This window comes from Petaurus breviceps, unplaced genomic scaffold (genome assembly GCF_028583685.1).
Source record: "Petaurus breviceps papuanus isolate PSGF00001 unplaced genomic scaffold, PetGlider_PUasm1.0 186, whole genome shotgun sequence".
Taxonomy (NCBI): domain Eukaryota; kingdom Metazoa; phylum Chordata; class Mammalia; order Diprotodontia; family Petauridae; genus Petaurus; species Petaurus breviceps.
The window spans coordinates 37,629,685-37,680,580 of NW_027185798.1; the positions used below are offsets into that span (position 1 = coordinate 37,629,685).

A 50,896-nucleotide genomic window follows, 5' to 3' on the forward strand; every position below is an offset into this window, starting at 1 on the left:
AGAAAGAAAGAAAGAAAGAAAGAAAGAAAGAAAGAAAGAAAGAAAGAGAAAGAGGGAGAGAAAGAAAGAGAGAAAGAAAGAGAGAGAAAGGAAGAAAGAGAGAGAGAAAAAAAGAAAGAGAGAGAAAGGAAGGAAGGAAGGAAGGAAAGAAATGGACTATCTATATTTATCTATAATTTTATCCATTTATACATGAGACAAGGTGTTAAGCACTAGAGATATAAAAATGAAACATTAGTTTCCAGCCTTAAGGGGCTAACACTCTATGGGGAGGCAGGGCCTGGTAAGGGAGACAGCAGGTACCCAGGGAAATCAATACAAAATACATACAGTCAATTCTAGGAGGGCAGGCATAGCAATGAAGATTTTTGCACAGGGCACTTAGGCCTCTGAACCTTGAAGGAAGATAAGGATTCTATGTAATGGATGAGAGGAGGGAGTGCATTTGGGCAATATGTACAAAGGTATGGAGTTAGGAGATGGAAATACCATATGTGGGAATCAGCAAATCAGCCAATTCGGCTGGACCATAGAATTCATTAGGTAGAGTTATATTCAACTAGCCTGGGAAGGTGGGCAGAAGTCAGATTGTGCAAAGTTAACTAGATCCAGAGAGGAGATAGACTCTATTTTATTCTGGAGGCAAGGAGACACTGGCAACTCCTGATGAGTGGACAGATAGCTTTAAGAATATCAGGTTGGAGGCTATAAGGAAAGTGAATCGGAGTGGCCAAAGCAAGTTGACCAATGAGGAAATGATTGTCATAGTCTTGGCAAAAGATGATGAAGACATGAACTAGGGTTGTGATGTGTTAGGGAAGAGGAGGAAGCAGATACAAGAAGTAGAATCTGATGCGGAAGTCGAATCCCCAAAATTTGGTAACTGATTGGATAGGAGAGGTGACAGAGTGAAGAGTTGGGTAAGATCCTGTAGTCATGTATCTGGGTAACTGGAAGGACAACAGCACCCTGGGAAGAAAGAAGGAAACAAGGAAGATGGGAGAATTTAATCTTGTTTGTTCCAGTCTATCAGTTTAGAAGGAAGAGGGTTGAGGAAGGAATGATATGGGTGGAATGAGGATGAAATTTCTTGAATCTTGACTATCACATCATCGTTAAGCTGTTTTTCCCAACTTTGTGTCATGTGAAAATTTGGTAAGAATATTTTCTTTACCTTCCTCAAAATGATTTACAAAAATGCTTAACAGAAGAGGGACAAATATAGAACACTTTAGGACACAAAAAAGCTTCTGCCATTAATCCATTTAGTCATCAATCATTGAGCCCAATAATTACTAGTATTCATAATGACAAGAGTTAGTATTTATATAATGCCTACAATATGCCAGGCATTTTATTAATATTATTTCATTTTAATCCTGACAATGACCCTGGGAGATAAGTGCTACCGTGTTTCCCCGATAATAAGACACTGTCTTATTATTTTTTTTGGACAGAAAAATACCAGAGGGCTTATTTTCAGGGGAGGGCTTATTTTAATGAACATTGGCAGCAATTTTAATAAATAAAATTCACAGGTAAATGTGAACAAAAAAATGTACCAGCAAGCAAATCACTGGGGAAGAGCAGGATGACGCGCTCACTGCTGCAGCTCTGATTGGATGCAGCTCGGAGCGCGGCGTGCATTTCATGGGGGGGGAGGGACCGTGCGTGTAGCGCAGGGGATCACCTTCACTACAGTAGCAATCTCAATAGGGCTTATTTTCGGGGGAGGGCTTATTTTAGAGGAATCTTACACAGTAAGGGGAGGGCTTATTTTCGGGATAGGTCTTATTATCGGGGAAACACGGTATTATTGTCCTTATTTCACTGTTGAGAAACTGAGTCCAGCAGTGGTTAAGTGACTTGCCCAGGGTCACACATCTAGGAAATTCTTGAGACTGGATTTGAACTCTTCTTCCAGACATGACCCCAGTGTGTCAACTCCTTGTTCAACCAAAAGGTGATGTCAGGAAGAGGAAGTAACCACCCCAGGACCCTGATTCCACCCATACCATCCCTTCCCCCTCAACCCACTTCCTTCAGGAGCTGAGACTTAGCAAGTATGCCTGTGTTTGATAAGTCTGTGGAAGACTCTAGAATGAAAAGGGGGATGAGGGGGGGGGGGGAAAGAAAGAGAAGTCTACAAGTCTGTGCATGGTCAGAGAGATCAGAGGCAGAGCAGGTGAGTATAGTTTTAGTGGGAGAATTCTTCCTAAGAAGACTTGGGTTCAATTCCTGGCCAATTTGTACATGCCCTTATTATATAACCAAGTCCACTTCTCTACATTTTGTCCATGAGGAATTTTTTAAAAAGATTTAGCTAAGTGCCTCTCTAAAATCCAGGTGTCCTGTTACTGAGTTACTCCAATTTATTAATATAGCAAACTTCTCAATAAAGGAAATGAGGCTAGTTAGGGATAATGGATTCTTTTTTATTTTTTTTTATTTTTTTGCTTTTTGGAGGGCAATTGCGTTTAAGTGACTTGCCCAAGGTCACACGGCTAGGTTTTTTTGTTTGTTTGTTTGTTTGTGTGTGTGTGTGTGTTAAGTGTCTGAGGCTGGATCCAAACTCAGGTCCTCCTGACTCCAGGGCCAGCACTCTACTCACTGCGCCACCTAGCCACCCCAGGATAATGGATTCTCAGAGAACCCAACTGGTTCCTTAGCAACCAGAGCCCTCTTTTTAAGTGTTCACAAATCATTCATTTGATAATTCATCTTATAATTTTGTCCAGAGATCAACATAAAGCATCATAGCCTTCCTTTTTTTTTTTAAGAAATTGAGATGTTTTATTCTTTTCAAATCTTCTACTTTCCCATTCTCCATGATTTCTTCAAGATTTCTGTCACAGGTTTTAAAATTTCCTCCACAAGGTCTTTGAGTACCCTGGGATGTATTTGTCTAGGACTAGAGATCTAAATATATTAAAAGCTGCTAAAAGCTTTTACTATTATTTCCCCAACTAATTTGTATTTTGACTACTTCTTTAAAATTTTATTTTATTTTTAATTTACAGAATAAAATAACATTCCCACAACATAATGCAAATTTTAAAAAAGATGATTGCACTTGAAACTGCAAATCTATTGTGAACTTACTATTCCTTTTAAATATATAATAAAGTTATCGTCTAAATTTATTTTTTTTGCTTCTTAATATTGTTTTTTTCTAACCTCCTGAGTCAAAGATTGGTTTCCCTGATTGAGAAGTCTTAAAACAAGATAGAAACTAAGTAAGTACTTCTGCTTTTTGTTATCTATTAATATAGCACCCAAGCAAAGGGCCCATCCCTTCCTTATTTTTCTTGTTCTGGACATGCCTTAAAATTTTTTTTCTCTTCTTCACTGTGTTTCAAAAGACCCAATTTGTCCTGGCCTCCTTCCTGATAATCTTCTTAGTGATCTGTGTCTCTATTTTATATTCATGGTTAACTACATGTTTCCACTTCCATCAGTTGCATATACCCTTTTAAAATATACATTTAAATACACACATACATATATGTATATATAAACGTGTGGGCATGTATATACTCATCAAAGGACTCTCCATGCACCTACATTAGTCTCTTTAGATACCTACCCCTTTTCTTCTTCATCAGGATTACATGTCATTGGGACACAGGAATTTCATTTTTTAAGAATCACTAATTCCTCTTAATCCCTCTTTCCCTTTGAAAGCCACAGGGGTAATATCATTTCTAGATTTTTTTGAAAATTACTTTGCCTAAAGTCAAAGATATATACCATATCATGCCCCACGTTCTCTTCTTTGACCTCAAGGCATATGTTCGTTTTTCTTCCCTAAGGTTCCTATTGTTTCTATATTTAAGTAATAGATATTAATTGCCTATAATGTACAAAGCAGTTACTTGTAGACCCAAAAGTTCTTAACTTTTTTGTGAATCACAGACTCTTTTGACAATCTGTAGAAGTCTTTGGACCCCTTGACCCTTCTTAGTTTTTGAATATATTAAAAAAATACATCAGGTTACAAAGAAAACCAATTATGTTAAAATACAATGATTGACATTTAAAAAAAATTAAGTTCACAGACCCTAGGTTAAGGATCCCTATTCTAATCCCTCCATACAGCAGGATCTCAAAAAATGTGTTGTTGATTGTGATTATAAAAATTTAAAAAGAAATGATTATGATAATTATATCATTTACAATTATGAATTATATCTAAGATAATTAAAGGAGGGAAGTACGGTCCTATGTAGAACAGCTGGGTTTTTTCCTCTTTAGGATCCTTTACCTTTGTGAGGTAGGAGATTGTCCAAAGAACAGCTGGTATGAAACTCACCCGAGGAAAGGCTAGTGCTGTCTCTGTAGAAGCCACTGGAAGAAGTCTCAATAAGGTATGGTCTTATCTTCCATGCACTACTACCCTGCTAGACATTGTCAGGGTCAAGAAAGAGGAGGTGAGGGACACAAGAAAGAAATTAAACTATTCTCAAATAGTCTATGATCTGTGGTTGAGGACATCAATGAATTAGATAGCATGGAAGTTTCAGTGCCATACTTTCAGGTAGGGCATCCTTTCCCATTCTCCCTTTCACCACTGATCAGTGACCTTGTTTTCATTTCAGAATAATAAACAAAGAAGGAATGGGCGACAGGGGCATCCTGGTAAATGTGTAACTCACTCTCCAGGAAAAAAAAAAGAATTATCACATACTTTGAAGTTTAATCTTGCATTATTTATATTTTCTCCATCATTTTCTTAACAACATAATACATTTGCCAATTGCATTCAATGTAAATGCTGATACTGAAAATCTGTCAGTTTTCTTTAACGAGAGTTGGCTCCAAGTCACTACTGATATGAGGGTAAAAGGAGAAATAGAATTTTCCAAAAACCTCCCTCCAATCCTTGAAAATGATCCTGATGTGAGACTGTAAGATCTTCCAAACTGAATCTGGGATTTCTGAGTATTTCAAGTGCCCATCACCTTTGCCCCTCTGATAATGAACTATATTGGTGAGCTAAAAGGCTCTAAAGTAGGCAGTTCTGGACCAGTGCAGTGGTATTTTGACTTGAGACTGCAAGGAGGAAGGAGACATTGCATATTGAATTTTGAAGAGGAAATAAGTCCAAATGCAAAGTGGTGGTTGTTTATTATTGTCATTATTAGGAATATGCACTTGAAAGCAAAGGCAGCTAGCTGGCCACAGAACCACAGAGGACCGTATCACACAAGTCAGTAGAGTGTTTTTACAATATGTTCATTGTAATTCTTGGCAAAGGAAAGTTGTTCCACAAAAGAAAAAATAAATAAATGACTCTACTCTATTTGGACTATCATCATCCGGAACAGTATCTTCCATTGGACCTATGTTGCATTGCCACTGAAGAAGCAGCCCACCCACTGAAGGAGTGGGGAACAGCTGGCAGCACAGATTGGCCACACCACCCCAGGGGAGCTGACTGGGTCTCTGTCGGTGGCCCTAAGGCTGTCACAGTTCCACTGGCCAATGGGGAATGTCGTATGCTGCCAGGAACAGAAATTGATCCCAAAGACAACTTTGACAGCTCTGGTATGTGGCTTTCAGCCCCAACAAGGACAAGCATTGTCTGCACCCCCAACCCAGATCATTCATTGCTCCAGGTCTAACAGTGGCTAACCCCAAGTAGGTCTCTTCTTTTCCTGATCTAATGTAGTATTTCAGAGATTGAACAATATAATTTGGAGCTTACCTATTTGCTGTCTTATGTATGTGTCATAGTGAGGCAATGGGGTATAGTGACTGGAAGTCCTGGACTTGTGACCTGGGCTCAAACTCCTACCTCAGACATTAGCTGGGTGACCAAAGACAAATTACTTCTCTGAACTTTCAATCAGGAAGAGTAACATATAAAATGTTAGGGACAATAACTCCTACAACATAGGGTTGTTGAAAGGATCGAATAATAACAAAGGCTAGCATTGGATAGCACTTCTAAGGTTAGCAAAGAGCTTTAAAGGTTAGCTCATTTATATAGATTATCTCAAAGGAGATGACATCAAAATGGTTTACAAGCTTTATATAAAGCATGAGGTATTACCTTCTTTCATGCATAGGTGGGTGTGCTTCCCACCCAGACTTGTGGATCCCAAAGGGCACAGGTTATGTTCTCTCTGATCTCCACATCCAGCAAGCATTGGGCAGATGCCCAGTAACTCCAGATCTATGAGTTCTCAAACGAAAAGTATACCATAGTGGCATCCAAGCAATGAACATTTCCCAAGCATTTACTATTTCTAGGTCCAAGTGACACCAGGACTTTCAGGAAAACTGTGCCCCCATAACACAAGTTCTTGCTAGAAGGGTTCAGAACTCAACTCAAGTGGCCAACTAGACTGCCTGTGTGTGGTTGGAGGACCAGCCTAGCTATGGGAGTAGAAGCTCCTCATGAGCTTGGTATATAATTGTTTGCATGTTATCTCTCTCTTTAGACTGTAAGCTCTTTGAGGGGTATATGGAGTGTTCAGGGAGGACTAGAACCTCTGGTATGAAGGCATGCTGAGCCCTTTTCAGGGCTGCTCATCCACCTGTGGTGTCTTAACTGGCACTCAACTCTCATCAGTGGCTCCAAGAAGCTGTAGCATACACACTGACCATACCTTGGTGACACTGTCTTCACAGAAGGGCTAAATCAGGTTTAAGGTAACTGATGGGCCTCAAACCCAGAGGTGAGTTTGGGGATTATCTACCCTCAAAATGTGAGGGCTTCCCTGGGCAGAATGGATGGATGATAACAGTCTGTTCCAACGGCCATGGAGGTGGCTGGCTGTGGAGCTTAATCAGTTATCAAAGACTCCAAGGTCATCCATGGCATCCCAGGTCATTGCTAATGTCTTGAGTTTTGTCCTCCCACTAGACTTGGATGGCCAAGAACAGAGTGAGGCTGACAACTTTGTGCAACTCACCTAAATCCAATTCGCACACAAGTCAAAACATCACTCCATGATGCCAGAGGTATTCTGCTAAAACAAAGGACCACCACTAACAAGCTCCTGAGAGAGCACAGCTTGTCTTTTGCCTCTTTTTACATCCCCAGCTCTTAGTGCCTAGAACATAGTATGTGCTGAATAAATGTTTATTGAATGAATATTAAAAGAGTTGGCCCTAATTGTAGACTTTTTTAGTAAGAGTGGAACTCATTAGCAACTCATTAAAGCATCTAGTAAAGCCTAGAAGGGTTTCAGTTTGCATAGGAGAAAGAAATATCCGACTCCTAGAACAAACATAGGGTTTTTTGTAAGGAAAAGCTTTGTAAGTCTGTGACTGATAGGGAAATGGGACCTCACCATTTTGCTTCCTAGTTCCTTATTCATATAACATACACAGACTGCTGCATTATTACCAAACCTCTGCTTACTCCACTTTACATTTGCTGAAATAAGACTGGCAAGGACCTTAGGGTCTATTTAGTCCTACATCCTCATTCTACAGATTGGAAAATTGAGGCCCAAAGAAATTAAGTGACTTGCCCAGGGTCCCATAGGTTGTATGTATTAGAGCTGTGACAGTCAGGAACAGAAAAAAATCCAGAGGTTGTCAAAGATAGAATAACTTTTTTGAAAACAGTAAAATTAAAATGTACAAAAAGTCATCTAGAAAATAAGGAAACCAAAAGAAAACTGGAAGATAAAAAGGACCTTGTCTTGTCCACGTTCAAATCATGTAAAGGTCAAAGAAACTGCTACTTCACAAGGGGGGAAAGGAAGGAAAGCCTGACAACAGTGAACTAGCTGGATGAACCAAATCCAAGGAAGACTTTAACAACACAGCACGGTGGAAGCTTTGAATATGAACTTTAAACAGATGAGGAGACAGTTAAGTGGTGGGAGAAAGAGGCATGCAAGCCATGGTCAAGCAAACAACCACTGACCAAATGACACATCTTCTCACCCAGTCTCTTTGGAAATGTCAGCAGACCAGAGTGTCAGGAAGTAGAAAGAATTGTTCTCCTAAAAGCCCCAGCCCCGAACACTAAAGATAGAATGACCGAGATCAGAGCATCCAAAACGCTAGCTTACTGCTTAGAACTGCTAAGGAAGGTGTCATTGGGTCACGTGGTAAGCCCCCTCCCTACTCCATCCCATTGTTTTACAGCTGCTTCTGTAAAGTGGGTTAGCAGACTTCTGGCAAATTAACTGATGCCCCTGTCTCCTCACATTCTTTCTGCTGCCAACGTTGTTTTGGAGTTAGGGTGAGGTAAGGAATGAATACTGAACTTCTCACAAGATTAGGAGAAAAGTATTTTGTAAGCTGGTAAGCATTATATAAATGTACATTGAATGAGATTTTTAATGATCATTTTTAGCAAATGAAAAGGGGATCAGTTTGAATACATCTCAGCACTTTCCCTTCACTGTCTTTACATGCTGGGCTCCATTACTGACACGTGAGATGCCTTTGTCCTCTAAACCTTCCTGCAAAAGGAGTGGTCACTCATTGGGTTCCTCCTTCCCATCTCAGCCTGTGGAGAGTGCTAGAGCATCCCAAAAGTCACAGCTGTTTGAGGAGACTGCTGGTCTGTGGAAGGAATTCTTGTAGCATACAGAGAGAACCTGTTCTGTTTAACATGACTTGGTAGCAATATCATTCTCTCTTCAGCAGCCCACGTGGACCATATTAACTCTAAGAATGGATGAAAGTTTGGAAGATTCAATACTGCTGAACTTGGGATTTAGGAAGGTGGAAGGATGTGCTGGTAAATACAAAAAAAGTTATGTACACATACATATAGGTACATAACTCACACACCCCACACACAACCCCCCTACACCCCCCACACACACACACACCACACCCCCCCACACACACACACACACACGCACACGCGCGCGCGCGCGCACACACACACACACACACACACACACACACACACACACACACACACACACACACACACACACGATGCTGGCCTGAATGACTAACAGAATATAAACATTTAGAACAAGCATTTGACATGCCTGACCTATTACAGGGCAGTCTGAACCACCCAGGTTTGGATGATAAAGGCAGCAGCCATCATACTGTCAAAACTGTCAGGCAATAGCTGGGCTTTATCTGCCTTTTTTCACTGAAGCACAAAATAAAGAACATCGTAATTTAGGTTTGAATAAGAGTTTGTTAAAGCCTCTCCATTTCATCTTATGTGTAAAATTTAGGCTACACTACCATGCAAGGTTGTATGCGCACCAAACAAATGAAAAGGGACAGGAAGATCACCCTGCTGTTAAAAGTATTAGAGAAAATCATAATGACAAAAATGGGCATTTTCATAGTGCTTTAAGGTAGTAAGCAAAAGTGGTGAGTGGTCTTGGGTCTGTCAACACATTTAATCACGTAAAGGTATTACAGTGCTATTCTTTAAGCCTATGCCTGTTTTTCCTTAAAAAAAAAAAAAAAAGATTTGGAGACATGTTATCAGGCCAACATCACCAATCAGAAAGAACCAAACTCCAGGCCAATTTCTTCTATCATTAGCAGGGCACTTTGGAGGTGATAAGAGGACATAACAATACCCCTATCTGGGCAGGTAGGTGATGCAGCGAATAGAACACCAGCCCTGGAGTCAGGAGGACCTGAGTTCAAATCCGGTCTCAGATACTTAACACAAAAACTATTGGTGTGACCTTAGGCAAGTCACTTAACTCCAATTGACCTCCAAAAAAGCAAAAAAAAAAAATTTACCCCTACCCTCATATTAGTTTTGGATGATTTGGAATAATGGCTTCCAAAAGTATGATCTCCAAGGTTCCAAGTGGCCTGAACTACTAATGTTGGAAATAGCATAAGGATCTGTTCTCCCTTTATCTCATGTCATTGAGAGACTTTTGGGAACTTTTAACCCCCCAATATCAAGAGTACAGCCAAAAACTAACAATACAAGGTAAATTGGATATTTGGGTAATGGTTGATGACCAACACAGTAAGGAGGAAGTCAATAGGCTATCACCATATTCTACACAATGGTAAGAAAAGGGCCAAGAAAAAAGTCAGAGAATTGGTTGGCTTGAATTCTCTAGGGAGGTCACAATAGATGCACACAAAAGCTTTTGTAGTGGCATCAAGCAGTTAATCTTCTGCCAGGACGTAGGTTTGCCTGCAACACTTATGTAAGTACGTAGTTAGCACTAGTTAACTAACATAGTACTAGTTAATAGGTAAGGGATTTGTTTCTGAAAGTTGTGCTGGTCCAAGTCTGAGGCCTCCCAGGTACAATACCTAGGATTCAAATATACCAGCCCAGTGCCTTACATGATCCTAAAGCACAGCGCTGGTGATTTAGAATGACCTGAGTATGATTTATCCACAATAAAAAGGCATATTAGTACTGTCCATAGTATTCACATCAGTAAAACCACAATTGACAAAGGTCTTTAAAATATATCTTTATTTCTCAATAAACTCAAAAGCTTTTTTCTTAAAGTTTTAACACATTTTGCATTGACAAAAGAGATTTCATCCATATTGACTGAGAAGGCTAGTGACCATTAACAAAGAAGTAATCCCACCCATCTTGACTTGCTAACAAATCAAGAATTCCAATGGTTAGTTGCTATGCAAATTTAGAAAACTGAAAAGAATTTCCTATTTTGCCTAATAGACTAAAGGTTTTTTTTTTCTTAGCTATATAAATTTGGAAACAAAAATTTAAAAAAAAAACCACCTACTTAAAAAAAAGTTAGGAGTTTCTTTAAATAAGTTTCAGGCAAAAAGAAAATCCACACAAACCCACATCATTTAATTTATCCACTTCATTAGTGAATGGTCTTTTAACCTTCCCATACACACATAGGAGTAGATTACTGCTCTGTACCTTTGTTCCAACTACCACATTTGGATTTTTTTTAATATTATACTTAAGTTATTAGAAAAATAAGAAGATTTAGGCACTTGAAATATCTGGTTTTAGCAATATTGGCCTTTCCTTTTTATTAATTTGCTCTATTGCACCTCTCTGAAAATTTTTCTAATATCTTCCCAGGCCTCCTTTGGTCCTCTGAATGTTAATTAGGTGAATTGGAATTTGTTCCAAAAGCCAGCTATAACCAGAGTAGATACAATGTTCTGGTCTCTGCCAGCATAAGGATATCTGGCTCTAAGCTTAGAAATCAGTGTTTCTTCTCTCAACTTCTGAGAAGATTTGTACCTAAGATAGGTTGATACACAAACCAGTGGATTCTCTCTGGTCCAGAATTAGTAAGTAATCAGATAACCACTGTGAATGGTAATGGCTCATAGTAATATAGGCTTTCTTTCTCCCACCTTGTAGTAATGTTTTAATTATGTCTTAACATCACCCTATGGAAGAAAAAGTCTGAAGAATCTAACTTGGGCCCCAAAGACTAGTCCATGGGGGAAAAAAAGCACTGGTCAAAAGGGAATTTATTATTCTTAAAAAGAAGAGAATACCTGATACCCTGAGTGGCACTGCTAGCTAAGAACACAGTAATACTAGTGAAAATCCTAACCAATTATTACTACAATTACTACCACCACCACTACTGCTACTACTATTTCTATTATTACTACAAAGGTAAAGATTAGATATGGGTGTGAGGAGGATGAATTCAATTCAAGGTCTTTGGCTATTGGGTGATAACCAATAAAAAGTAAAAAATTCAAAAGAAAGCCAAGTTGGAAATTTCATGCCCCAACAGCAAGCTACCCAATTGCTTCTGCACAATGATCCAAGAAGCATTTCTTCCTTTCCTCCCCGCTAAATGGAAATGTGACTCTTCCGGACTGCAAACAATACCTTGTTTCCCTACCTGCACCAAATTAATTTGTGCTACACTGATTGAGAGGGTGTTCCTGTGAAATGTTTTATTCTAAGGGTTTCCCAATGAATTTGACTGTGAGATAACATCTGCCAAAATAAGATTATACAGGAGATTTGAAAACTTGAGGCTCAGGAATTTAGTGTGGACACCTCTGTCAATATGAAGAAAAAGGTGCAATTCTTATCCAGACTGACCACTCAAAGCTGATTCTGAGGAATGAGTTAAGAGTATACTGTATGTTTGCAAAAGCAAAAAAAAAAAAAAAAAAGAAAAAAGGACATCTTAGGCACCCAACATAAATGAGGTACTATTTAAATTTAGATTGGAATTTATACTTGAACTCTTAATTCCCTTCTCTGACGACCAAAGTTTCCTCTTACTCAACACTAGAAAGAAAAATAAAGGAACTCCTGGATTTGGTATAAATACAGACCACAGAGACCACTCCTATGGCTCCCAAAGGCACATTTTTAAGGAGAATATCCAGACACCTGAATTTAGGGGTGACTTGGCATAACATGAAGCTGGTTAAGGGCTACCTTAGCAGGTAAACGACACACCTGAGCCAGGGATTAGGTTTTAGTGACCCAGTTTTGTTCTTCACTATCCAAACAGGGACTGCCACTTGGCACACTTAGCTTGGAGCAGGGGAGTTGCACTTTAGGCAGTTTTGCTAGCTCCTAAATCAGCATCTACTTGCAAACTATACAAAGAGTTGGACCAGAATAATCTCAGGTAAGAAGATAATTCCACAAAGGGGGTGCCCGATGTGTGTGGAGGTGGGGGAGGGGTGATGAACAAAGATGAGCCAAAAACTCCAGAAATGCTATCTGGGTCCCTTGCTTGGATACTTTTCTGACCCCTGTGGCCTCTCCCAAGACTCTTACTATTTTGAGACATAATAGAGCAAAATAGTTAACTTTAGGCAAACTCCTACATGTTCTAGATTATCTAAAGGGGTATGTCACACATGTTCCAGATGACTTATAGTACAAATCTAAAAATGTTGGTATTCCTTCAAGGGGACAGAATAAAGGCAGACTTTTGCAGGTAGGATCAGATGTGGTCCTCCTACATCCTCCCCCTGCCAACCACCCTGTAGTCAGGGCATTAATACCAGAGAGAAATGAGAGGTATAAGCAGAATGAGCTTTCAAAAAGGACAAACTGGGAATTTAATTATTTAAGCTAAGGGTGTAGTCCTGAGATCCCCCACCACCCTCATCCCCAAACTTTTCTGGCAAGCAAATAGAAAACCAGCCACTGCCAAAGCTTTGGTTAACATTCTGTCACAAATGAATAATTTCAGTGCAGACATAGTGCCATTACTCCTCCAAAGACAGCTTATCATAAGTCACAGACAATCAAGTGATTTGATAAATTCACCTTCAGTCTGTACCACACCAGAAATACTACCAAGGGACCTCAAACCAATCCCACTCACACCTGACCCCAGCCTTATAACTTAGCTTTGATTTAAAAGCAAGGAGGAGTTCAACATAATTTTCCAAGGTCTTCTAAAGAAGCAAATCCAAGTTATACTGCTAAGGTGGCTTTTTATTCACCTTGCAACTTTAAAGTTAATACGATAGAGTGACACCCAAGGGGAAAAACAAAACCAAGCTCACCTATCTGTCACTTGAAAAAGGGGCCAAAATATCACATTCCAGACAGGGCACACCAAACATCTCTTAGTTTTCTCTTAGATAGAGAAGTCATTGATCTTCAAGTATTCTTTCATTAACTTAGCTTTGTCATGGCCCAGGATTTCTGTGACCATAGCAGTGTCAAATTCAAGATCGTGGATTTGAATAAATCCCTTTAAAATCTGCCAACTGGGCTATCATTTTCCTAGTCAACTTGCAACATGAAATTCCTTCTCTGTAGGGAAGAATTTGCATTGGTCTCTCCACCCAGATGATCCTGGACCTTATCTTAACCAAGCTGAGCAACAGAACACTCACCAAAGTTAACACTGTCTTTCCCTAAAGTGCAGAATACAAGGTTAAGCACAAGGTCAGGTGATCCAGGTTCATTCACTAAGCCAGTCCTTACCTAGAAGGGAGAACTGGAAACTTCCTTTACAAAACATTACCCAAATTAGGAACTGAGACCACTTCCATGCCAGTCTTTTTACTAACCCAAGCCTTCATTCAGACAAGAGAAAGATTCAGAATAGCAATCTATATTCTATTGTGATTCCTTGAAACCATAAGTACTTGCTCCAGCAGCCAGTTCCATTCAAAGGGATCTTTCCACACATCATTTAGAATTATAAATGAAGCTATCCAACCCAAATTCCTATCCAAGTAAGCATCAGGAACTCATTTTGCTATGAATAGAAAGTTAGGGGAGTAGTTTCACTACAGAATTTTTTTTGGGAGGGGGACATTAGCACTCAACATATTCCAAATAAATTAAGTTGTCATATTTGGCGTGTGATCCAAAAGGGCCTCTCATCCTACTATAACATATACATGTGGAAGTCCGCCTAGGTCACTGTAGTAACAAAATGAAACAAGACTCCCCAATTTAAGTCTTAAGAACAGGACAACAAAACAAGTCAGCCAGGAAAAAGAAAGACTGAATGGGGGAAACAACCAAAAGTTCCAATCATTAAAAATGCCTTAAAGAAAGTGTCATTTGAACATGAATTCTCTAGTCACAACCATCACCCGCCACCACCAATTTTTTTCTACTTTAACATTATCTTACATTTTATTTTGTTTTTGAGTTACATTTCCAAGAAACCTTTTAGGTCATGCTTTAGCACTAACCTCTCACAATTCTTTGGGATAGCATAGCGTCTAAACCACATATGCCACTTCTAACCAGACCTTGATTCTGAAGGCTGTTGGCTTTGGTTTAATTGATGAAGGAAACCTTCAGCTCTGCTGAAAGGGGATAAGTCAGCAAACATAAGCAATTTGGCCTTTACTCAAAATCCCCTTGGAGCAAGAACAAAAGCACCCAAGAAGACCCTCACCTTTGCCATTCTGCATGGATTCAAGAAGACAGTTTTGCCCAAGCGTTAGCTGGCTAAGGACTCTGAACAAGGGCTAAAACACAGCCTACTTTAGATGCAAGATTTATGTGAGAAGATAGTTGGCTTAAGGCTTCTCATACACTGCCCAACTTATTTTCCATTCTAAGTAACTGCACTGCAAAGGGGCTCAAATCCACAAGTGCGTAAGGTTTGGGACCATGAAGTGGTAAGTGTGTTTTGGACAGGTCAGTTTCCAAAGTGGCACTGTAATGAGGGTCCCTTTTAAAGATTTCTCATGCTAGACTGTAGACCCATTCAATGGGTATACAAAGAAAATAAGCAGAATCAGAGCTGAGTTCCCCTTTAAAAGCCAAACACCTGCATCTAGAAAGGCTCCCCTATTGTCTGAAAGCCCTTGCCCTTTGAGGTTTCCTTTTCAGAAACCCTCAAGTCAAGAGATTAGTTAGTTACAGGGCAGCCAGGTGGGATATGGCTGGCTGTAGGGCATTGGAGTGTTAGCAACATAGTAGTTGTTGAAGTTGCCATCACTGATGTAGGGAGCGGGCTGGTAGTAACAAGTGACGTTGGTGGCATTTGGGATGATGTTCTGCTCTGCCAGCACACGCAGGGCCAGGAGGGAAATGAGGTTGAGGGTCTGCCTCCGTTCATGTCCCATGAGACACACAGTGCTCTCATTCACGACCCGGCGAAGGATCATGAGGTAGTCATACTTGCTTCTCTCCTCTTCAGCAAAGTGGTTCTGGAGGTAGGTCTCCAACTTTCTCTGTTGCTCCAGAATGTCTGGAAAGTCGATGAAGAACCTGGAACACATGTAACGCTCCAGGGTCTTGATTTCTTCTTGGTCTGTGGGTCTGAAATCCCGTACCAGAAGGTTACTATACTTCAGGAGTCCCCCACCCCTGATTTCTTCTGGGTTCTTGGTAGCAATCAGTCTGTTCTGGAGGTGGTCAAAGGCTGCCTCAAAGTCGCCATACACACTCTCCCCAATCACAGTGGGGTGGAAGTGTTCAGACATGGGATTGCTTGAACAGTCATAATACAAAAGCAAAGAGTCCAGAATGATTTGGAAGGAGTCCACGCTAAACTCAAACTGACGGCGAATGGAATCTACAAACTTGAGTTCCACATTCCTTCCATTCTTGTTGGAGAGGGAGATCAGGCTCCAACGGTCAGTGTCCGTGCAGACCTTCACCAGCTTCTGGACATAGGCCTCCTTAAGAGTCACTGGACTGATTTTTAGCTTGTTGACACCCTCTGGCAAGAAGTTCAGAAGAGAACACAGAACGACATCTCGAACAAGCTGAAACTCTGCCTCTGTTGGAAGAGCCACATGAAAAATTAGGTCCAGGTCTTTACAACCCAAGCCATTGTCTTTGACCAAGACGTGACCAGCTGCAGAGCCATTCAGTCGAACATCCTGCACCTTGATTCCTGCCTCCTCCAGCCTGTTGCGGACAGTCTGAACAATATCCTTCAGTGTGATCTTCAGGGTGGGGAAGTTGCCCCGTCCATGGATTGGTACAACCTCAGTCAAAACTTCATTCAGTCGACTGACCTGATCCCAGTTCAGCACACTGAAGGACATGCAATCCCTGGTGTTTGTCTCATCTGCCATCTTGGGGTTTAGTCTTTCCAGGGAAACTGAAAGGAGGGGTGAGAAATGAAAGTTAGCATTTATTTCCGTGCAGCAAACAATCTCAAATGCACTTATGATAGTTACTTGTGACACATTCATCTCCTTCCAACACCACCTTAAATTAAGACTATTCCTCAAGGAGGGAGAAGATCAGTGGATGGGTAGGGGCAACACAAGGGATTAGAGAAAAGCCACCTAAACTACACATACATTATAATTAGTTAAGAGCTCAGAACTTAGCAAATGAAATGGCTTGTCATTCCTTTCCTCCTTTCTCAGGGAACAAAAAAGAGTGGCCCTATGCCTCTCCCACTAAAAGATCAATCCTATACCACTATGGTTCTGGACCATCAGATCCTTATGTTCGTGTTATATTTTTTGTTGCATCTTGTGTTACATTCTGAAATAGTAGATAGTTTGGCTACAACCTCTACAGGTTACTTTAGAATAACAGAAACATTGGGATCATACTTCTACCTCTATTTGGGTATTAAGAAAGCATTAGATTTCAAGTCCAAGGTCTGGCTCCACCATACTACATGAGTGCAAGTGTAAGCAAATGACTCCTCCAACATCTTTCCCTACAACTCTCCCTCTTCCAATCAATCTATAAATGCTGATGGGGGTGACTGTGCTTGTTAAAGAGTGCTGGCTCTGGAGGCAGAGGACTTGGGGTCAAATCCCACCTATGACCTTGTCCTTGGACAAGTAACAATCTCCCTGGATCTTAGTTTCCTCAATCTATTAAAAAAAATTAGAGAGCTGGACCAAACCGAGATCCCATACAGAACCTAGATCTAGGAATGGTGGTCTACTCAGCCAAGAATTTGTGTTAACTGTTGCTCATCAATTCATGTATGAAGTTAAACTTCCATATAAGAATCTCCATCACAAAGGAAGATTATTTCTTTGGTGCTACTGAAGTATGGCTATCCCCCCAAATGGTTTAATCTTCCAACTACTATTTTAAGAAATGGGAGAAATAAACGTTAAGATTATCTCTAGGGTTTAAGCAAAACGGATCTAGAAAGAAAATGAAGGTTACTCCCCCAAAGCTTTGCATAGAAAAATTCCATTAATCACTAAAAGGTGACAGTTATTTAACAAATAAAACACTTAGAAAATAAAAAGCCAGAGATGGTTCTGAAAAGCAGTAGGGCACTGATGAGGTACAGGCTCTGGGAAGGTTCCCTGACCTCATCAGTGCTATACAGCACTCAGTAAAGTTGTATTGAATTAGCGATTAAAAAAAACCCAGTAAATCTCATATTGCTTCTACATCTCCTGAATAAACCTGGATCTACAGAGGTAAGAAAACAGAAATGAGAAAGAAATAGGTTATAGTGTACGTAGCTAATCTGACCTGCAAATACCTTACAATGATTTTACTGTACTTGCTGTGAAAATCAGATAGTAGGTTTCCCACCCTGCTCAATATAATTCAAGGCTCAACTGATATATGCAGAACCTTTCCAAGGTTTCAAAAGCATTTTTCTTTTGTTGGAAACCTACAGCTTTTAGGTAACGATCTTCAGACTAAGGTGATCTTAAGACTTTTCACCCTGGCCATGGTGCCACTGATTTTGATTTTCAAAATGGCTATGAATTGAATGAAATGAAGATTCCATTCACTTCACAAATTTTTATTGAGCAGTTACCTGTATTCTACGTGAGACACTGTTTTAAGTGTCCTGTGGATACAAAATCTTACAAGAGGGGGCCTCTGCCTCAAAGAATTTACCATATAACAGGGTAGAGGGCACATGCTTATAAGCAACATGAAACTAAGTGCCATGAGTACTACAAAATTATTGAAAAAGAAAACTATTTCCACTTGGGCTGGTCAGGAAAAGCATTGATTTGGCACCATTTGTGACTGGCCTGAAAAGATGAGAGGGAAGGAAGCATTGGGTGCTATGGAAGTGCAACAAATGTTTGGGGAAAGGCAATACTCTGGACTGGAGAGTTCAGACTGGGGAGGAGTGGAAGATAAAGCTGGAAAAGCCTCAAGTGCCAGCCTAAATCATTTGGACTTTATTTCAGTAAGCAATGGAGGGAGCACTGATGATGATTTCCAAACAAGGAAGTACCACAATCACAAGTTTTTAAAGAAGAATTTCTCTAGAAAGGGCTTTTTTTTTAGTTTTTAATGAGACCTGGACCTTCTATCCAAATAAACAGTATTCTATCCCTTCCCACAATTATAAATTAAATGTTTAGCTATTGTGTTATCACAGGACAGACTGGTTAAGTTGTATTGTTTTATTTACTATAGATACAATATTGTATGGTCAAGGTGACTGCTACATGAACTACTGTAATAAAACAGAGGACAATTAGACTATTTTCCAGTTTCTGTTTTTGACTTGTCATATCTAAGATTTGATGGCAAGTTCCTAGTGAGGAATCCAATGGCAGAACACTCATTTCCAGTGGCATCATTCCTATCTTTCCATTTCCTACTCCAATCCCTTGAGATGGTTGTGCAAAGCACCAGTGAAGAAGTCAAAGCCCACCTTTTACCTCTGCCCAACAGACTTCATACAGCATTTCACATATGCATTCGGTTATATGTGTATGGTCAGATATCCCCCACAAATCCCATGAGGGCAGGAAACCTGGGCTTCACACCCCAGTGCTCTGCTTAGGGTAAATTACACAACACAGAAACTTAAGACTTAGAAGGAACCATAGAGTAGATCAAGTTCAAATCTCCCGAGGTTCAGATATTGAGATTTTTTCCCAGGGTCACATGACATAGTTGCAGCACCTTAATAAAAAACCTCCATCTTTCTAAAAACCCTAAATTCCTTCCACCATACCATACTGCTTTCTCTCTAAAGAATGGTATTATGGTCACATCATGGAAGGAGGGAGGCCTTCACTAAGGAACAACATACTTCATCATTCTAAAGTAGCAAGGTAAGGAGAAAACTGGAAAAAAAAAAACACCTGAGTAACAATTTTTATGCAGAAATTATCTGATGCTGTTTAAGAAAATGCTTAATAAGCATAAACAGTAACTTCAATGCTTAGATTCAAGACCTTCCCTTCCCCTGAACTCCTCCTGAAAGACCTTCTTTTTGACTTTCCTGCAGTGCTTGATTCTATTTAACAGCCTTCACCTCCTTATTCTCCTGCTTAATCTCCAAGAGGATTACCAGACCAGTACACAAGGAGGAACAAGGAAAGGAAAGGAAGTCCCCGAAGGCTCTCTCCCAACAGTCTTCTCCTAATACTCTCCTCATTAAGTGGTTGCATCTACTTCTACCCTTTAGGTCACTACAGATGGCTCCCATAAGCAGCTAAGATCCCTTCTCATTAATATATAACTGCTTACTTGACACTTTTTAAAAATATATACTTTATTTTAGCATTAACGTTTTAAAAATATTTTTTGAGTTCAATTCTCTTCCTCCCTCCCCAACCCATTCATTGAGAAGGTTTGCTTGACCTCTTTAATGGGATGTTCCAATGCAACCTCAATTCAATCTGTCCAATTAAACTTTTCTCCCAACTTGTTTGATGATAACATGTATGTATCAATTTCCTAAGTCATCCAGGTTTAAAACCTCACTGTCATGCTGGACCTTTCACATGTGACACATGTAATTCCAGAATACCTTTCATCTGCCCCATCCTTTCATTCAGGGCCACCACCAACTACCCCAGACTAAGCCTAGTATAACAGTCTCCTCATTTGTCTCTGCCTTCTCTGATCTATCCCTCACAGAATTGCCGAACTAATCCTCCTAGTACAAAGATCTCACTTACCAGTTCCCTGAACAAAGTCTTTAGTGCCTCCCTTTTGTCTATAGGAGAAAATATCCCATTCCTCAGTCTGGCATTTCAAGTCTACTATAATATGGCACCAACTCACCCTTCCAGCCAAACTGAACTATTTCCTTATCTCATCTGCAGAAGGCTACCTCTCTACTCCTCTGCTCCATCACCACTTCTTGGATGTGTACTTCCTACATCTCTACCAGCTTCATTTCAAACCAATATAAGCATTTAATAAATGCCAACAACATGTACAGCTCAGTGCTGGGTCTAAGGATGCAAAGACAAAATTAAAGACAGTCTGTTCCCCCTCAAAGAACTTCTTGAAAGGCCCTAGCCTGGTACAGGCTCCAGACTAGCCTCTTCATTCACTCCCTCCTCCATACCAGCCCAAAGTGCTGGTCTCAATTGCCTACTTTATGAGCCCCTCCCTGCCTTCCCTGTGCCTTCATGTGCTCCCTTTTATCAGTCTGTATACCTGTATCTCCTTCACCACCTAGCTCCTAGGCTGGAAAGGACTGTAACCGTTAATGCCTAAATATTTTGTACTTAAACCTCTTTGAAGAAAGAGACCATTTATCTTTGCATCCCTAAAATGGGACCTAACACTAGCTTAGGACATAATGTATGAGGGACTGAATTTCCCACTTTCACACTTCATGGCAAATAAATTGCTTAACTTTCACACTGGCAGCCTCCCCCTGCCCTTCCCCACCAAACATTAAGTGTCTGATATGTTGGGGATCAAAATTCTTTTTACTCAGAATGGTCTTTGATCAACTTTCCATTTGTGTATTCAATACTACTTTAACAGCAAGATGCCCTTTTACAAAAATAAATAAAATAAAATAAATTCGGGGGAAAAAACCCTTTAACTCCAGTACACCCATCATTATCACAGTACCATTCTGTTTTTATATTTCTAAATGCTCCGTATTCCTGAGAAGCCCTTGCAGTTTTCCTTGATTGCTATTTCTCATTCTAAAGACATTTAAGACCTGGATATTTACCAGTTCTTGAATAAATTTGCCACCACCATCTATGCTCAAGCATCGGTCTGTCCCTGACATATATTATCTTTTCAGCCTCGGGGCAAGTCACTTTACCTGAGGACCACAGGCAGCTAAGTCCAAGTTAGAGAAAACACGCCCAACAACACCGGCAGAAGAAACTTCCCCATCTGAGAAATCACAGGTCTACTCTCTGTCTCCATCCCTGTCTTGCTAGTTAGAAGACGGTTTGGAGACAGCAATACACAGAACACTAGGGGCCCCTCCCCTCCTCAAAACCCATCCCAGGAGGTGAGCATTCATGCTTATGTTTATAATAATTATCATTATATTATATGCTTTATCATGAACATTTTCAAATAGCTTTGTCTTGCAGGTACTAATAAGCAGTATTATTATTAAGCTAGGCATTATAATGGATGGGGCACTGAGCCTCAGGAAGAAGACCTGAATTCAAATCCAGTCTCAGATATTGGCTGTGTGGCCTTGAAAGTCACTTAAACTTATTTGCCATCGTTTCCTCAAATGGGGATTATGACAGCACCTACATCCCAGGGCTGCTCTGAAGATCAGATGAGATAACCTGGAAAGTACTTAGTGCCTGGCACAGAATAGAAACTATGTAAATCTATCAATTTTGTTCTTAATGATACTATTCAAATGAAATTCTACTTATTAGAGGCTAAAAGGTTCTAAGATAGCTTCTTTCAAGGCCCAAAGAGTGATTTTCCAGGTCATATCTAGTCTTTCATAACTCTATTCCTACAAAAATATAAGTAACTTCTAACCACTGTTAAAGTTGTGTTTCCAGGCTTCTCATCATTTTCACCATAAAGTATTTAAAACACAAAAGATGTTCAAGAATTAAGGTTGACATCACACTAGGCCATTAACTTCTTACTACTATTACCATTATTATTGTTACTATTAATAATACAATGAACAATTACTAACTAGTCCCTGTTAGGTGAAACAAGATTTCTCTATCCCATCCTCCCCTCACCACCATGCAACATATTTAAAGTTAGGCCAACAATGATGATATTAGGGTAGATTTCAGGGCACATGCCAAAAAACTGAATTCAGCTCATAGTTTTGATTCTAACCTACTTTGGGTCCAAACTAAGATAATCCCTGCATGAAAAGAGTCATGTGAAGCACTCCAATGCTCCCAGATCATAAACAGCTCTCTTCACTTAAAGGAGAATTCCAATTAACAGGATTAATATTTGAAATAGTGACCACATTAAGAGCCTAAAGTCAAGTAGATTCACATGAACTAAAATGTCCATTGCTATTTCCATACTACTTAAAGAACCCCTATAATCAAGTTCAACATTCCCTCACAGGCGGGAAGAGGGAGACAATTATTTGATTCAACTCATGGATCCTTATTAGACATAACATTTTTCTTTATCTTAGTCAGGGGGTCACCAAGCTGTAGCTCAGCTGCCAAGCAACCATAGATTCTATTACAGTTGATATAGCTCTGGGTGAATTTGTTCAACCAAGAGCCAGAAGGACCCAAGTTCAAATGCAGCCTCAGATACTGTATAACCCAGAGAGAATTACATTGACCTCTGCACCTGCAATAACAAGTAAGCACCTACCTCCAAGGGTTGTGCAGATTAGATGACACATAGTAGGTACTTGATAAATGCTTATTTTCTTCCTTTCCTTCTGATCTCTTGCATATTTGTACCCTCCCTTCCCCTTACCCCCACTTACTACCACCATGTTGCAGTGGTAAGGGAAATTATCACATATAAGAGACTGGGTCATAAGAAAGTTAGGTTCTGGCTCTAGAATGAACATTTTCAAGGGGATATTAAGACATTTTCTCCCACGTCTACCTCCTGGGCTAACCTCTTGTCTTCCCTCAAAGTCTGAATAGAACACTCTAGAAGTTTAAAGGGGATGACCTGAGGATGGAGAGGAGATAGATATAACATTGCAGGTATAAGGATGGGAAATCCTTAAATCAGGAGATTAGATCCATTCAAAAAGTACTTGAGTAGCTACTGTCAATCCAGCACTTTGGATGACCTCTTCAAAAGTTAGAGATATGGTCTTTGCAGACAAAGAGCCTACAATACAAAGGGAGAGAAGATCCAACCGTGTTCATGAAATCAAAAAGAGTATATGAACACTTTATTTTCATGGATTATAAATATATGCTACAGGAATTTAGTCTGTGATTATAGCTTTTGGATGATGACAAGTTTATACTGGTGCTAAAGCTGTTTCAGAGTGTTCCGTTCCATCAGCAACTAAAGGGTTCAATAAATCTTTAACTCTTTTTGTATTTGTAACCAATACAAACAAACTCAAAATAAACATACACCATACATTCAACACTGTATCAAATGTTTCATGGAATAGAGAGGAAAGACATAAGCCTTACCAGAAAGGATTTACAGTCTAGTAGAGAAGACTAAGCATTGAGAATAGAACATTTAAGGCAGAAATACAAGCACTAGTCACTACACAGAGACACTCAGAAGGCAAGATTACTGTATCAAGGAGAGTACTGCTGAACAAAAAAAAGACTTATGAAAGAAGAGGGACTTCAGTCAGTGAAGGCTAGGAGAGGCAGAGAGCATTCTAGGTCCAGGTGGGAACCAGTTCTGGGAGCCCAGAACAAAACAGGGTGTGAGTAAGGATAAGAAAGTGTTTTCTAAGCTTCAAAGAAATCTACATGTAAATTGATAATAAGGAGAGTAAAGGTATTAATAGTAAAATGAAGAGACAATTTTGACCACAGGAGAGGGTTTGAATATGGAAAGAACAGGGGAAACTGTTAAGTAAAGATAGTACAGTCACTATGGAAGACTTTAAAAGCCAGACAGAGAAGCTGAGATGTGATACTGTAGGTAACAGGAAGCTATTCAAAGAGCTCCTTCCCCAAGTAGTTAAAAAAAAAAATTTCCTCTTAAGAACAAAACAAACCAGATTTGGGGGCATATCTAGCCTAGCTGGAGCCAGAAAATTCAACTATAATTAGAAATAGAGATGTGTTTCTCTTCTTTGTTTAAAGAAGGAGCAGCTAAGACATGAGGTCTGAAAACCTGAGTTCTTTTAAGAAGCAAGAGTCCAGGATAACCAGATAATGAACAAAGGGGCTAGGATAATCTGCCTTCCAGGAAAGCAGAGAGTAGGCAGAGCTCAGAGAAACTTGGGAATTAAGAGCGAAAGATTAGATGAATTTGTAGAAAATGAATAAGGTGGTGTCAATTCTAAACAAGAAAGGAACAATTTATATGAGTAAAATCGTCAGGATACCCTCTACCAGCCGAATTGGGATTTCATATGACTTTGACAAGAGTATGTTTTATCTGAGGTCAAGGTAGTGGACCCAGGGCTAAGAAGAAAATGACCCCAAGTTTGAAGCAAGGGGAAAGGGTTCTACCTGGGCATTACTCAACCTGAATTATTAAGAAGGACCAGTGACCCTGAAGATCACAGCTAATGGGTAACTGACTGAAGAATCAAAAACAAAGAGCTTGGGGTAGACTACAGAGTACTTTAAACCTGTACCAAGTTAAGCAAATGTGAGATTATGTCTGTAACTTGCTTCACACGTTATTGTATAATTTAACATAAACTACATCAGAATACCTCACAGGACAGTAGAATTGGGTGTATGTTTGAATATAGACAGTACAATGCAGTAGAAAAGATGGGAAATGGTAGATTTACTTTATAGGAGAAATGGGACAAACTAGATTCAGTCCCTAGTTCAGTTCTCTCTTTTTCAGAATCCTATATGATGACGGCCAAAGTTATCCAGAGAAGAGATAGCAGGAAGAATCTGATCTCCTTTTGGAGGCTGCCCTGGGAGGCAGTCCTACCCTGATGGCCTTAGCACCATATCAAACCAAATTCCCCTACCATAGACACACACAGACACATATCTTGCTTTTTCACATAGGCTATGTACAATTGTGCTTGTAGTACTGGACAGGTTAAGGCTTGTTTACTATTCTATTCAGCCTCTTATTCCTGCCTATCCCAGTTGGTCAAGTTCAGAATTTTTTTTAAAAATTTAAGGAAACAAAAAAACTTTACCCATTAGCCTGCACACACACTGGAGAAATACCCTTGCAAGACAAGGAAAATAATTCCTCGCTTTTCACATTTCCAATCACTGCTCCCAGAGATCTCACTTGCAAAGGCCATTCATTTTCCCTCCCTTACCCTAACCTTTTTAAATCTAAAAATGTCCATTAAGGGTGAGAAGGAGAAGGAGAGGGAGGAGGAGGAAGATCAGGAGTCTTTTTCCCAGTACTGTCTACTATATCCTCCAGCTCCACTTCTCTGAGAACTTAGCCACTTCTCGTAGCTGCAGAAACTCCATGGAGTCCAATAAAAGAGAGGCAAAAAGGAAACTGGGAATGGAAGCAGTGTCAGATATCCCATGGAGGAGTAGGTGTCCAAGGGCATGGCAACTCTGAAGGCAGAGAAGATACAGGTAAGCAAGTGATAGTGACCAAGGATTAAATTAGCCCCCAAAGTCCAAAATTCTAGCATCTCAGCATTTAATTTGGAAAATAGAGTAGCTGATACTACTGTTTTAAATTAGCTCAGGCTGAGGGCAAGTGTAGGCAGAGAACAAAACTTCACCTTTGCCACTTGGGCTGAGGTCTACCCAGTCAGTGGTGGTGATAGCAGGATGATCTTTGCAAAACAGTGTGAGAATGCTGTCACTAGGAGAGGAAGTAGGGAAAAGGGAAGAGGATGGAGAATCTTGATTTCCCTATTCTGTTTGTGTGTGGGGAGGGTGGGAGTTTAAAGGGAAGGGAGAGTTGGCAAAACATTTTTTCCAAAGCCTGTCTTCCCTGACCTCCCTTCTCCCCAACCCTCACCAGCTTTAGATAGAACTTACTTTTTACACTTCAAATTCCCAATTTCTCTGTTATTGCTTGCTTCTGTGGCAGAAGTTAATAACAACAATAACAGCTAATTGGGGGGATGGGAGAGGAGAGGAAGAGGGAGAAAATTTAAACTCAAGGGATTGTGGAACTGAATGTTGTAAACTAAAAGTAAATAAATTTTTAAAAAATAATAACAGCTAACATTTGTATAACTGTTATAAGTGTTTAGCACTGCACTAAATGCTTTACAATTATCTCATTTGAGATTATTTACCTTTAGTAAAAGAGTAACTTCTCAATAGCTAAATTTTAAGTCTATCAGTTTAATATCTTTTTTTTTCCTTTCAGAGAACTAATTTTAGGGAGTGTAGTCTATTAGTCATACTAATTCAGTATTTGACCAATGTGCACCCCCCACCCAGGTATTCATATATAAGCTTCAATAAAGTTTTATGAACACTAAATTTCTACTATAAGTAACTTGAGGCATATAATACTCACCTTTTTTTTTTTTTAGTATAAGACAAATTATTTTGATTATCAGGATGGAAGCAGCAGAGTACACTAAACACCCCCTCCACTCTCTCCCTTTAAAAATCCAGTTATTTGGCCCATTCTGACTGAATGTTCCTCACCACTGTTTTCCAGGAAGCTCATGTTCCACCAGTTACCCACCAAAATGCCCCAAACTCATGTTCCACATCCACAGAAGTAGTTCCCCATATCATAAAGCAATGCACTGGGGAAAAAAGGTTTGCCTAAGTGGCAGTCCACAGATGGTCCTTTCTCACTCAAACCTTTTAGAGAATTCAGCCATCAGTGAATTTTCTCAGACTTATCAGTATCTACTCTACCATTTAACATCAATATGTACTTAAGAGTCAAAAAATTCAGTTACATTCCCATAGTAATTGAGATACTGCATGATTTAATGGAGGATCCTACTCCGGAATGAAGCCCAGCCAGCTAAACCCAGAAGTGGTACAATTTTATGGGTTCAAAGATAAAGAAGTTGGCTGAGCAACATCAAATTAATGAATTTAACTGGTTTTATTCTACATAAACTAGTGTAAACTTAAGAGTTCTATCAAATTGGTTTTTTTTAAACTATTTTGGAAGCCACACCCCACACAGATCTTCCCTAGAAGATCTCTAGCCAACTCAGAGACGTGTTTCAGTAAGTTTTAAAATGGTATCTAGCCAGTCCCTCAAAATATCATGCCCAAAGTAACATGGCTGAAGAGATAAGACTGAAAGAGCTTGTAGCACTGTTACTGCAGGACAAAGATTTGGGGGTGGTGAGGAATGAAAACAAAATCAACAACAAACCAGCAACATGATCAGAGGACACTACAGAAATTAAACTGCTCAGATCAGCCTTGCCAGGTAATTCAAATTAACTGCTAGTCAGTCAGTAAACACTGATTAAACATCCTCTATGTTGTAGCCAGACACTGTGCTAAGTGCTGAATGTGCAAAAGAAAGCTAAAAGGCAGAAAGGTAAAAATAGTCCCTACCCTCAAGGGGCTCACAGTCTAATGGGGGGAGACAACAGGAAAACAACTATGTACAAAGTAACAGTATACATGATAAATTAGAAATAATCAACAGGCACTAGGAATGAAGGAGCATCAGAAAAGCTTCCTGTGAAAGTCGGGGGTTTTAGCAGGAAGGCAAGAGGTGGAGATGAGGGGGAAAATTGGTCCAGGCATGAGGGCCACCTGGAGAAAATGCCCAGTGTTGGGAAGTGAGAGTGTCTTCTTCAAAAATGCTAGGTATTGGGGCGGCTAGGTGGCACAGTGAATAGAGCACCAGCCCTGGAATCAGGAGGACCTGAGTTCAAGTTCGGCCTCAGACACTTAATACTTACTAGCCATGTGACCTCAGGCAAGTCACTTAACCCCAATTGCCCTGCCTTCCCCCCTCCAAAAAGCTAAATAAATAAATACTAGGTGTTTCCATGAGAGGAGATACCAAGATCTAAAGAATTCTCAAGTAAATCTTGATTATAAGAGTCCTAGCATTAATATTCATTAACCTAGGCTATTAGAAATATCATCACTCACTTAACAGCAGGTTCCTCACTTTGGGGTTCATCCAAGGTCTTGGGTAAAATCCTCTAAGGATGACAAATGATTCATTCAATCAACCATTTTGTTTTCAAGGGGGTCTTATTTCAAGCACCTCATTAATGTCTCCCTTTCCTCACTATAATTTTCTTAATAAAAACATGGTAAAAAAAAATTTTTTAAAGAGGATTTCAGGCACATGAGATCCCTGGTCCATTGCCATCAAATGTCCATGACTATGCTATGAAAGTCAAGACTCTGATCCAAGTTTACACTGAGATCATCTCTTTTGTAATTCTTCACTTCTGCTTAGAGCATAAGACATTGAAGCAAGGAAGGCTGTGAGAGACTTGGGAGAAAGAAAGATAAGGTAACTAACTTGCTGAGGCAAAGTCAGAGCACTGGGCCTAGAATTTGGAAGACCTGAGTTTAAATCTGGTCTCAGATATCTTACTAGCTGAGGTAGCCTGGGCAAGTCACATCCTCTGTCTGCCTCAGTTTCCTCAACTGAGAAACAGGGATTGCAACTACCTTACAGGTTCATTATACAGATCAAACATGAAAATGTGTGTAAAGCACTCAGTATGGTTCCTGGCACATAATAGGTGCTTTAATAAACATTTGCTTCCCTCTCATCCCCTCTTCCTCTTGCATTCTTGCATTGGACAGATAACAGTGTTAACCTAAGTTCAATTCTGGGGTCATATTTTAAAAACAAAGACAAAGACAACCCAGAAGTTTAGTCCCAGAGGAGTCTAGTCCCTTACCACGGGAAGGTGTTTAGCCTAGAATAGAAAGTACTTGGGAGGGAATGACTGCTGTCCTCCAGTATTTGAAGGGTAGTCATGTTGAAAAGATTGGTCAAGGGCCTAAGACCTAGCCCAGCACCTAATACCAGTCAATGCCTAGCCCAGTAAGCACTGAAGTGCATTGAATTTTAATTGTTCAATGGGTTCCCAGAAAGGATACATGAATAGTAGTTAGGGAGGAAAATCTGGGGTCTGCATAGCACTACAGCTATCTAACAATGGCTTAAAAGGGCGGTCTTTGCAGGAAATACACTCATCACTGTGCAGGTATCCCAGAAAAGGCTGAATATTCACCACAGAAGGAAGGAACTTCTTGATGTTATGTTCTAGATTAAGCTAAATTCTGTGGTTTGCAAACACCTGAAAGGCAGGAAAGCCCCTCAAGTCATAGATCCATGGGCTGGGGGTCCCCTGTAGCATAAAGGAAGGCAAAGATAAGGGTGAGTGAGGAATGAGGCAAATGGGAGTTGGAGAGGTGAATGCCAACGAGCTCCCCCCACCTCCACCCTGACCATGGCAAACTGCCAACTGCTCCTTTAATAACCCTTTGTCTACCCTAGAAAGACACAAGTATGTTCTGTTTAGAGAAGCCTCTGCTGGCAAACAATTACTGTTTCAAAGCAGGGGGGAAAGTAGTGTGTGGGTGGGAGGATGTCATGAGGAAAAAAGTTCTGTTTTCTACTTAAAACATTAGGGAAAAGACCCAAATATGTGAATCTGGAATCTCTCCTTCCATTTATAGTAGGGGCAAGAATATATACCTATGGGAAGAATTAGAGAATTATAATGCAAAAAGAACATTAACCAATTGAAGGAAACATGGAATAAATAGGCAAAGACACTTTTAAGAAGACCTTGGCTTTGAGCTAGATTTTCAAATAAGACAAAAAAGAAGAAAAACAAGAAAAGGGATTATTAGTACGAAAAAAGATGTGATAGCAAGTATGTGTTTTAGGGATGGCAGATGGATTAAAGAAGATGCTCACCTGCAAAAGGGAGCTGATTGAGATTGATTGGGTTGAGATTAATTAGGCAGTCTTCTATTTAAAAAAAAAAAACAGATTAAAAGTGGGGAGCAGTTTAGGAGTGGGAGAGCCTAGGACCGGAGAATGGCAGTAAAAATTAGGAGGAGCCAAACATTCTAGAAGACACAGAAAAGTGTTAGTAATAACAATAACTATCATTTGCATACAGCTTTCAAGGTTTGCAAAGTGCTTTACATAATGTCTATGGCCTAAGATCCTTAATGCAATCAGGTGAGGTAGGTGCTTTTATTATCCCCATTTTACAGAGAAAGAAAAAAGTCTGAAAGTGGTCTAGTGACTTGCCCAGGGTCAAGCAGCTAAATAATAGGTGTCAGAGGCAGGATTTGATCTTTAAGTCAAGCCTACCAGACTCCAATGCATTATTCCAGTGCATTATTCACAGTGCCAACTAGTAAAGGAGTCCAGAACAAAGAAAAAGGTTCAGAGATAAGCTCAACAATGGAGAAAAGCTGAATGACATTGATAAGGATGTAAGGAGAGGGGAGGTACAGGATCTTTAACAACCAGCTACACAAAAAGGACAGTGGCAAGCTCAGCAGTTTGGGACCTAGGAAAGGGGAGAGTACAATAGCAAAATAATAATGGCTATAAAACCATCCAAACTCAGACTTCAGGTCAGCCAGAATAAGTTCATTACCCTCACTATTGCCCTCAATCTGTCACTTTTGTCTCAACAACCCAGCTTGGTGTTACAATAAAAAAATAAATGATCTATGAAATATGAATGGCCCTCACTCTAGCTCCCAAGGACTACAAATGAAAAGAAACATGGTGAACAAGAGATAAGGCTCCAAAATGCTTTCTTTCACATACATTAACAGGTTATAAAAGTAAACTATTACATCATTAACATAACTTCATCATGCAAAAGGGTAATTAGCATCTTTGGCCATAATGGCAGGCTGGGTTTTTAGACTTCTTTTTTCAATCAGTTCAACTTTAGAACTTTTCCCACCATGGTTTCTCTCCTTTCTGCAAAGCTTTACAAATACATCTAAACCTAGTACTACCGGTCTACCACAGCTGCTACATTAAGACAATAGGATTATCTGTAAGATACAATCCAGATAAGGAAAATTGGACTTTATTATATTTTTTAAAGGGAACCCTCAGATTACTTTGAAGTCCCTCCTAAAGATGTTTAGCTTATTTAAATTCCAGGTATAACAGCAATTTTATTCGTGCCTGATAAAACAACTTGGATTACTTCCGAAGAAATCTAAATGAAAAGACTCTTACATGATTAACACTGTTGCCTCGTCCAAATTCATGGCAATTTAAAAACCTTTTTGACATTTCATGGTGGCATACTGATGTGTTTAATTCATCTTCTCCTAACATACTTGTTTCTTGGATACAATGTAACTCTCCTCTAGTATCTTATCAATTTCTTTGTAACACCCCAGACCTAGACTTCAAATGGCTGTTGAATTACTTAATTCAACAAAATTAAGACATTTCTTAAGCACCTACTAAGGTCAAAGCACTGTGACAGGTTTATGGGGGATAAAAAAAAAAAAGTTCAGAAATTATATAACTCTTCCTTGTTAGCTTTACACACACAGAACTCAGTGAAGACATGGAAAACATTATAAACACTCCCCTCATTAAATCAAGTAACATTCAAAAAGTGGAGTGTTTCATACACAAACCCATCACAACAGCAGGCCCACAGAGCTAGCAGGAAGCAAACAAGCTAGCTTAAGTCTTTATAGGAGAACCCAGCCTTACCCAGACACAAAACTGCAATATACAATATTTAAATTGACAACTATTATAACTTACATAGAAATTCCTCTTTTTGTTAAGATAGGGCTTTAATTAGAAGATGGTTTTTGACATATTAACAGCTGGTCATTTCAAAGTATTTAGGCTATTTCATAGAGCTAATTTCAAGGAAACTTACATTTACCTAAGAGTGATGAATATCCTAGCAACATGACCTCACTGAATCTACTTTATTTTGTTAGTTATGTGGTAGTTATGTATATCTATAAGTGCTAACTTAAACTTAGCACTTCTGAATTTTCCTTGACTGCTTTGCTGAATATCTGGGATTTTTGGAAGTACTCAAAGGGATTTTGTTAAATCAACATTTGACTCACTACATAATGTGAATTGGACCTCCAGCTTACACTCTCAGCCTGGCATATATCAACCACTACTTCCCCCACTACCACACACATCCTGATCCCACCTACACGTGCAACTATATGAGTGTTTCTGTAGTTTGGGATAAGTTCTTAAAGTCATGTGACCATATGATTGCGAATAACCATTAAAAAAATGGCAAGATGCTAGTACCTTGCACACAATACTTGAAGCCTCCATAAATTATGCAGTATCTAAACACTTCACAAAGTCCTAGAAACCAGAGATTGTTTCACCTAGGTATCCTCAGTACCTAGCCCATAAATTACTCTTAATAACTTATAATTGTTTTTCATTAGTGTTCTCAGGTGCTAAACAATTTGAAAACAAGACCACTGTCTCCCTCATTCTATGGAGACCCAACAGATTTTTGTTAGGGTTATAGGTACTGTAGGTTCAAACTCAGGTCATTCTGAACCATATTTACAATAATATTCAGGGGCTCTTATGAATGGGCTTTTTAAAAACTCAAGTTGATCTGTATGCCAAATTATACATGTAGTCCAAGACCGTCATTTTACAGATTAAGAATGTTAAGTGGAGAAGTAAAGTGACTTCTAGGGTCACACAGGTGACCTAGAGGTAAGCTTTGATCACAAGTCCTATAGGCAATCTGGGACTTGACAGAGAATCAAGTGAAAACAGCACCTGCTTGGGATGTTTGTGTGTCTTAAAGCCACAATCTTTTCCTAAAGAAATATTTTTACTCTTTAAAATATAGTAATGCTGTTCCTTTCCTTACCACTCCCATCCTCTTCCCATCTTTCATCCCACATTTCATACTGAAAAAAAGATGGTTCCCATTCCAAAGTAACTAAGATATACTAAAACCAAGTTACTTAAGAAATGCGTATAATCCAGTGCTAATTTCATACCAGAAGACAGGGTGGGTTCAGGGTCATTTCTCTAACTCCCCAGATTTTATCTGGTGCCAAGCTGTGATAATACAAAACAATCACATAGAAAATTTTAAAATGAACACCTTTATAAGTAATTCTTGTCTATTATATTTGAGTAGAAATGGATCAGTGCCTTTTTAAGATCTAGTTCTCAGACCTTGTATTCATTTGAAAGAGTGGGGAGGGTAAGAACATGACTGATCTCAAAGTCAGTTCCTTCCAGCTTTAACACTCTATGGTTCTATAAGGGGAGGTCAGACACTACCTTTTAGTAAAGAAAAAAGGTCTTTTCCCTAGAAGGCTAAATACCACTGCTTCCTGAAATGTACCTAAAGTGTTAAACCCTTTTGTTTCTTCATATAGAACCATGAGTCAAAAATGTTCCTTCAGATGACTTTGGGGTTTTGACCTGTTGTGTGTTTGTTTTTACTAAATGTATTTTTCTTACTCCCCCCCTCATCGCTAATGCTATATGCATCACTAATCACTATATGTACCTCCCTCTTCCCCCAGCTGCTAAACCTCAATCTCCAAATGAGAAAATGTAGACTGAATAACTACATCGAGGTGGAAACTGATTTAAGGAAAAATTATTCTAATGGATTCATCTCAACAGGTTCCTAAGCAAGTTTGGTTTGTATTTGATGAGCCTATTAGGTAGCCACAGCTGACGGCGCAGCATTCACAAAACAAAAAAGGCCAAGTCAAAGGAAAAAAAAAAATGAGAGAGGTCTCATTCCTCCCACTAGTTTCCACAGAAGCTGAAAACCATCATCAGGTAATAACGCTATTCTACTCTAGTTTTTTTTCTATATTTTCGAGCCCCGCACAACCAAGCTCTGAGCCAACTAGAGTCTGTAGCGGGTTTTTTTTTTCCCCCTTTTGTGGTCCCGACCTGCAATTTCGGTTTAGGGAACTCTCAGTGAGGAAATTCCATCCACCAACGCAGAAAGATAACTGCTCAACAGCTAGTAATCTTAAATTGCCTGGAAGTACTGAGAAGTCACTTGCTCACAAATACCCCAGCCAGTCAGTGTCGGAGGCAAGGATATGAAAAACCAGGTCTTCCAGAGTCGAGGCCGGCTGAATTCAATTCTCTCATCTTGTCAGTCGGAGAAGGAAGGTGACCCTACCGCCCCCGGCTGCCTAGGAGCGGGATGTCTCGGCTAGGGAAGGTCAGGGTAGGAAGAGGGTAGGGGGGGAGGGAGGGAGTGTTGAGAGCAAAGCTAAAGGGAAGGCAGCAGTGAAATCCCAGGAAAATGGGAGCCGCTCACACCTCAAAAGCGCGGAAAGACTTCTCAAAGCGCCTTCCCTAAAGCGCCCTAAGGAGGCAGGTAGCAAATCCCCTCCCCCAAGCGCCTAGCTCAGTGCGGAGTCGGGTGGTTTAAAAGTTTGCCAACTCAGAGGCGCAGCTCCGTCTTGGTTTCGGAGTAGCGGAGAGTCTCGGTTTGGGAAAGATGCAGCCAACCCCAAAAAGAGGGAAAAGAGATGGAGCCCCCCCCCTCCAGGGGGTTGCACCACCCCCACAAGCGCTGCCCTTCCTTCCTCCGGCCTCTGCACCTGTCCCATCCCCACCGTGCCCCCCATAGGGGTGCGCAACAGCCAGCCTCGGCGCCCAGCTGCCCCCAGACCTCTACGGGCTCTCTCGCTGCTCCAACCCTGCCAGGGGGCAAAGCAGAGGGGATGGTGAAATTAGAGTGGGAGGCACCTGACAACCTAGGACTCGCTCACCTGGACGGTGGGTGGAGTTGTTGTTAGCAGGAGGCGGGCGAGGAGGAGACGGCGATGATGGTATTAGCACGTCTTAGCCGTCGGTAGCCCCGGCGGGTGGGGCTCGGTCACTACAAACCCCGGGCACCGGCACCGAGTGAGCCGCTTCGCCGCCGCCCCCTCCGCTCTTATTCCGGTCTCAGTACGCCCCGCCCCACCGCTGCTGCCTCCGCCCCTAACTCGGCCTTCTGAAGCTAGCCAGAGGCGGGACTAGGGCGGAGCTTCCCAAAAAGGGATCCTTCCGCAGGGGGACTGACGGAGTCGGGGCGCAGAGATAATACTCTCTCTGATTGGCTGCACGAGATCAATGGTTGCCCAGAAACGAGTAAATTATCGGGAGGAGGGGGAATGGGGGGGAGAGGGAAAGGAGAAATAGAGCTGCGCAGGCGTAGTAGTAACTAAAAGCGTTCTTGGGGGTCTAAATGGAAGAAGGCGGAGTTCGGAGTTGTAGAATCAATCTACATACAGCCTTTTTCTCTCATTTAGCCCCAGTGATATCTATTACGTACTAAATGGTCTAAATTAGAACTTAGTTCTATCTTTTTCTGTTCTTCCTCTCTCTTTGCCCTTTCACTCTAACTCCAACCCTCCTTTCCCTCCCAATCCAAATTCACTCCTTGCCCCTCAGATCAAAGTGTCATAGATTTAGAATTAGGACCATCAGAAAACCTAGGGATCATGGTGGCTTTAGTATTTTAAAGTTGAAAAGGAACCGTAGAGATCTAGTCTCATTCCCTTTTTTAAATTGAAAAGCACTAGAAGCTGCCTCTAAATATTTATTGATTGAGGAAATACATTATAAAAAGATACTATACATTTAGTAACTTTTAAAGGGTTTTTTATTTTATCTTTTGTTGGTAAATTGTGATTGAACACAGCTGACAAATATAATCACAAAAGCCATAGGCCAAACGTACTTCCCTCACGACCCCTAGCAGAAAAGACAGTTCTTTGGAATTTACAGTTTGTTGTAAAGAAATTGCTCCTTGACTTAATTTTTAATGCTAAAATTTGGGGGGGAAGGGGGTTATATATAGAAATAACTCTTCAAAGCCTTCCTTACTCCATGCCATTCTCTTAAAACCCACTCTTATTTTAACAAAAAAAAACAGTTAATATAAACAGTTTTTTAGCCCTACTAAGAGTATATTCATTGTTTGAAGAAAGGGTGGCTTCTCTTCATTCTTCATCAGCTCATGCAAATCTTCACATAAGTCTTGGAATTTTCATATTCATATTTCCTTATTACCAAAATAATATTTCATTATTCCTGTATATCATGAATTATTCAGGTCTTCTGCCACTATTACCTATACAGTTTGTTTCCAACTTTCTCCTAGAACAAATTTGCTGTGTATTTTTTTTTTTAAGCAATGGGGGTTAAGTAACTTGCTCAAGGTTACAGGGCCAGGTGTTTCTGGGTGGGTGCTAAGTGTCTGAGCCCGGGATTCAATCCCCAGGTCATCCCGACACTGGGGCCGGTGCTCTTACTCACTGTGCTACCTGGTTGCCCCTGCTGTGTATTTTTGTAAAGCTCAACATTTTCTTCATGGTGGAAGGTGGTTAACAAGCTAGTTGATTACCTTATGTCCTTTCATCTTATAAAAGAGGAAACAGGCCCAGAGAGGTTAAAGACCTGCATTAGAGAGAATGAAGCTTCTAAGGCACCTCTTTCTTTTTTGGGGGTAGCTGTAACTGTTGTGATGTTTTCCCCTAAATTAACCTTTCTGAAACTTCCATCTACTCTTCCAGTTCTGTTCTCTGGGGCCAAGATCGTAACAAGATTATTTCCTCTTCCACATAACAATCCTTCAAATGATTGAAGATACTTAACATGTCCCTCCTCAGTCTTCATAGATTTTTTGGGGGTTGGAGGCATTCAGATTAAGTGACTTGCCTAGAGTCACAGAGCTATTAAGTATCTGAGCCTGGATTTGAACTCAGAAGATGAGTCTTGCTGGCTTCATGGCCCATGGCCCATGTTCCATCCCTTCCATAGATCTTTCAAACATCGTATTTGTTATCATCTTGAAGACTCATTCTTGTCCTCAGAGCATATATCCAGCATTATGATGGTAAATGTTTAACAGCCTGCTAAGGAGAGGGGGATATTAGACACTTTAAAGTTTAATTTGCATTATTAACACTAAGCTAGGTCTAGACAGGAAAGCTAGGTGGCTAGACAGTAGATCAGGAAGATTTGAGTTCAATCTGATACCAGATACTTACTAGCTGTGTGACCCTGGTCAAGTCACTTAACCATGTTTGCCTTAGTTTCCTCATCTGTCAAATGAGCTGAAGAAAGAAATGGCAAACAATTCCTGTATCTGCCAAGAAAACCAAAAAAAAAAGGGAAGTCACAAAGAGTCAGATGTGATTGAAATAATCACATGAACAACAACAAAAAAGTCTAAACAATCAACAAAACAATAAATCAAGGCTTGATTTTTAGTGTTTGCATATTTCTAAGGTGTGAATGCTCACAATGAAAATTGAATAATTGAAGAGTGAAATTAGAAGAACCAAGAGAATGTTGTATACAGTAACAGCAATATTGTTTGAAGAATAATTGTTAATGACTAAGTTATTATGAGTATTATAAATACTCAAGTCAATTACAAAGGACCCATGAAGGAAGATGATATCTACCTCCAGAGAAAAAAACTGATAAATAGAAGTATGCATAGCATGGTGTTATATGCATGTATGTGTATGTGTATATGTGCATACACATGTGTGTATACATATCAATCACACATATATACATGTCTATGTCAAATGGTGGAAAGGGAGGGAGACAATTCAAAACTTAAAATGTAACAAAAATGTGATCATTAAAAAAAATTAAATCTCATAATTGGCCTTTTGGAGCCTGCTCAGCTGGCTCTAGCACATCCCTGAATTCATCTTATCCCTGCTCTGCTCTCCAGTCAATGTTCTGCCTAAAATGTGGCACCCAAAACTGAATACGATACTTCAATATGGTCTGACCAGTGCAGACTATGATGGGGCTGTTATTCCCCTTCCCCTAGACCCTATAATGCCCCTAATAATCACAGCCTAAAATCACATTTGCCTTTTTGGCTACCATATTACATTTTCTTATTCATTTTCAACTTACAAACCACTAAAACCTCCAGATTTCTTTCAAAACTGCATGTTTCCTCCATCTTGTTCTTCTGAAGTTGATCCCATGATCCTTTAGGTTGACTTTCTGAATCCAAGTCTGACTTTAATCTCTATTAAATTTCATCTTATTAGATTTGGCCCAATGTTTTAGCCTGTCAAGATCTTTCTGGATCCTGACTGTCAACCAGTGTACTAGCTGTTCCTCTTAGCTTTGTGCCATTTTCAAATTTAATAAGCATGAAATCTATGTGCTTTTTCCAAGTCATTGATACAAATGTTTAACAGCACTGCTAATCCTTAGCAATCTTTCTGTGGTTCCATCTGTCTTCAGTGGAGTCTCCTTAGTGGGTAGTAGTTATTAAGGTTTCTTGGATGACATTTCTCAGCATTTCTCCCTCCTGTCCAGGAAATCTAGATGACCACTTATTGGACATGTTTATAGGGGGGATTCTTATTGATATATGGGATAAACTAGATCTCTAGAATCAAACTCAAACAGAAACAGATCCCTACAGGGGTATATATTAACTTAGAAACCATAAATGAACATTATCTATGCTGAACTGCATTTTTATTTATTTTGTTAAACATTTCCCAAATACATTTTAATCTAGTCCAGGCCACACCCAGGAATTTGATCTATCTGATAGCCTCTAAGGTTCCCTTCAGCTCTGAGATTCTATCAGTCTGAAAGTTAAATAATCTGTCCAGGATCAAAGAGCTAGTTAATGGCAGGTGCAGGGATTAAAATCAAGGTTATCCCAGGTCTTTTAACACTAATCTAGGGCTCTTTCCATTATATAGCACTGCTGTCCCAGGGAAGAGAAATGACCTTCCCCCAAACAGTAGTTATTCATTAGATGAATTCATCTTAGACAGACTTCACATCATAGTCTAGACCAGAGGTGGGGAACCAGTGGCCTTGAGGACACATGTGGCCTTCTAGGTCCATGGGTTTGGCTTTTTGACTGAGTCCAAGTTTTACAGAACAGATTCTTTTATTAAGGGGATTTGTTCTATGAAGTTTGGATTCAGTCAAAGGGCCACACTCTAGACCCACTCTAAACCAATAGTAATTCAATATATTTTTGTTGATTAACTGAGCAAAGGAAAGAGAGAATAGAATGTGTGCTTCATTTTATACCCAAGGTACAAGTTGAGGGCAAATAGATTCCTATCTCAATAGACTTGAAAAAATAGTTTTTGATATGTCAGACAAAGAATTATTGCTAAGTTTATTATTTTTTTTAAAAGCTTGGATTTTTTTATGTTAGATTGTCTTAAAGCTGCTATCCCCATGTAAGAAAACCTCTCCTGAAACACGTCTTACCATTCTTAACAATAATGAATCATTTCCCAAAAGTTCCTTGTCTTTTTGTAAATAGCATGCTGGCATCATAAAATTACTGCAAAGCTGCCTTTCATTATCCCCATTTTATAGGTGGAACAGAGGAAATGCAGAGACTCACCCAAGCATGCCAAGGAGTCATTGCCAATGGCTGGGCTGGAGCCTGAGACTGCAGATTCCTACCCACACAGAGGTCTCCAGTGCACCTGGGCTGCTCCTTACCATGCCTCTTCAGGGCAGGACCCACCTCATCTCCTTATTCTCTAACACACCTCCAAGGAGGCATAAACATCTGTGTGCTGAATGTACAACAAAAACAAACATTTGAGCACGGTGCAGGGCATTTACTCAGTGCTGGTGATACAACAGACATATGACATGGGTTCTCGCCCTAAAGGACTTAGATTATACTTGGGGAAACAAGACACAAATGTAGACAGATCAATAGCAATGTAGGACAGCAGAGGTTAAGTGGGAGGTGAATAGTTATTGTTTGGTCCTATCTGACTATTCATGACCCTGTGGACCATACTAACTGTAGAGTTTTCTTGGCAAAGATACTAGAGCCATTGGCTATTTCCTTCTCCAGTGGATTAAGGCAAGCAGAGGTTAAGCGACTTGTCAAGGGTCACTTGGTTAGTAAGGGTCTGAGGCTGAATTTGAACTCAGACCTTCCTGACTCCAGATTCAGCACTCTATCCACTGCACCATTTTGTTGCCCCAAGTGAATGGAACAAGCCATAAATAATGCAGAAGCTTGAAGAAAGGAAGATGTGGTTCTTGGAGACTAGGGAAGGCGGAGTAGGTTTTATGAAGGGGTAGTGACTTCATTGAACTGGAAGAAATCTAATGTCAGTAGCAATTCCAGGGATCCATCCAGTCCAACCAGTACCAGATTTAGACAACGTATCCCCACAGCAGTTAGAGGCAGCAAAAAGACTTAGTGGATAGAGCACCAGGCTCGGAGAGTCAGGAAGAAGTGAGTTCAAATCCAGCCCCTGATACTACCTGTGTGAACCTGGGCAAGTCATTTAACCTATGCTTCTCTCTTTTTCCTCATCTCTAAAATGAGGATAATAATAGCACCAACTTTCCAAGATTGTTGTGAGGATCAAAAGAGAGAGTATTTGTAAAGAACTTGGCACAATGCTTGGCACAAGTGCTATGTGAATTTTAGCTATTATTATTGCTCAATACTATTATGAAATATCATTATTAGTTATTAATATTATTAAAGTCTTCTTGAAGGGCAAATTCATAATCACAGCAGGCAATACATTCCACTTTGGGATAGGTCTAAATCAGGGGTCTAAGATCAACCTTTTGCATGTTATGGACTCCTTTTGAAGTCTGGTAAAGCCAATGGATTCCTCAGAATAAATGTGTGATTGAGGGAAATAAAGACATATCTATTATCTGCCCTACCCAGAATAGCCAGTATCTAATTCCAGATCTGTGTGGCCTAGGGCCCATCATTTCTCTTTACTTTTCTAGACCACAGTTTACTCATTGATTAAAATGAAAGTGTTAGACTGGGTATGATTTTTCATCTCTAATGTCTTATGGTTGCTCTCCTCCATAAACCTAGCACAATGCCTGAAGTCCTCTTCATTCCTATTTCTTTGGCGTTTTATCAGATTATCTTCAGAAGAGCCCAGATTCCAGAGCCTTAAGGAGAAATCCCACCACCTGGTTCAAAGGGACGAGGACCTGATGAAAAACCATAAGACCAGCCTACAACCCCTAGGCCTCCAACCCCTGGAAGGAGGAAGGGAGAGATGATTCCTAGGAAAGGAGAGGGACCCTTAGAGGAAATGCCACATGGCATATGGCTGTTGATGATTATCACACAGAAGAAGTACACTTCCTGAATGTTGATGCTATCTGGCAAAGCTCAAACAGCCCTGGGATCTTTACAACTCTGAGCTGGTGTCCTTGAAGCCCCTGACCCTCAAAACCTATACTTAGGACAGAGGAGACATGGAAGTCTTTTTTGACCCTGGGATTATCCCCAAGAACATATGGCATATAGCAGGCTTGCCAAAAGTTTTTCTAGGACTTATTAACAACCAAGGCAGACATGTTTTATACTGCTATAAGAAATGATGAACAAGATGATTTCAGAAAAACCTGGAAAGACTTACATAAACTGATGCAAAGTTAAGCGAGCAGAACCAGAAAAATGTTGTGCACAGTAATAGTAATATTGTATGATGAAGAATTGTAAACAACTTAGCTATTTTCAGCAATGCAATGATCTAAGATAATCCCAAAGGGCTAATGATGAAGCATAGAAAAAAGAACTGTAATTGTTTGAATACAGACTGAAGCATACTATTTTTTACTTTCTTTCATTCTTTTTCCTTGATTTGAGTCTTCTTGTACAAAATTACTAATATGAAAATGTTTTACATGATTACATATGTATAACCTATACCTCATTGCTTACCATCTCAGGGAGGGGAGAGGAGAGGGAGGGAGGGAGGGATAGAATTTGGAGCTCAAAATTTTTTTAGATGTTTAAAAAATTGTTTCAACATGTAATTGGGAAAAATATATTAAATTTTTAAATAAGAAGTGCTTAACAATGATAATGATTTTTGAACCTTAGATGTTTTCCTGGTTTAGCCTAGCTGACATTATGGATGGGGCTATAAACTTCGGAGAATAATCTTTAGGCAACTAACTTCGCAAGCCTGAATTGATCAATAAGGGACAATTCAGGTAGCATGCTTCCAAAGATCCCCTAGAAACTTCTGGGGACTCTAAATACATTATATTATCACTTGAGCCTTTTGGGAATGACAAACTTCTTGGCTGTTTTAGGCCATGTGGTGGCCCAATGCTGAAAAACCTTGGCATTAATTTAATTAAATTTTTGCTTGGTACACACTAGGTGCTTAATAAATGTTTGTTTCCTTTCTTCATCCTTCTTTCTTCTTTTCCTTCCTTCCTTTATTCCTCCCTCCTTCCCTTCCTCCTCCTCTCTCTCTTTTCCCTCTTCCCTTCCTTCCTCTCTTCCTTCATTCCTCCCTCCCTTCTTCTTTCCCTCACTTCCTCCTTCCCTGTTTCCTTCCTTCCTTCCTCCTTCCTCCTTCCCTCCCTCCCTTATTTCCTTCTTTCCTTCCTTCTCTTCCTCCTTTCCTTCCTCCTTCCCTTCCTCCCCCCCACCTGAAATTACTTTGTATTTACTTTGTATATCTACAAAGTGGGGTTTTTTGGTCTTTACCTATACTCCTACGTATTTTATCCTATGTAAACTTCTTGAAGGCAGAGACTGTTCCATTTTAGTTTTTTTAAATTACCAGTGCCTAATAGTACATAACAGGCACTTAAATAAATGTTTATTAAATTGAATCAAATTTAATATTGAGGGGAAATTCAGGAAGAGTTTAGACTTGATGTGGTAGGCAATGAGGATACCCACCACATGTTGTTCATGGTGAATTTCCCAGAGACTTTGTACCTCACAATAACCCCATGAGATAGATAATACATGTATGATTACCCTTATTTTATGTAGGAAGAAACTGAATCTAAGGGAGATCAAGTGACTTACCCAAGGTCACCTAGCAGGTAAATGAAATAGAATTGGCTAAATCTGAATATCCTCCAGTCTTCAGGCTTACAACCCAGCAGTTATCCTGGATGTCTCACTCTTTCTCATCCCCCACATCCAAGATGTTGCCAAGTCCATCTGCAACATCTCTCAAATATACCCCTTTCTCTCCTTTGACAGTACCTCTAGTCTAGTGGAGGCCCTCATTACCTCACACCTGGATTACTGCTGAAGCCTGCTGGTAGGCCTGCCTGCCTCAAGTCCCTGCTCACTCCAATTCATCCTTTACTCAGCCACTAAAGTGATTTTCCTCAAACTCAAGTCGAATCGTGAACCCCAAAACACCCCATCCTCCATAAACTTTAGTGGCCCCCTACTGCCTCTGGGAACAAATATAAAATGCTCTGTTTAGTATTCAAAGCCCCTCATAACATTGCCCCATGTCTTTTTACACCTCACTCCCTGCCTCATACTCCTATGTCCAGTGACACTGGCCCCTGACTGTTACATGAACAAGCCTCAGTTTATTTCAGCTCCTGACATGTTCTCTGACACTGTTCCCCATTCTTGGAATGCTCTCCTTCCTCTGCTCAGACTGCTGACCTCTCTAGCTTCCTTTTAAGTCCCAACTCAATTTCACCTTCTATAGGAAACCTTCCCTAACCCCTCTTAATACCAGTGCCTCTTCTCTGTTAATTATATCCTGTTTATACCGTATATAACTCACGTGTGTGTGTGTGTGTGTGTGTGCGCGCGTGTGTGTACATTGGCTTGTTGTCTCCCCTGTTAGATTGTAACCTCCTTGAGGGCAGGGATTGTCTTTTGCCTTTTTCTGCATCCCCAGCATTTAGCACAGTGCCTGGCACTGTTAATAATGAGTTTAATAATATTAATTGATTGGTTGATTGTATATTCAGACTCCAAATAATCTAATGCTCTCTTGTTTACACCACAAATTGCTTCATTACACACTAACCAGTTGTTAAAAGACACAGAGCAAGGTGCAGATCTCAGGTGGAGATGAGGCAAAATCAGCTTTAATGTGGGTGTGGAAGGACTGAGTGGATTTGATTCATATTCATTCATTCATTTAACAAACCTATTAACTAATGAGAACATTTAGGGGACATACAAGATCCCCTTTCTTATGAGGCTTGCACTTTAGTAGCAGTGGTAAGGAACGTAAATAAATAAAATACATAAATAGAATATAAATTCTATTGTAAATGACACTTGTTATCATATGACCACAGGCAGATTATTCCCCTTTCGGCCTCAGTTTCCTTATCTATAAAAGAATATTTGTTCTGCCTTTCTTCGGTAGCTGCTTTATAAACCTAAGGCACTGACTGAATAGTGGTTTGTTGTTTAATGAAAGAATACTGTGATATGAGCCCAGATAAGGGAAAGATCCCTTCTGTGGGAAAGATAGAGAAGGCTCATATAATAGATAGTAAGAAAGCATCATTTTCCCCCCAGAGGCAAAGGGAGGCTTGCACTTAGTAGTTGCCCAATAAATATCTCTTTAATTGACAAGATCTGAAGTGGCACCACTAGGGAAAGAGGGATGCCCAAAGTTTCACTACTTAATTTATCCAAGCCCAAGTCCCCGGCAACTCTCCCTCCAAGTCCACCAGAGCAGTATGGGAAGAACAGGACTCCTCCTACCAACTCCCTTTACCTTTCTTCCCCTCATTTCCAGTAAGGAAAGAGGTGGGGAAAGAAAGTTATTATCCCTGGCCTTGGCTGACTTAACTCCTTTGATCCTCTGGTTTCCTATCTGAGGATTAATGGTTTTCAAATCCTCCTTCTGGGAAGGGAGATGCCATGGCAGTATAAGCTACAAGGCATGATTGTTGTTGTTCATTCACTTAGTATCTCATGAGTGACAGCTGGGGCCATTCAGGAACGGCCTGATATCTATCCAGCACCTAGAGACTACAGGGGGACTGTAGGAGGCAGTGAGTAAATGTTTGTTAAATTGAATTACATTCAGATCTCCAAATGGCTCTCCAACTAGCCTGTCACAGAGACTACCATCCCTAATGTTAAGAAAGTTGTCCCATAGGAGTACCCTGTTTCAATGTTAATGTCCCATAGAAAAGAGAAAATATTAAGACCTTAGAATGTCGTGATTCAAGTGCGTGTAAGGGATATCTAAGTCTCAGGCCTCATTTTGCAGAGGAAGAAGCTAAGGTTGAGACTCAAAGACGTGACAGGGACTTGAACAAAGTCATACAGATAGATGTAATGGGAAAGTAAATTTTAAAGATCTTCCCTGCCCCTAGGCTAAAGTACACCTGGAGCCTGGGGTGGGAGGCTTGTTTTTCAGTAGATACTTTTTGATTGGCCAGTGGGTCCAAAAGGTTGTTACATTCTCTGAGCCAGGAGAAGGCTATATAAGCCCTGATGTGAGGCTTTGTTTTGGGGCTCACTTTGAGAAGTGTTCTGTGATTTGATATGGATTCTGGGAAGCCATTGTCCAGAGCTCCCCGGCTTTGAAAAAACCCAGATGTTGATTTGATATGGATGTAATGGCTGGACAGTTTGGAAAGCTGTCTACTTGATCTGTTTCTGTCTTGATAATTCTGCCTGTATACTTTGAAGTTCGGGGTGCTGACCTTTTTCCCCTGAACAAGGTAAACGATATATGTCTGACTGATTAAAGTAAGCTTGTTAACCCATTTTGAGTTGCTTCCCTTTATCTAAGCAGATCCAAGAACCTGTGCTGGCAGCCACCCTGGGAACACTGACTGGGGTGCTTGCTGCTACAATAGATAATAGCCAAACTGGACCCTAGAATTCAGGTCTGGGAGGCAATGTGGCACAGTCTCTGGACTCAGAGTGAAATCCAGTCATCCATTTGGGGTTTCCATTTTCATGCCTGTCTTAGTGACCCTAGATTGGAGCTCTACCAGCTGAGAACTGGCCCTCCAGTTCCTTGTCTCTGGACAGAGAAAGGGATTGGTCCTGTGATTTCACTGGCGCTGGGAACTTCCAGACTCTCCTCATATAGGTTGATAGCTTCTCAGAACACGGAGAGCTTAGTGCTTCATCCCTGAGTCCCACAGTATGACAGTTTGACAGACCAGAAGCCCTCACTCTGGTAACTACCCCTAGCCCGATTTCAAGATACTCCCCAGCTTCAGACCTTTCCCATAAGGTGTCCTCTTTCCTCATCACCCCTCAAGATGGCTGGCTAGCCCGAGTGTGATGAGCTAAGAGCTAAAAGTCCAGGTGTTCCTGGCTCTGAGGCCATCTCTCTAACCATTATGCACTGCTGCCTCTCCCTGAACACAAGAAACTGAAAGTTAATCATTCTAGTTCTAAACTCATTTGACTATTTATATTTCCTTCAACCTTCCAGGTGGCACCCTAGGTTCCCCCAAAGAGACAGCATGGTAGAGGGAAATGAGAGTTAGAGTGAAATCTGGGATCTGTCCTTTGTCAGTCCTCTTTCCTTTGTTGTTATAGTCGTGTTCAGTTGTTTTCACTCATGTCTGACTGTGAACCCATTTGGGGTTTTCTTGGCAAAGATTCTGGAGGGGTTTGCCATTTCCTTCTCCAGCTCATTTTACAAATGAAGAAACTTAGGCAAATAGGGTGAAGTGACTTGCCCATGGTCACACAGCTAGTAAGTGTCCGAGACCAGATCTGAACTTGGAAAAATAAGTCTTCCTGAATCCAGACCTGGCACTCTATTCACTTTAGCACTTAGCTACCCTCTTTCCTTTAGTGAGTCCCTTAAATACCCTGTGTCTCTATTCCCTTCTCTGTTAAACAATGCTTAAACCAGATGAATATAACAGACAGGAGATCCAAGATGTAGTCTTCATTCTTCTACTTACTTTGGGACTCTAGATGAATCACTTTGCCTATCTACTCCTCAGTCTCCTCATCTGTACAATAGAGATAGCAACACTTGCATCACCCTAGGCTGTTTTGGGGAAAGAGTTATATAAACTTCAAAGCACCATAAAAATGTGAGTTGTGGGGCAGCTAGGTGCCGCAGTGAACAGAGCACTGGCCCTGGAGTCAGGAGGACCTGAGTTCAAATCCATCCTCAGATACTTAACACTTGCTAGCCATGTGACTTTGGTCAAGTCACTTAACCCCAATTGCCCTCCAAAAAAAAATAGAGCAAAAAAAAATTTTTTTAAATGTGAGTTGTTATTATTTTAAGATTCCTTTCCTTCTAATATTCTGGTAGCCGAATTGAGCAGTGGTGCCCTCCCTTGGCACATTATAAGATCAGGCTCTGTCTGTATCATGACAAAGTCTCAAAGAAGGGTTTTTCATAATAAGCAGACTTAGCAAAAGGGGATGGGTGCTTGCTAAGTTGGAGAGAAGTCTATAATTAGGCTGTCACAACATCAGCAAAAGTATGTAATAAACGTAACTGGAGAAGAAAAGGGGGAAAAAAACTGCATCTGTTAGAACCTCCAGTGGGGACTAGTGGGTTCCTGGGCACAAATCACCACAGTTGAGGTTCAATGTTTTGCTTATGGGTTTTCTTCTCTAGTGATAAAATGGCCTGCCAGAGATAATAGACCTTCCTACTTCCCCTCCATTCCCTCAGCTAATCCCTTCTTCCTCTTTTCTCCCTCCCTCCACAAATGGCCCTTTGGTTTTCTTCCATAATTCTGTCATTGTGGATGGATAGGTGGCATAGTAAATAGAGCACTGACCTTCGAGTCAGGAAGACCTGAGTTCAAATCGACCTCAGCCACTTAACACTTATTAGCTGTGTGACCTTGGGCAAGTCACTTAATCCCAATTGCCCTGCCTCCCCCCCTCAAAAAACAAAAAAGCAAAGCATAATTCTGTCATTGAGTCTTACTGGTCATGGTTCAAAGGAGAATTTACCCAAGAAGCATATTAACCAAGAAGTATCAGCTCCCTCTTCTTCCATTTGTGCTGCCTCAAACTTGGACTCATTATTTATTTCTTTCCCATGTTTTATTCCATGTGATCATGGTGCAATCAGACACAGATCTAGGGAAATAGTTCCCTTACTCATTCCTCAAATATTTATGAAATGTCTACTATCCATATATCCTACTATATACACTATCATAACATACACATAAAAAAGGGTTCTTGCCTTCAAGGAGTTCATACTGTATTGGGGGAAGGCAACACATGAAGGGGAGCTGGAAGGAAGGTAGTGAGTTGTGGAAGCATCTGGAAACCAGCACCTCAGAAAGACAAGGCAAAAGCTGGCCCATCACAGCCCAGGGACCCGGAGGTGGGGTGCCATTTTACAAGTTGTATCCCAGGAGAGTAGAAAGGTCTTGAGGGCAGGAACTTCTTTTCTTTTCCATTTTCTTTACATCCCTCACACCTGTGAGGGTGCCACACACATAATAGGTGTTTATTTAGGAAAAGGCTAAAATGTCTCTTTAAAGCTAGGCTGTGAAATTTCTTCCTTTTTTTTTAAATCTCTTTAAAAATTCAGAGAAGCCTGTAGGTGTTTATCTCATTAATCCTCCTGACATTTGAGCCAGGTGCTGGGTGTGTCTTTAGTCCCATTTTACCAATGGGGAATGAGACTCAGATTTACCCATTGAGGGAACTGGATCCGGAAGTCTCCTAGTCTAGTCTCTCCCCTGAGTCAGTTCCTTCTATTTTCCAAACAATTGGCTTTCAGTCATTCTGAAGCCAAAGGATTCAGGGAGATCAAGCTTAACTCTACTTCTTTTTGGAAACACACAAACAAAGGCAGTGACTACACTATGCCATTACTAGGAATGTAGTTACAGAATGCTTTTTTTAGACCTTTGATGACTTTTTTTTTTCATCATTTTAGACCATGGCAAATAATAACACTCACTCCTTTACTCTTACTGGAGGAGTTGTGAAGCTTATCACACAATGGGAAAAGCATGATACTTGTAGACGTGTTGAGAGGCTGCCCTGTCCATCCCCCTATCCTTGGGTAGTACTATGCTCAAAGTATCATGGAAAAATGGCTGGCTATTAAAGTATTCCACAAAGCTTTCTTCCTGGATTGCAGGTGTCCAAACTGGTCCATTGTGGCTCTCCAGCTAGTTCAATCCAAAGCCAAATCACTTTACTCATGTGGATCTTTTAGAGTTCGAAAGGATCTGGATCATCTTTGTCCATATTATCTTGGTCCAGCTACAGATGCAGACATAGGTTTAGATCAGTGGAGAGATGCTTAGTTGGAAGTTGGAAAACTGGTCTAAAATTACTTACAATTATAAATGGAACATGAGACATAGAAAGGATTTCAGAGATCATCCAGTTCAACCATGTCATTTTATGGAGGAGGAAATTGACGCCCAGAGAATTTGTCAAATCAGCTGTGAGGGGAGGGTGAAAGGGAGATTATAGACTTTGAATTTTTCTAGAAAAGTACCCTATAATTAGTAATAATAGGTCAAATGCATACAACACTCTACATTCACATGAATTATCTCATTTAATCCTCACAATAACCTTGTGAGGTAGGGAGCAGAAGTGGAATTATCCCCATTTTACAGATCAGGAAGCTGAGACTCAAGATGGAGTGATTTGACTCTAAGTGGAAGAACCAGGTCTTCTGAGCCTCTGCCCCTCCCCCATCCAGTGCTCTTTCTCAAACATCATACTTTCAAAGGGGATTAAGATGCACTGGCAGGAGTTACAAGATTTCTTTTCAGGGTGCCTCGATTTTTCTATTCATTATATAATGATAATAATATCAACCTCTTTTGAAATATATATTAGAAACTTAGAAAAAATTCCCACTAAAGGTGCAAAGGAAAGTTAAGAACTTAAGCGATGAATATGCAACACATTAGGAAAGAAATGTCTGGATCTCAATCTGGAATTACAGGATTACAAAGTAGTTCTTCCAAAGTAAGAGCAACTTCACTCTGTTGCTTCCAAACCATATTCTGCTAAACAAATAAAGGTATGCCTTTGGGGAAGTGAAAAGAGTATTGGATTTGAAGTCCAAGGATCTGGATTCAAATTCTGTGTGACCTAGGGAAGTCACTTCATACCATCTGGACCTTAGTTTCTTCATCTATAAAAAAAGAGGAGGAGCATTGGATTAAATGTTCTCCGAGGTCCCTCTCAGCTCTACAATCCTCTATGTCCATTTCCCTTCTGTGGACCTTACTTTCCTCATATGTGAAATGGGAGGGAGGTGAGTAGAAATGATTTTTAAGGTCCCTTCCAACTTTAAAGCTGATGGATCACATATTAAGAACCAGACAAGTGTCAAGTTTGACAGTTTCTGGGGAAAGCTCATTTTGATCTTGAGGTTTCCATATTTAAATAATTCATCCACAAAAGTGTTTAAGTGACATGAATTTTTCCCTCTTATCTAATTTCTGCACTGCTCCCTACCTCACAATAGACCCACCTGAATAATTGAAGCAGGGAAAGTGGTTTTATTTTTCTTTTCAAAACAGGCAAGTGCAGTCTAAGATCAGGCAAAGTTCAAAGAGCCTTGTATCCAAATGGATTCTAATTTTTACAAATGGCTTATTTCCTAATTTGATTCACTCAGTGCAAAAACCATGCCTCTACCTCCACCATCTCTGTTTCCTAGCAATTGAGGCTAGTGCTAACTCTTAAAGCCCCTTCCCTCCTTGATCCTGAAGGAGCTTCAGCTGTGGACAGCTCCCAATTGCCATAGCTAGTGTTTCTCACTTTGTAAACATTACAATTCGCAAGGCAAAAGACAGAGGGAAGTGGGCTTAGAAAAAAAGGCAGCTCTTCATGAAAGAGCAGGAAGATCCAGAACTGACTCAGTGGACTTTGAAATGACACACTGTTCCAGAAACATAGTGTTTGTCTTCCTTGTGAAGCATAGATCCGTTGGTGTACGTTTGCAAAATGCCTGATAGCCATCATTTCTCTCTGCTGGGAGTGGGGGTGGGGATGATGGTGAGGGAAAGACAGGAAACTAGTCCTCTTTTTTAAAATGTGAATTGACAAAGAAATTAGGAGGGAGGGGGGAGAGAGAGAGAGAGAGAGAGAGAGAGAGAGAGAGAGAGAGA

The 50,896-nt window shown here is 40.3% G+C and overlaps 1 protein-coding gene across 1 annotated transcript; it reads right to left on the bottom strand.

Moving 5' to 3' along the window:
• Positions 1 to 10,384: 10,384 nt before the first annotated feature.
• Positions 10,385 to 34,970, bottom strand: TENT5C (terminal nucleotidyltransferase 5C). Its single transcript, XM_069090234.1, has 2 exons — positions 34,807 to 34,970; positions 10,385 to 16,439 (listed from the first exon to the last, which is right to left on the bottom strand). The coding sequence occupies exon 2, from the start codon at positions 16,411 to 16,413 to the stop codon at positions 15,241 to 15,243; it is 1,173 nt and encodes a 390-aa protein (XP_068946335.1). The 5' UTR covers positions 16,414 to 16,439; positions 34,807 to 34,970; the 3' UTR covers positions 10,385 to 15,240.
• Positions 34,971 to 50,896: the final 15,926 nt, after the last annotated feature.

Coding starts and splice junctions, on each gene's coding strand:
- TENT5C (XM_069090234.1), bottom strand. CDS start 16,413: ATGGCAGATGAGACAAACACCAGGGATTGCATGTCCTTCAGTGTGCTG.